At 33.8% G+C, this 56382-nt stretch overlaps 1 protein-coding gene across 2 annotated transcripts; it reads right to left on the bottom strand.

Annotated features, from left to right (window-relative positions):
• Nucleotides 1-21065: 21065 nt before the first annotated feature.
• On the bottom strand, nucleotides 21066-55365 carry AIF (Apoptosis inducing factor). Of its 2 annotated transcripts, none has more exons than XM_072520246.1 (12): nucleotides 54896-55365; nucleotides 54620-54840; nucleotides 54378-54533; nucleotides 53705-53771; nucleotides 43934-44067; nucleotides 43735-43865; nucleotides 41087-41262; nucleotides 36495-36695; nucleotides 30138-30256; nucleotides 26533-26754; nucleotides 23314-23610; nucleotides 21066-21931 (listed from the first exon to the last, which is right to left on the bottom strand). In XM_072520246.1, exons 1-12 carry the CDS (start codon nucleotides 54990-54992, stop codon nucleotides 21530-21532), a joined length of 2223 nt encoding a protein of 740 aa, XP_072376347.1. In that variant the 5' UTR covers nucleotides 54993-55365; the 3' UTR covers nucleotides 21066-21529. The 2 variants fall into 2 exon arrangements, with proteins under 2 accessions (XP_072376347.1, XP_072376348.1); XM_072520247.1 differs by having other exon boundaries at nucleotides 54761-54840; nucleotides 54896-55364.
• Nucleotides 55366-56382: the final 1017 nt, after the last annotated feature.

Genomic DNA, 56382 nt, shown 5'->3' with positions numbered 1-56382 from the left:
ATAGTCTCCAGAGACAGGCAAGAATGCTAACACATAAAGTGAATAAGATTGCAGTAGAGGAAATGCACTAGGAGTCCAAATCATAAAAAATACTGCTGAGTAAATTCAACAACGAAGAGCACATTAAAAAACTGCTTTAACTATTGAATCTTGATGAAAACTTTAAAATCAGTCGACAATACAAAAAGAAAATTCTTCTTTTTTCAAAATTTTTCCATTAAGAGAGCCGTAGTTACGATGGTACCAGGAGGTTCTGGGTGAGCTAGTGAACCTCCAGTTCAGAAAATTTAAATTTCTTAAAGATACGGAGCGGCCTACTCAAGTACTGTCAGCTTGCTCGCGAACCGGTTACACAGAAGCCTATCTTACAAAAAGGAATTGGAAGGCGGTATCACAACTTAGATTGAATTTCCAAGAGCAACTAAGACCCGTATCATTACGCGATGTCCCGGCCTACGTGCGGACCCATCGCATGCCTCTCATGCTGACAAGAGGCTCTTGCGCTGCGGACGAGATTAGAAGCATGGAAAACCCAATAAAATCCGTGTCAACACGAATGGATTCTTAACTAAGATTTTCCCTCGGGTGGTAAAGTCCGGGGACTTCCGAATGCATGTAAATGAATGTTGGGTTGTGTCCCTTCAGGAACACAGAGTTTTATCTGGCATTGCAGGAGGTATTTCTATCCTATTCCGGCAGAATCAATGACCCGAGGAGTCCGTCTCTCAGTTGAGGCTGGCACGCTAGCCACGGCGTGAAGCTCCCCCCTGTCCGCCGTACTCATTTTGCTACACGAACACTTGTTTGTTATCCCTATTGGGTCAAACCGGTGAACGCAGGTAGGAATAAGGTCCCGACCTCGCACATTAGACAGGTCACCGCCGAGGAGCCTTCTCTCTACCACTTATATCCAAAGTGCAGCGCGTCCAGATTGGGACTTGACATATATGAACTTGCAGTCCTCCACACAAAGTTTATGTGGAATGAGAGTGCGGTGGTCCCACGTGAGCTTATCTCGGATACTAAGAGAGCAGACCGTAGACGGCGCAGTACGATCACTGGTCTCCTTTCTTCTCTAGAAGGCCCCATACCGACCGACCCATACAGGCCACGTTACTGTACTTACATTCATTATCAGACTTAATATAGACATTCCTATATTTATGTGAAGATGATAATATATGTTATGTAATTTGTCTAGATATGTCAAAGATATTAAACCACTGTTTGGTTTCTTTGAGATATAAAAATTACTTTAGAAGTTGAACTGCCCGTAAAAAAAACAAGATTTTGATCTGTTGTTAAAAAACCTTACTAGAATCTAAGTACGTGACCCACAAATTCTAGAATATATTATCCATTCAACACATTCAATTAACACATTTGTGATCTACTTACTAAAAGTATCAAACGAATATAGATTGTCAACATTATTGTGTTTTAGTATCTAATTATCTGAATTATATATATACATACCTTTAACTTACTAAGAAGGTCATTTTTTAGTAGACATTCAGTTAACATTTTAAATAATTTTCTTCTTAAAGTTATAAATTTCCTGTTTGTTGTAATATTTATAATTGGTTTTCAACACCTAAGGCTAGAAACAGATGGCTCTATTTTTTAAATTCCTTTTAGATATCTGGATTTAAAAGAACCTAGTTGTGGGTCAAAAAATCATCAAAATTAAAGACGCCAACAATAAGGTAGAGAAGGACAAATATAAAATAACAAATATTGTCGAAGACTTCTACACATCCTTGTACAGCTCACAAGGCCAGCCTAATGAAACAACAAAGGAGAACGTCAAAAGAAAAATAAAAAACGTGGAATCAGAAGTACTACCAAATATAAAGGGATTCGAAATAGAAAGAGCTTTAAAAGAGCTAAAAAATAATAAAGCTCCAGGACACGACGGTATAATTGCCGAGCTCTTGAAAACAAGCAAGACATTAACAATCCCTGTACTAACAGAGCTATTTAATAGATGTCTCCATAATAGCAAGATACCTAAAGACTGGAACGAGAATCTGTAATACTCTTACACAAAAAAGGGGGCAAATGTGATCTACAGAATTATAGACCTATATCGTTGCTCAGTCAAGTATACAAACTATTTATAAGAATTATTAACAACCGGTTAACCTACAAAATGGACAATTACCAACCGGTTCAACAGGCTGGCTTCCGCAAAGGATATAGTACATCAGACCATCTGCTGACAATGAGAACATTGATAGAGAAGGCAAATGAATAGCAACTACCCGTATTTCTTGCCTTCGTCGACTATGAAAAGGCGTTTGATAGTATCGATATGTGGGCCATAGAACAAGCTATTAATAATTGTAGAATAGATTCGAGATATAGGCAACTAATACATAATATATATATATGAAAATGCAACTATGATAGTACAACTAGACGAAAATACAAATCTCATCCCCATTAGAGGAGTGAGACAACACATTAGAGGAGTGAGACGTAATATCGCCAAAACTTTTCAACCTAGCCCTAGAAGACGTCTTCAAAACTACAAATTGGTCAACCTATGGTATTAACGTTAATGGCAACAAGTTAAACCACCTCAGATTCACTGACGACATAGTGATTATAGCGAGCACATTCGAAGAACTGCAAATTATGATGGGGGAACTAGCAGCCAGCTCCCAATACGTCGGCCTAAAAATGAATATGAAAAAAACAAAAATAATGACAAACACAGATGACCCCAGACGTATAACTATAAATGGCAGTGAGATAGAACAAATCCAGGAATATATCTACCTAGGCCAAATCCTGAGACTTGACAAAGAGAACCAAAGTGCGGAAATTACTAGAAGAGCAAGACTAGCATGGGCAGGATTTGGAAAACTTAGTTGGATACTTAAGAACCGCAAAATACCCCAATACTTGAGGAGCAAAGTGTTCAACCAATGCATCCTTCCTATCATGACATATGGATGTCAAACCTGGACCCTAACCAAGGCACACATGAATAAACTAGCCACAACAGAAAGAACAATGGAAAGAGCAATGTTAGGTATACGACTGTCAGATAAAAAGAGGAACGACTGGGTAAGATCCAAAACAAAAGTCGAGGACATAACAACAAAAATTGCCAAACTTAAATGGAGCTTCGCGGGCCACACTGCTAGACAAAAAGACCAACGTTGGAATACTACAATACAACATTGGAGACCTTACGAGAGTAAACGACCAAGAGAAAGACCACAGATGAGATGGGTTGATGATATTAAAAGAATAGCCGGAACAAATCGGAAATATGTTGCTCAGGATAGAGACCGATGGAAGGAGTTGGGAGAGGCCTATGTCCAAACATGGACGACAGAAGGCTAAGAAGAAGAAGAAAAGCTGTGGGTTTTAATATATTTTGCTCTTTTTATTGCGTTCATTCCTTATAAATTTCGGATGAACTTTATATTGAGAGTAGGAATAATTTAGGACTGATTAAAATTTAGTAGGATCTTACACAATCTATAAATTCAAGAGTTCTGCACTCAGACTAATGGGAATATAGATATAGATTCGTTAATTCGTATAGTAGGATTATACATTGTGTAAGACCGTTTTAGCTATTTAGTCTATCTGCAGCTCGACCTAACAAACAAAATCTGCAGCTCGACAAAATCTTTTATCTTTTTCTCCGATAGTTTAAGAATACCTATATGAAACCTTTAATAAACTTAAACCATTTGTAGTATCTATCATTTGTAGGATTGAAGTAATCTGATTTCTTCAATAATAGAATTGGTAACGTCAACAGTGTACAGCATAAATAATAATAGTCTTAAAATTCTTGCTTGTCTCAATGCAGCTGATGTTGATTTGGACACTCTATTTATTTTTAGACACACTATTCTACTAAACTTTATAACTTTATTAGGTTTGCAATAACGCCTTCTGGAATTTCTATGTTATATAACTTATTTCTTAGTATGTCTAGATTAACTATATCATATGCTCCCTTGATGAACAAAAATAAAAGGAGACTCAGTTGTTTAGGGTAAATGCTAATTGTACATCAATAACAAATGATGCTGTGATTTCTTGAGTCGAGCGTCCTCTTCTAAATGAATACTGGACTGGTGGTAATAATTGATTTTTTTTTTTCAACTAGTGTTTAAACCTATTTTAATACGTTTTCATGACACAAGATCTCAATGAAATAGGTTTGTATGGGTCTGAGGAATATCTGGGTTTATTAGGTTGAGGAATAGGTAAATATAGAATACTTTTCCAGTCGTCTGGTAGGTTCGTCAATGTGTAACGATAAGACTACCAAAGAGAATTGAAGTACTATTGTAAAAATAATACCTCAATCAACCATGGGAGCTTATCGTCTATACCTCGCCCTATCTCAAGGGTGAGTTCGTCTTGTCTTAAACTAGGGATTGAACCTGAGTTCTCAGCTGATAGCAAATAAGACAAATTTTAACCAAACATATTTATTTAAAAGAATAAAAAAACAATAATTAACCCTGTCAAAGCTTAACAGTTAATAAGTGCTACTTATTGCTTCGATGGGCTGCTTGTGTGTTCTAGCTCTTAGGTCCTCCAATTAGAAGTTGTGGCTTCTGGAGAGCTGCAGGCACATGTGGCTGTAGGTCCTGACTAATTGTTGAAATCCAATATGGCCAATCAATTTGATCTGGTCAATAAATCCAAATAAAGTTGTTGATATGCCAATAAAGTTTTGATATGCCAATAAACCCAAGAGAATTTGTAGACCATAAAAAATAAATATTTAAAGTAAATATTTAATAAGAACTTATGCATAAAAATAACCCATTAAAAATTTGTATCTTGGTATAAAACATTTAATTTAAAACTTTTTTAAAAAGTGTCGTCAAAATTTATACAGGAGCATAACGTGACGTTTTCGATCTAGTTTAGATCATCCTCAGTGCCTTCTTTTTGTACTTGAAGCTAACACTAAAATAGTAGAAGCAAAGCTTTTAGAAGCTCAAAGAAGCAAAGAAACATGTTGCTCTTTCTTCTTCTTAAAGTGCCTATCCGTTCCGGATGTTGGCGATCATCACGGCTATCTTTACTTTATTTATTGCAGCGCGGAACAGTTCAGTGGTAGTCGTGTTATACCACTTTCGTAAATTTTGGAGCCAGGAAATGCGTCTTCTTCCCGGTCCTCTCTTACCATTTACTTTCCCTTGGAGAATCAGCTGGAGAAGGCCGTAACGTTCTGGATTTCTCATTACATGTCCTAGATACATGTCCTAGATGTCATGTCTCATTACATGTCTAGGACATGTTGCTCTTTAAGTATTAAAATCTTTACCCATTGTCATCGACCGAGGGTCGCATTAGAATTTAAAATTTTTAAACATGTAAAACCATATATTGATGTCACGACTACTATTTTAGTGTTAGCTTCAAGTACAAGAAGAAGACACTGAAGATGATCTGAACTAGATCGAAAACGTTACGTTATGCACCTGTAAATTTTGGACGACACTTTTAAAAAGTTGTGAAATTGAATGTTTTATACTAAGATACAAATTTGAAGTATTTTACTTCGGTATAAGTTTTTAAACTATGGTATACAGCCAACTACTGGGCTTTTCCCATTAATTTTTATATTTAATAAGCTCTGTAATTATTGTAAATATATAAAAAGCGCTGTTTAGTTAAAACTTGGATCTCAGCAATCATTAGGTAATGGATGTTATTATTTCTGTGTTTATAAGTTTGTATTGTCATTATATCTTTATATTTAAAAATCTCGTGTCACGCGTTTGTCAAGTTAATATTTAAAAACCACTGAACCGATTCCAATAAAATTTTGTGAAAGTGTATTTGTTGGTCCAACTTAGGAGATAGGATATTTTTTATTTCGAATAAATGACCCTTATATTTTTTTAATTGTAAATTCAAAATGTTTTATACGACTTCACCTTTACAGTTTCAGTTCATTTGATCCATGTAGTTGTAAAATATAATATAAATTATGTAGTTATAATGATGTTTAACAAACGTCATTTTATGTTTTTATAACTTTTTTATAATAAATAGAGAACAATCGATTTGGCTAATTTTGGTTTTGAAATATTTATTTGTAGTCCTAAGAAGGTCAATCGGTGAGAAAATATGATTAAATTATAAGGAAAATAGTAGAAGCAACGGTTTTATTTTCCCATACAAACAGTAACATTATAATCCACTGGGAAACTAAGTTCCTGTAGCTGGCTGTATACCATGTATCACAAAAATTTCAAATCTTTAGTCATCATCAGTTGGCGCTACAGCCATTCGTGAGCCTTGGCCTGCTTCAAAACATTCTTCCATCCTTCCCTATCGAGTGTCTGTCTTCTCCAGCCCCTCACTCCAATCTCCCTCAGATCTTCCTGTACATCGCCAGATATGAGTTTAGGTCGCCCCCTTCTTCTTCTTCTTCCGACCGGCCTGTTTAGCATAGTTATTTTAGTGGGATCACTGTCATCCATCCGCATAACGTGGCCCACCCACCTTAGGCGGTGGCCTTAGTTGATGGTCTTCACAATATCTGCATCACCAAAAAGTCTATAGAGTTCAAAGTTATATCGCCTTCTCCACAGACCCTGTTCGTTTACTCCGCCATATATGGTCCTCAATACTTTTCTTTCAAAGACTCGCAGTAACTCTTCATCTCGGGTCGTCATTGCCCATGTTTCCGATCCGTATGTGAGCGCTGGGCGTATTATTGTTTTATAAAGTTTGCACTTTGTTGCTATTGACATACTTCTCGCTCTTAGTTGAGGGCCCAGGCCAAAATAACAGCGGTTAGCCACGCATATTCTTTTTTTTTATCTCGTTGGATGTGTTATTTTTGTAGTCTACCAGTGATCCTAAGTAGCAGAATTCTTCTACCATTTCTATCGTTTCGTGTTGCACCTCTAAGTTATTTTGTTGAATTCTTGATCTTGATTCAAATCTTTAGTAAAAGATATAAATAAAATACCCAAACGGGCTATATCACAAATACATAACGTTTTCGGAATGTAAATTCCATCATCAGTGTAACAAAGTGTACATGCTATGAGCCACTAAAAGAGTGAGTGAGCCAATAATAGAGTTGTTATCAACAGGTCCTCGAAGACACTTTGTCAATCTTAATTTTTAGTAACATATAATGTAACATATTTATAAATTTATAACATTTAAAGGATTTTCACCCTATATTTTAGTGGCTCATAGCATGTACACTTTGTTACACTGATGATGGAATTTACATTCCGAAAACGTTCTGTATTTGTGATATAGCCCGTTTGGTTATTTTATTTATACCTTTTACTAAAGATTTGAAATAAAATTTTTTTAGTAACATTATACTCTTATACAAAATGTTTTGTACGACTCTACCTCTACAGTGGTAGTTCATAAAGTGACGTTTGAGAATCTTCACGTCACTTCTATTTACTTTTTCATTTCGCTTAAACTCCAGAAAATAGGATGAAATTGTAAAGAAAATAGTAAGTGAGGTAACTAAATCCATAACATTTTCCATATATATTTTTATGGTATGTATGAAGACAGTAAGCTTCTATTGTTTATAAAAAAGTATATTTTATAGAAAAAGTTATGATAATAAGTTGCGCCAAATGTAGGCAACTTACAATTGTTATAAGCAATGCTGGAGTATTATTTCACTTAATAATATTTCCTTAAAATAACAAATAAAATTCAATATTATTTAATATTAACATCTCAAATTCAAAGTAATGATTCTAAATGAATTTTATTATTTATTTAAAATCGAGCAACACTGTTTTGTGATTTTATTATTTGTTTATTTGATCAATACATTATAATATGGTGTAAATAAATAAATTTTGATTGGCGATAATTAGTTTTAAAGTTTTATTTTATTTATTAATTTCTCTACTGTACACCAAACAAATAATGGTGATGGCCCAAAAGCTATTTTGTAAATAGTAATCTTCCTATTCGTAAATGCAAATCTATAGACGATTATACAACTTCAAAAATATATCATTAAACCTTTGATTTATTGTTTCATGCAGTTTTATTTTGCATGTGATAATAATGAATAATTGTTAGTTTACAGGCACTTCTGTCTGTCAAAATCTAACTAACTCCACAAAAGATAACTGCTAAATTTACAAGAGTTAGACTAGAATTAGTGAACCGAGCATACATACTATTTTGATTTTATTATCATTCTGCCGTGTGTTATTTTATATATTATTAATGACAGTACGCAAATTTAATTTTTGTGTATTATTTACACTGTTACATTTTTTTATTTAATTATTTATTATTTTATTTTATTCAATTATTTGTTTTAATTGTTTTAAAGCATATTAATTATAATTTTTAGTAAAATGCCCCGAAGAAAATCAAACATCAACAATGCATGTAGCCAAGTCGTAAGACGTAAACGAATTGCAAGGGCTGCTAGATCGGGCTAACAAACTACTCAAATAAATGAACATCCGAGAATGAGGTCAGACGAGAACCGTGCACAAGAATCCCATACCCATCGTGACCAACGTGTACGACAGAATATATTCGGAACGAGAGCTGCACGTTAACAGAATATAGCTACTTCCAGAACACAAGAACGAGAAATACATACATTAATTATTCTGCGCATTTTTAAAGTGCAACTATTGGTGCAATGGACATAGTGTGCCAGGATTTTCGGCCATTGAAGTTTCACAATGAAGCACTTGGCAACAGGAATGCGCATCAGGAAAAGTTGTGTTACCACTTCTTAATACTCCACCAGAACCTTTAAAATTACCTATTACTTGTGATTCAGAAAATTTTTAGATGGTGGGCGAACAGCACATTCAGTACTCATCTGGGATGAACGTACTATGGCTCATAAACATTAACATACATAGAAGTATGAAAGATTTAAACGGTAACGACAAACTATTCGGTGGGGCTGTCTTACTACTGTCTGGTGACTTCCGACAGACATTACCGATTATTCTTCTCTTTACATATGCGGATGAAATTAAAGCATGTCAATCAGGTCTTCCTGTCTTCCAGAACACCTCGAATATAGGGAATACTTACAATTTACAAACCCGATATTCCTCTACGTCGCATTATCAGTGCTTACAACTGTCTACACCACTATTGGCCAAAACTCTACGACCTCTTGCCAAAAATCGAAAAATGACGAAACTCGCCGAAAATGCTTTATCCTTCGTCAGGAGAGCAGAAAAGTGGTCTTCTACAGACCAAAGTCTTTATCACAATCTAGGTAAGTATGGAAAACATCTGAAAATGTATGGTTTAATATTTTAAATCGGCCTTTTTGTATTAGGTGCTGGAAAAGCCTAATTAGGAGAAATTTTTATTTTGGCGAGCACACGAATCTGACCATATAATAAGGTGTCTTCAAACTCTAGAGCTGTTAATAAATAGCATTTTCCTGTTACCCCTAGAAGCCTGGTCCTCTGTCCATGTAAAAAAGACAAATTTGTAAAACTTTTTTGTTACTATATGTAGACCAAAGTTGTAGAGCTGCATTTGTCGCAAATAAAACGCCTTAAATGTACTGAGCCAAGGAAGCGGCATGGTCTGCTACAAGCCAATAGTAAGAAAGGCTACATTATCCTAAGTTTTAGCCTTTTTCCTATCAGATTTTAATAAATTAAATGCTGCATGATAGTTACTAAAATATGTTCTTCATTATTAGATATATTAAAATCACATGTACTCTTGCTAGTGTCACTTTTAGAGTGACCAAAAGACAGGTTGCATTTAGTTTTAAACACTCTACGGTAAGTAAATTCCTTAACACGAAAAGCATCTGAGACATTGTCAGTAGTACCATTTTCAAGATACAGTTTATACATCTTGGATACTGAGAATAGTGCAGACAGGTACTTTTTAAAAATACTTCTGTTTGGGAATAATAGGATTCTTCAGCAAAAAAACTATCCAATGTGCTGTATAATATAATGTATTGTTGTGAATTTATTAAAAGGTTCAATATTTATAACACTTACGGATTTAATTTATTTCTTTATTTATATTAACTTATCTGACAATAATTTATTATATCCGTACGTAACAAATTCGCGAGCGCGGGTCTTGAGAATTAACTAACTGTTTTCAAAATAAAAGTTCCCTCATATTTATACGAAAACAGCTGCTCTAGAATCCCATGGATTTTGACCTCAATTGACCTGGTTTCGCCTCGAATGGACAGGCCTAATTCCGGAAGATTCGAATGGAACCAGTTTTTTTTTATTACTTGGAGTTTATGCCAGCTATTCGAAAGGTCTCGTATAATCTAAAACAGAACAGCATTAGTCATAATATAATACGGTTATTTTAGGCCAGGATAATTATCGTAACATTGCCCCCCTCTTAAAAGATGGTTCCTCCTGGAACCTTGTCGGGACTGGAACCGGAACTGTATGCTGGTATCGGCAACTGGACCCTCTTTTACAACTTCCAGTTGTATAAAAATGACAAGGGACGGTTTTCTCTCCGCACCAGTAACTATGCGGATTGCAACAGACTAACACCTGGACTTCGGTGTCTTTAAAGATCTCCTCCACCATATTTCGGATGACCCTCCAATCTAATTGGCGGCACTCCAACTTTGGCATGGCTAACTTTTGCACGTCGGACTCTAGTACGTGCTCTCTCAATTGAAGTAAGGCTTCCCACACATCTCGGTAGGTAGGTTGGTCACGGGCAGTGTCTTTTGTTACCAGGTAGAAAAGGTAACGTGATGCATCTTGGAGTTTCAAGGTCTTACCGGGAGCTGGCACCTGGCATTGAAGTTCTGCAACTCGACCAAACTTCCTTCGAAAGACGGATGCCAACCCTGGTGCGTCTTTGATACTGGCCGGGATGGTAAGGGCCAGCGAGTAGTCATCGGGGAGCGCGAGTAGATCTTGCTTTTCTTCAGTGGTAACACCATGTCTTGCTTTACCGGTACCTCCATAGGCACCCATGAATTCCTCAAACGTGAGGTCAGACACGTCTTGGACTTGGTTTACTTCCACTTCTTCATCTACGTCGTGGTCACCTTCGAAAGACGCCAGCCGGTTATGGTGTACTATCATCGGCTTTCCCCTCGGAATCTTGCTTATTCGGTAGATGACATCGTTGATCTTCTCCATGATGAGGTATGGACCTTCCCAAAACTGCTGCAATTTGGGAGAACAACCTTTTCGCTTCTTGGGATTATACAGCCAGACTTTGTCGTTCTTCTTAAAGCAACCCTTTTCGGCTTGTGTATCGTACCGTTTCTTCATTCGGTCGCTAGCGATCTGAAGGTGGGAACGGACCAACTCATGCATATCGTCCATTTTTCTTCGTAATTCGATCACATAATCCTCACCTGCTACATCTTCTCCAGGTCGACACCCAAATTCTAGATCACAAGGTAGTCGCATTTCGCGTCCGAATAGGACTCTGGCTGGTGTCTGACCTGTTGATTCGTTAACAGCAGATCTGTAGGCCATTGTGAAGAACGGAAGGTATTGGTCCCAATCTCGCTGATGATCGGACACCATCTTCGTCAAATACTTGCCGACTGTCCTATTCATCCGCTCTACCATACCATCAGATTGCGGATGATATGCTGTAGTTCTTGTTTTCTTCATGCCTAGTCTATCACATATTCCTTGGAATAGATCGCTTTCGAAGTTCCTGCCTTGGTCACTATGTATCTCCAAAGGCACTCCAAATCGGCTGATATATTCTTGGATCAACTTATCTGCAACGGTGACGGCCTTCTGGTCGGGAAGTGCGTAAATCTCGACCCACTTAGTAAAGTAATCCATTACTACCAACATGTACTTGCCTCCATTTTCACTTTCTGGAAATGGCCCAGCGATGTCCAAAGCTATTCTTTCAAACGGGCTTCCAACATTATATTGTCTCATAGGAGCTCTCCTTTTCCGGTGAGGCCCGTTACTCGTAGCACAAATAGTACATTTCTTACACCAGTCTTTTACGTCGTCGGAACTGTTCATCCAATAAAACCGTTCCCGAATTCGCTGAAGGGTTTTCCTTACACCAAAATGCCCTCCCGATGGACTGTCGTGTAACTGACGAAGTACTTCGGCTATTCTGCTCTTTGGGATCACCAACTGTCTTCTCTTCTCTGAACCGTCATCATTTTCCAGGACTCGTTTAAGCAAGCCATCTTCCATGATAAATGAGTCCCACTGGGCCCAATACGTCTTAACTACTGAGCATAGGTTTGATATTTCTTGCCAAGGTGGTCGACGGTTTTCCTCTTTCCATTTTCGAATTTTCTGTATAACTGGATCTCTTTCTTGTTCTTCTCTGATCTTAATAGGCGTCCAGTCGTCGTTGACCATCGTTGTTCTTAGCACTGCTGCTTCCTTGGATTCCGTTTTGTTGCAGTGGGAACACTCTGCTGGGCATGGCCTTCTGGAAAGAGAATCAGCGTTTCTATGGCTAACTCCGGCCCGGTGCTCAATCTTAAAATCGTATTCTTGGAGTCGTTCGATCCACCTGGCTATCTGACCCTCTGGATTCTTAAACTGCATCAACCACTTAAGGGCGGCATGGTCGGTTCGGATTAGAAACTTTCTGCCATAGAGGTATTGATAGAAGTGCTCTACTGATTTAACTACTGCTAGAAGTTCTCTCCTCGTGACGCAATAATTCCGCTCAGGTTTTGAAAGAACTTTACTAAAATATCCGAGGACTCGTTCCTGTCCTCCTTGAATCTGAGACAGCACTCCTCCAATTCCCACATTACTTGCATCTGTATCTAAGATGAACTCTCCTTCTGGCAGTGGATACCCTAAAATTGGTGCTGTTATTAAATGCTTTTTCAAGGTCTCAAAGGCATTTTGGCAGTCTGTATCCCAGCGGTAATCTCTTGCTTCCTCCGTAAGTCGCGTTAATGGCTTAGCGATATCTGCAAACTTCTTAATAAACCTCCGGTAGTAAGTACATAGTCCAAGAAAACTTCTCACTTGATGTTTGTCAGTTGGTTTTGGCCATTCCTTAATGGAATCGATTTTTCCTTTATCCACGGCCACTCCTTCTTTACTGACTATATGACCCAGATAATTGACTTTACCTTGAAATAACTGGCACTTCTTGGGGTTTAGCATCAATTGGGCAGCTTTAAGTCGATTAAAAACGTTTTCTAAATTCCTCAAATGATCTTCGAATGTCTCCCCCAAGACGATTATGTCATCCAAATAAACCAGGCATGTTTTCCAAGATAACCCTCTCAACACATTTTCCATAAGCCTCTCAAATGTCGCAGGAGCATTACAAAGTCCAAATGGCATAACGTTGAATTGCCACAATCCAGATCCTGTGGTGAAGGCTGTCTTTTCTTTATCGACTGGGTCCATTTCTACCTGCCAGTATCCAGACTTCAAATCTAAAGTAGAAAACAATTTACTTCCAGCCAATGTGTCCAATGTGTCATCGATCCGAGGCAGAGGATAACTATCTTTCTTGGTAACGTTGTTCAGCAAACGGTAATCCACACAGAACCTCGTCGTTCCTTCTTTCTTCTTAACCAGGACCACCGGAGAGACCCATGGACTCGTAGAAGGTTCTATCACCCCGTCTTTCTTCATTTCCTGAACAATCGTTTCAGCTTCCTCTCTCTTCGCCTGTGGTAATCGTCGAGCTGTTTGACGAATTGGCTTAGCATTACCAGTATCAATTTTATGCTTAACAACGGTAGTTCTTCCCGTCTTTCCTCCTTTCGGTACGAAAATATCACGATACTGCCGAAGAAATTCCCTTAATTTCCTTTTCTCCATCTGATTTAGAGACTGTCCTGCAACTGCAACCATTTGGTCGAATTTGTCGTTGGAATTATCAGATGTTGTCGCCTGACGGATTATGGATGTCACAGGTACACAAGTTCCTACCTTTGTCTCTTTCTTGATGGTCACTGGGTAGTCGTTGACATTGATAAGTCTCACAGGAATTTCTTTAGCCGAAGTCACCAATTCCTTTCCAATTATGATTCCACGGCCAACCTCATCGTCGTGGTTCCAAGGCTCCATCATAACAGGTCTCCCTTCGTCCACAATTCCCTGTAGCCGCGCTACTATGATCGTTTCGCTTCTCGCAGGCACGACTGTATCTTCTTTAATGGCTGCTTGCACAGTGTTGTCATTATGTGGATGGAGAAATACCTCCTCGTTGCCAACTTTGATTACCTTATTCTTAAAATCCAATTGGAATCCATGCATATTCATTACGTCCATTCCTAATATAACATCCTCTTCGATGTCAGCAACTATAACAGTATGGACAAACTTTTCTGCTCCAATTCCCAATTGTACCTGGATTTCTCCATGAATGTTGGCATTTTCACCTGTAGCGGTCCGAAGTCGCAACCTCGTTGGTAACAGTTTCTTTCGGCTGTTTATAACTGTTGGACGTATAATGGTTCTGGTCGCTCCGGTATCCACCAACAACGTATATCTTTTACCATTTATTTCTCCATCTACATATACACTATCTTCACGACATTTCAAAGAAGCTATTAGTATAAGAGGGTCTTTGGAAAAGTTCCGGGTCGAAGCTGCTCCCCTAAAGCCAACTCGTTCTGGTTTTCCTGATGGTGAGTTTCTTGATTTTATGGTCTTCGTTTTCTTGCATGTAATAATTTTCATCATATTAACGAGCTGGTCAAGTTTATCTTCCTCTCCTTCCTCTTTTACAGTCCTAACTTTACTGTACCCTCCAGAGGCCTGCGTAGCTGACTCGTATTCGAGGGCGGCGGATAAGACATCAACCAGCGTCTTGTGACGAGCTAATCGCAGTGTTCTCTGCATTTCATGATCACGAAGACCATCAATAAACGTTTGAACGGCCAATTTTTCCATCATGTCTTCGGGAGCTGTTGGATAAGCATATCGTACTAATCTGGCAATATCTACCTCATATTCTTGAAGAGCCTCATCTTTCTTCTGTCTACGATTTTTAAGCTGTGACTGATATACATGCTCCAAATGTTCGTGGCCATATCGCATATTTAACCTCTTCTTCAGTTGTTCGAAATCATCGGTCTCCTCTACTGCTATGGTCTGAAGCACATCTAAGGCATCTCCTCGAAGAGCGATAGTCAGGTTTACCGCCTTTTCTTTTTCAGACCATCCATTTGCTCTTGCGGCTGATTCGAACTGTTTCATGTAGTTGTTCCATGACGATTTTCCATCGAAAGTTGGGACTTTCACATGGACAGAACCTCCACTTCCTTCAAATTTCGGCCGTGTTTCCAACTTACATTTCGTCTCGTCTTCTTTTGTCTCCACTGTAATTGGATTGTTTCCTCTCTCTGCTGTCCCGGTTTCGTCCATCTTCCTTTCTATCTCTTTAATCTTTTCTTCGAAGGCCGACATATCGGCAGCAACTTGGTTTTTTAATGAAGACACTCTATCGTCAAGAGCAGACATCTCAGAAGTGACTTTAGAGATGTTAGCAGAAACTTTACTTTCCAGAGAAGAAATCTCGTTAGAAACTTTGTTTTCTAATGAGGCGATGTCGCCGGAAACTTTCGAAATATCGCCAGAAACTTTGTTCTCTAATGATGCGATGTCACCGGAAACTTTGTTCTCTAATGATGCGATGTCACCAGAAACTTTCGAAATATCGCCAGAAACTTTGTTCTCTAATGATGCGATGTCACCAGAAACTTTCGAAATCGACGAGAGGACAGCATCTTCAAATATATAAGTCTCTGGATCTAGACCTTCTTCTAGCAAAGCGTTCTTTAGTCGTTGGACTAACTCAGCCTTTTTTCCGGTAGAAGCTAATTCTCTGTCTTCGAGATGTCTTCTTAAATTCGTCACTGTGAGCTCATAAATCGTAGCCATTTTCACAATTTATTTTACGTATTCACTTGTATTATTATTATAAGTCTAATTTATGTTCGATCCCACTCTGACACCATTTGTTGTGAATTTATTAAAAGGTTCAATATTTATAACACTTACGGATTTAATTTATTTCTTTATTTATATTAACTTATCTGACAATAATTTATTATATCCGTACGTAACAAATTCGCGAGCGCGGGTCTTGAGAATTAACTAACTGTTTTCAAAATAAAAGTTCCCTCATATTTATACGAAAACAACTGCTCTAGAATCCCATGGATTTTGACCTCAATTGACCTGGTTTCGCCTCGAATGGACAGGCCTAATTCCGGAAGATTCGAATGGAACCAGTTTTTTTTTATTACTTGGAGTTTATGCCAGCTATTCGAAAGGTCTCGTATAATCTAAAACAGAACAGCATTAGTCATAATATAATACGGTTATTTTAGGCCAGGATAATTATCGTAACAGTATTCTCTAACTGCTTCAGGTATCTTGCTGGGTCTGTTACTATGGTGGCCTCCTTCTTCCATGAGAGTATTTTACCATCTTTTGATGGTTGAAGGAGTTATGTTCACTATAATGCAGCCAGTTTACTGGATGAAGGGTGTATGTGAACATACAATGTTACATAACTCCTTCTTCCTTTTGAGTTATAAAATTATTTTGTAACATACTTCGTTCTTTCATTTTACTTCAGCAACAATATGTAACATGCCTACTTCATAAATTTGCTAATGCCCTTTGAAGAGCATCTAGTGGAATATCTGGAATAGCTAGTGTCAATTTCATGCTTAGTTTAACACGTACCACCTTCATCCATAATAAAAACTAAAAAGCAAAAAAAAATGTTATCCATATATCTTTCATTCACTTAGCCCTTCAATTATTGGATCAACTATCAAGAATAGAGGTGGAAACCAATGATTTGAATAATTTCCAATCCCTAACAATTAATAAAGTAGTATTAGGTAAACTTAAGCTTGTAAAACTAGAGGATTTCCATTAGATTAGGATTAGAGATTAAAAATCTAATCATAACCGAGCTTTTGAAATTATAAAACTGTTGAAAAAAGCGTTAAAATTAGCTATAGAAGGTTAAAAAGGATTGTACGTTTTAAAAGTAGGTAGTAAATATAAGCAAAAAGCGTGCAACAAAAAGCATAGAAGCTTCGAAAATATCGTTAAAAACGGCATATAAGCATTAAAAATCGATCAACTCGGGGGGCACTGTAGTGCCTATCCGTTTCGAATGTTGTTGTTGTTTTCAGCCAAAACGTAAAAAAATATCCGTAAAAAACCCTAAAAAGTTAACAGAAGAAGAACTTGAATAATTTTTAACACATTCAGATAGTGAAGATGAATATATTTCATCGGAAGACGAATATATTCCATCTACAAACGATGAGGAGGAGTGCATCCTCATCCATATGCATGATTTAGCATATTATTTCGTTAGTAAATCATAATAGTCCATTTGTTCGAGATGTAATTATAGTTACTCGTAAGCTGTAACGTAATCATATAAATAAGTAATGTCATCGATAGCTTATTACGTGTGTATATAAGTAACGAATAAACGAGATACATCACAGTATAATACATTATTTAATCTCTGCGACAAATAAGATGTAGTTCCATAATATACCATAAGATTTGGATATACATATATCCAAAAGAATATATTCATCCATTATTCATTATAGCCACCACGTAGCCCAGAATTTAATCCGCTTGATTTTTGTGTATGGGGAGCATTAAAACAAGGTGTCTATAAGAATCCCATAAACATTCGCAACCAACTATGGAAAGAAATAAATACTGCAGCAGTTTCTTTAGAACCTATGATGCTATTTAATATGAGACGATCTTTGATGGAATATATTGAAAATGAATTAAAGAAAATGATGCACATATCGAACACTTACTTTGACAAAAAGTTATGTTATTTAGTTTAACTATTTCTTAATTTGGTTTCTAAACAAATGTTTTGATTATGACTTTAATTTAACATAAAACGTAAAATGTTTGATGTAAAATCCTATTATTCTATTATTGACGTGACAACGTCTTAAATTAGGTTGTGGCTCGGAGTCACTCATGAAAAAGTGTAACGCCCGCTCACGTCTGTTACGATGAGTCACCGAACGAGAGAGAGGCCCGCCGGACCGGCGAATGCCTTGCGTCTCTCTCCCACTCAAACATGATCGGTCCGCTGGTGCGATGCTATTTCTCCTATCATCGTCCTATCCTCAACAAAATCCCTCAAATAGAAATTAGTTAGGTAAGTTTAAGTTTACATGTACAATGTTTTAGTAAACAAAATATATTTCTATAGTTAAAATTTGTGCAATTCTTATTTTCATTCAATTCTTTGTTCCTATTGTGCAATTTAATAATATTCATATCAATAAATATTCTACCGAGAAAAAGACGTTGTCACGTAAAATCTTCGCCCGTAAAACCGACTTTACAGGCAACCGATTTTTTTTTATCAAATCCTATTATTAATCCTTGCTGATTATTATCCTGCTGATATATTTATTTTATTTAATATTTCGTTAACTATTAACTTTAGTTAGGTAGGTAAGGTATTTTATACCAAAATTCAGAAGTATTAATGTTTTTGTCCATTTTTTCTTCGTTGCCTGGAGTAATTGCCTTAAATCAGAATTATGCAGCTGATTTGTAAAATGCGATTATCTCGAAAACTGTTAAGTTTTGAAGTTATTAACAGGTATATCTTTTTATGTTGAAATAATGTATCTTTAATATTTTTTGTCTCAAATACAGGCAACTTAAAGAGCAAAAAAAGTGGCGCCCTCTATCAATTACATCAAAGTGTGCATCAAATTATAATTTCTCATATTTAAAAGTACCCTAGTATATTTAAAAGTATATGCGCCTATTGTAACATTTTGCCCTATTCTATCTCGTCCCTTTTGTCTGTTGATGCACATGTATTTGGTTTTCTCTTCGTTTACCCTTAAACCAGTTTTCTTTGTCTCTACCTCCAATTTATTAAGTCTACTTCACATTGGTGACTGTGTTTCCCACAATGTCATCTGCGTATGCTAGTAGTAATTTTGGTCCATCTACTGTCAGCAATTCTGTTTTAAGTTGTGCCGCTCTTTCATACTTTCTCCAGTATGATATTAAAGAGGAGAGGTGACAGCGCATCTCCTTGTTTCTGACCACTGCTTATTTCGAAAGATTCTGAGAGTTTGTTACCTATCCGTACTCTGGATCTACATCTATTCACACATAACTTAAAAAGCTGGATCATTGCATTCCACATCTGATCCCTTTTAATGTTGTCGTACGCTTGGCGGAAATCTTTGAAGAGATTATGGATAGTTCTACTGAATTCCCATCCTTTTTCAAGCAGCTGTCTTAGAGTAAAGGTCTGATCTATGGTCGATCTGTTTTCTGAAGCCGGCTTGGTATTACCCCATGAAATTTTCTACAAACGGTGTCAGCCTACTTAATAGGATGTTCGATAAGATTTTATATTTCGTATTAAGTAGGGAGATGCCTCTATAATTAGAGTACTTGGTTTTGTCTCCCTTTTTATGGAGATTATTACACTTTCGTGCCATTTTGTTGGTATTTTCTCTTCGTTCCTTATAAGTATTATTAGTTTGTGTATTTGTCTATGTAGAGTTTCTCCTCCGTACTTAAGGAATTCAGCCAGTATATTGTCAGAGCCTGGAGCTTCTCCGTTCTTCAATTTGTTAATTGCTTGCAATGTTTCATCTATTTTGGGGTCCTCTACCGGTAGGTCCACCCCAAAATATATACAGTATACTCCCTCTATAACGAACACGGTTATTACGAGGTTTCGCTTATAACGAGATACATTAGATGTCCCTTGAAATTTCTATTGAAATATAACCGTCTATAGCGAGGCAAATTTGGTTATAACGAGAGAAAATAAGATACAAAAACGTGTTTTTTACGTTTTTGGTCGGGTCGTGGCTATAAATAAATACCTTTTCAAACAGCCCCTCAATAAACTTAACTGCAGCCCGCAATAAACTTCTTTACAATGAATAAATACAACTGTTTCACATCTTTAGAAAATATGATAGAATGATACTGGACTATTTAAAGCAGTTAAAAATGACAGAGTTCTTAAAATTGCAGAAGCAATAGTTTATGTTATCCTTGACAATACGCTTTATACATTATGTAGTTGGAAAAAAATATAAGTACAGATTTTTTGTTTTAACGTATATCATTGATAATAAAAGTAAACAACTCTTTTATGTTTTAATATATTTCATTGACAATAAAAGTAAATAATTTTTTTCAAAAACGCCATTCAAACAATATTTATTAGCATCTTATATTGCTCCGAAAGGCTTCACCATAGGAAGTTAATGGTTTAGAAAACTACAGATTCATATGTATGCACAGTATTATTATTTTCTGATATAACGAGATCGGCTTATAACGAGGTAATTAGTCTGTCATTTCAGTTCTCGTTATAGAGGGAGTCTACTGTATTTTCTCTATGTTCTTCCTCTTAATGTATGTTTAGTAAAGTCTTGAAAGATTCTTGCCATGTTTGGAGCAGTTTTTTTCATTTATTACTAATTCATCATTTTTCTGTACTAGATTATTCTAGTACATAATAACTTGTATATTATATAAGCTGCGCTGATATTAGTTTAGTTGATTGATAAGATATTATCGTACTGTAAACTTATAAATATATTTACATAAATTAGAACCGCTCGCTTTATTGGTAAAACGCTACAATATATTATAAATTTCTATTAAAGATAAATGAATGGGGTGTCAGAATATTATCGACTATGGACCAACACTATACTAACACATATACGTTGGCGTTGGTTAGAAATGCGTGAAGCAAAGATTACTCCAAATCCCATTTGAAGTAACGATTTCGTCAATTGGCGTTCAATGCAATAGCCTGACCTCTATGTGTTGTCACAGATTTGCTGTGTAATTTTGGTAACCGCTGTGGATGTTGGATGCAAAATATTAAATAAGTACTGCCAGAAATGATTGACCTATTTTTTAGTTGTCGATATATGGTTGAAGCAAATCGACTTTATTATCAATCGAATCATTATTATCAGTTGTTTAAACAAAATACAACAACTAGGACGTTTTTAGTAAATTCAGATTAGCATTAGTGTTAACTCGTTAACTTCTCGAGTTGGAAAAGGATTAAATTAAAATAACACCTACAACACTTTATATACTTTATTAACGAAACAAAATGCAGTTGCACCAGTACTTTTTAAAAATTACAAATCTCAAAAAATGTATCAGAAACTAATAAATATAATACAATAGGATTGGAGTTTGATGGAGAAGAAGGATATGGAATTTTGTAGGTAAAAATGCGTTTAATAAGTTCTTACTAACTCCTGGATACTGGTCGTAAAAATATATTACAATCTAGAAATATTTGACCCCATTCCTTACCACAGAGAAATGTTTTTGGACGCACCTCAAATAATAGCGGGGCATCTGACAATGTACATGACAGGAAAGCGAAACACATAAGTCTCATAAAAATTGAATGGTTGTAAAAATTTGAACGAATATGTATTTGCAGTAATATAAAAAAATGTAACTAGTCAATCATTTCTAGATATTTATATTTGTACTAAAAACGAAATATTTCTATTCACACGTCACAACACGGTTTAATTTTCTGAATTTTTCGAATTTTTAGAATTTTCAGAGTTTTTCGAATTGTCTGATTTTTTCGAATTTTCAGAGTTTTTCGAATTTTCTGAATTTTCAGATTTTTCCGAGTCTTCCGAACTTTCCGAACTGACACTTTCCTCGTGAATATTGAATAATTTGGCTACCTCATTGAGGTCTTCATATTTTTTCTGATCCATGAGCACCTGCCGCGCTATGTTCATTCTGTTAAAAACATTCCACAGAACTATACCCACTACGATATCGTCTCTTAAATAAAAGATAATTCCCTTGCCGAAATCTTCACCTTCGGCAGCGTTCGGCGAACTATGAGATCGTCTTTTTTCTTCCAATTCTTTTTTCTGTTCTTCCGATAGGTATTTATTGCATTCTTCTGGTACCTAAAAATATACCATATTTATTATAACAATAGAAACAAACTTGTAAAATATCAACTCTTTCAAGGATTTAGCAAATATAAATTGTTAAAAGTCTTTTTTAATTATAAATAAGGTATTATTTATTATCTTTATTGGGAATTAACCATAATTTCAGTTGAAAATACGTTTATTTTATAAAGTGAATATATAAATATATAAATTTATATACATCAACCGTTAAAACATCAGCAGATCAACAGATCACAGTGCATCTAGAGATTACCCTTAAAAAATACTATCTATTGCACTCTTTACGTAGAGAAAAGACGTTGAAATGAAAGTAGACGATTGCATTTCTTTTCAATTTGACCTCTACCATTCTACTACACGTGGTTTATGATTTCACCTTTCATCAGAAACTTGTAGCTCGTACTGAAATGAAATGCCCTACATCTATATGGCCGTTATAGTACTATAACTTGCCTGAGTACGCTAGTAGCGACCTCTGCATGAAACAACAAGAAGACAGAAGACTAACATTTCCAATGAGCTTCGAGTAAGCTTGTATTTGCAGTTCACCCAATTCACCATTGAAGAGAAGTCTCCTGATTTCTTGTTGGTTCATATAGAGGTCGTTACTACGTTACTAGCGTAGTCAGGCATGTTATGTTACAATTACAGCCATATACTTCTTTTGACGGAAAAGATTTAATTTCACTTTTAGAGCTTCTGTACCAGTAGCTCTGATGAATCTTGGTAGGATGAAATATGTATAAGCGAATCTACAGAGGCAGTATGGGTGAAATCAAATCTTAACTGTATTTTCCTTAATTCTATTTACTCTTGAAATGTACTAACTGAGTACCAGAAACCAATTCACCAAAGGTTCTTATGAACCTTTGAAAAAATTCTGGTTCAAAAATCTGAAGTTTGATTTGGTCAACCAAGAAATTTTCGGATTTATACTTTGTGGTTTTATTCTCAGATGTCGCTGTAGCGTCTTTATTGAAGTTATTTCATTATTACTTCTCTTGACGGAGAAGATTTGATTTAACTTTTAGAGCTTTTGTGTCAGTCGCTCTGATGAGGATGAAATACATGCGAATATACAGAGGCACTATACGTGAAATCTAATCTTAACCGTCTTTTCTCTCTCTCTCTCTATACACACACACACACACACACACACACACATATATATATATATATATAAATTTTTTTCTATATCTGACAACAGATATATCGAACTTCAGGTTGTAAGTTCAGTATCGCCCTGTATATAATAGAATTAATAGATGTTAAACACTATAAACGAAAGCTAAATACTAGCTATAAAAACACATATTGTTATAAATACACAAACATTATCTCAAAATCAATTATTTAAAAATTCAAACTCTCACCTCTTCCGTTTTAGATCTAATTCCCTCATCGGTAGCAGTAACTACTGCCCTAGGATTATCTTTGTCGGTGGCTTTGGCAAATACCGCTACTGTAGGAAGAGCCGAATCAACAATACCGATCGCTTCGTATCCTACATCTGGTCCCAGATCTGACCAGAACATGCTCTGGTGTAAGTAAGGCTTTCGACCTCCGGTCATATTTTCGCCTGCTAGTCGTCCTGTAACCACGGCGTGGTCGTGGTGTTCGAAACGTCGTCTGCCTAGTTTTGTATCGTAGAAGCAAGCACAATCGCCAGCCTAAAAAATATTTTTAATATAAAATGTCAGACAATCTTAACATACTTTAATATTCTGTCAATATTGATACTGTATATTATAAAAAGCCTAGACTACATCAGATATTAAATTTGTTTAGTCACATACGCGGGTTGTCAAAAATATTAATTTTACGTAAGAGTTAATAATTTCCACAATTCATAGTTTTTGGCAAACCGCGTATATGACTGAAAAAATTTAATATTTGATGATTGTATTTTAGGTTTTAGAACATGCAGAACTTATTATAAAGCATAACTTTTTTCATAAAATTAAAAATAAAAAAGTTTCCATATGGTGCCGACTTAATTGGACACCTTGTATATATATATATATATATATATATATATATATATATATATATATATATATATATATATATATATATATATATATATATATATATATATATATATATTCCTGCATTAAAGATTTTACTGACAAAATCTTACATAGGCCAAACCAATCGAAGAATTTAAAACAGAATCTATGAACACTCCATTTCCGCTGGCAAGTCCGATCCAGTTTCAGTTCTAGGTCAACATCATCTCCATACAGGTCTTAAAAATAATTTTTAAAATTCCAGAACTCTAGACTCCATGCGTTTCTTTAAACAAAGAATGATCCGAGATATCAATGTGATCGAAAAAAGCCCTCCCCGCTGCTGAGTATCTCATAATAACGGTTATACGGTTAATGGTTATAAAATATGGAATCCCATTCTCACCTCACACAATCCCTTCTCACATTATCCTTATCGATGAAGACTTCCTGACAGTAGACATACACCTCAAGAACAACACAACATTAACAGTAGTTTCTTATTACAAACACCCAAATCAGCCCCTCTCACAAACGTTGATTGAATATATATCCAGCCTAAATAAGGCTATCATCCTAGGAGACTTTAACGCCAGGCATATTCAATTTGGCGACACGGTCACAAAATGTGAAGATCCTATCTGACCTTCTCCCAGAACTTCCCATCCATTGCATTACAAACCTTGAACGGACATTCTTTAATCACCAGGGCACATTCTCAGTTGATCACGTTGCATGTACATACGACGTGATCGATGTTCTTGACGATGAGCACATCCTGGGAGATTCAATTATATTGGACCACCTTCCCATATTAGTAAGAGAACAGATACTAAATCCAATCCCACCTCAAAATCTCTTAAATACAGTAAGAGACTACTTACACGCCGACTGGAACCATTATAGCAACCCAAATTGATCAATGGCATCACGGCACTCAAGACCTGTTAAATCAGGCAATTGATATTTCAGTCGGCGGCGAAAAAGCAAAAAATCCTTCTCCCCTAGTGGTGAACAATCAAATAATTCATTCCAATAATCACAAGGTCGAAGCCTTCAAAGCATATTTACCGCCTCAAACAACCCTCGAATAGATTATTACTTCCACGTACACACCAAAAGAGACATAGAAGCAAACAAGAACGACTACGCAGTTCAATTTTTTAGGACATTCTAACATTATATTTAATTGTATTGAACATATTTGAATTTCATTTATTTCCTTCTATTCCCGTTGTTGCTGAACACTAGACAAAGAGAATATAATAAAATCATGGTACAATGAACACAATGATATTATAATGTTCCAAAATTATAGTAATTATAATTATTCACATGTAAAGGTGGTTAATCAAGAAGTATTTAACACGACGTTTAAAAGACTTTTAAAGGTTTACGAATTAAGCAAACAGTTTCTAAAATATATAAAGAGGAAAGAGTTAAAATCCCGTAGTTTTTTAAGTAGCTTCTGCAATGTGTGGTTCTTCTGAAGCCAAACAGATACAGCATTGCTCGTTTTTGTGATTTAAACATTTGGGATACTAGAACCCCAAAAAAAGCAGACCATATCGAAGATGAGACTCGAGCAAAGAAAAATATGTTATTTTGGAAGGTGCTAAATTGATTTCCTTTACAGTAACATGTTGTAAAGATTTAAACTGATATATTCATATGAGTTATAGGTCTTCGTTAATCTACAAAATAAAAGATATCTATTTCTAGTTGCATAACTATGAACATCACAGTTTATTCAAATGTTTTTGAAAGCACCTATTTTTAACATATAACAAACATTCAAAGTTGTAACAACATGACAGGGTAAGATTTACAACTAAACATCATAGGTACTTTTCAAGACACTATAATGCTTTAACTGAAGGAGAGATGCGGTAAATTGCGACAATGTAAAAAAAACCATTTAACTATCATTACAAATAATGGGTCCGAGGGATCTTTGCTACGTCCATCGAGCAAAAAGACAAAAGAGGGAATCTAATCGTTATGAAAAGGCGACCAAAAAAGTGGCCTCTGATGGCGGACATATCCGGAAATGCGAATGCGCCAAATTTAAATTTTCCGACACTTATTAACAGTAGCTATAAAATAGTTTTCAGAATGTGTCTTAGACGAGAATATTTTAATTAAGTATTAACGATAACAGTCTAAAATGTGAAACAATTGTTAAAAAACTTCAATATAAATAAGATTTCATGTGACAGTTGGGACAAATAATAACATAACCCAACTAAATTTGATTTCTTAAACAAGGAAAGACTCTCTTTCCTTGTTTAATTTGGCCTCTCATGATGGCACTTCCTGTCTAATAATATTTTTGCCCCCACTACCTTTACATTCCCTCTTTTGTCTTTTTGCTCGATGGCTACGTCACACGCCTTGCTCAGCTGTCAAATGTCATGCGCAATATCATACCGTGTGTTCATTGTACCTTGTACCCATGGTAAATTGTACAAATCTAATTAATAGTTTGGCGTTTGTAATTAAAATTATCCAGATACATGAATTATAAAAGTCAATAAACTAACAATTAGGCTCTTATTATAGAGATGAGTTTATTACACTTACAATGTAAACATCGCTTCTTGCTTGTAATTCTGTATTAACTAAAAATCCACCTAATTCCGGATCAACTTCCAAGTCAGATTCTTCAGCTAGATCAGTATTTGGCTCGACTCCCATTGCAACGATAGCACAATCAACGTGCAAAGTTGAATTATCGTTTAATGTTAAAATCAGTCCTTTCTTTCCATCACTCTTCACGCCTATTACTTCTGTATGAGGTCGTACCTTAAAAATATTACAAAAAAAATAAAAAATTGTTATTATATAAATATCAAATAAATAAGTCATTATATATAACAATCCGTTAAAATAATATTTATTACTTAATATTATTCATTTAAAAGAAAAGCAAATGGTAAACACAAAAAATAAAATTAAAGGTCAAATAATATAAGAAAGATTTGTGGAAAAGCAGTGGCGGCGCCTGGTGTAAAGTATTGGGGGTGCACACATATTATATATACCATATAAAAATAGATAACACCATAGGCCTCCGCTTCAGCCCTATTTGCGTAAGCAAAAGTTTTTTGAGTGTCGTCAAATTGTAAAAATCAAAGGATCTTATTAAGAAACTACAATAAATAATGTATTTTATTAAACTTAAAATTATAATTTAGTTTTTAAATGTTACAAGCAAGTTTTGTATTGAAAATCAAGTCGCCTGTCTTTTTTTGAGATAAATTCTTCATTAACCAATTCATTAAAATTTGGAATTTCTTGAATCATTTTTTTTTCAATTGATCTCATGGCGAGTGCAGTTAGTCGATCCTGGCCCACAGTACTTCTAAGGAAAGTTTTGATACGTTTCAATGTAGAGAAACATCGTTCTGCTTCTGCTGTTGTCATTGGCATCGTAACAAGTACTTGAAGGATTAAATTAATTTCAGAAAAATCTTCTTGCAAATTATTTTAAATCAAAAATTTAAGTAAGTGAACTGCTCCGGTAAGTTCTTTAAAATCGGATCTTCTATAAACAATTTCCAATTCAGTCCTTAATTTGTTTTTATTTAAAAAGGGATAATTGTTAATTGCTGATTCCAATGTCAATGTAGGAAAATTTGAGCTGTATATTTCAAAATTGTCCACTGAAAATAATTTTGCTATTTCCAAATGTCCTGTAAACAAAAACCTTCTTTTAATTTCAGATAGTATAGTATCGCAAACTTCCTTAGCTTGAATAATTGTGGAGACATAAGAATTTCTGTCATCTTTCTTCCGTCTCTTCCTGGATTGACTATCGTCAATGTCTGTTAACTCGGTTTCTCTTATAGTGTGAATATTGTCTCTTTCTTTTTGTATATTTTCTTCAAACGTAGTCAGGCATCGTTTTACGATTTCGGAATCAGTAGCAGTTTTTTTTATTTGTGAATATAGTATGTCAACGTGGGGCATAACACGATGAAAAACTTTCAACCAAAATACAAATTTATTATCATTCAATAACCATAAAAGTGCACCTGCTTTTGTTATGGTACCAGATTGCCTGGATGTGGATTGTATTCTTTTCATGCACTCTATTAGGGCTTCTCTATTTTCATACACCATGTTCACCGTTCTAATTTTGAAATTCCATCTTGTAGCAGATGCTGACGGAACCATATTTCCCACAACTTCATCTAATATGGCAACTCTCTGAGGTGAATTTGAAAAAAAATTAGTAATGTCGGTCAAATCAGCAAAAAATATGCGTACATTAGTATTTATGCTTGTTGCCTGAGACATTAACAAATTTAACTGATGCGCATACCAATGTATATAATTGGCATATCTAAATTTATCCTGAATGAGTTTTTGCACACCCCCATGAACGCCACTCATAACACTTGCTCCGTCATAGCTTTGAGAAATTAACTTATCGGAACTTGATAAAACACAACTTAAACATTCTTCTATGCAGCCAGCTAAGGAAACAGCATCGTGGTTATTTGGTTTTAAAAAAGTCCAAAATCTTTCAACAGGGGTCCCGTTTTGTAAAGTGTAACGATAAACTATAACCATTTGAAAAATATTTGAAATGTCACTCGTTTCATCACTCACAATGGAAACAAATTTTGAAGCAGCAATTTCTTTTTTGATATGTGCCTGACACACTGAAAGCATACAATCGAGTAAATAATTTTGAATGTCTTTTGACGTTCCTTTAAACACAGTAGCTTGCTGCAAATGGTCTTTGAGAGCTAAATCCAATTCGGCGGAAAAATTTATGAGACCTCTAAATATACCAGGGTTTATTGAATCCTTTATTTCATCATGGCCGCGGAGAGCAAGTTCAAAAGCACCACAAAATTTGACACAGTTTATAATTTTTGATAAGACGTACCTATTATTTTTTATTTGTTCATTATGTTTTGCAATATTTAATCGGTATGCACTATTAGTTGTTGCCGAATATCTTGTTTACCTAATAAATTGAAACCTAATTTAGCAGATATGTGTGACTTTGAATGTTGATGCCTTTTAATTTTTTCGGATAAAGGAACTAAGTCTTTAATGCCATATTTTGTCCATTCTGATTCCTCATCTCCAAATAGCAAACAGGGAAAACAGTAAAGAGTATTGGTAGTAGGTAGTAGCACACCCACACAACCAGTCAGTTTTTTCATAAATCTCAATTTTAAATGATCGTTTATAATCCCGACTTTTGCATTTTGTTACCTTCGAAATTAACAAATTTGGTTTAGGACGACCGGCACTTTTAATTTTTCTTCTAAAGATAGTGAAGAAAATTTAATTGATTTTAAATAATCCACGCTAACATTCACGCTCTCCATTCTTAAATTGTTTGAAACTTTATAAGCAACACTAACACCGCAAAATTTAAATGTGTATTTGCCGTCCGTACAAGTTACAATGACAATAGGATTTAGGATCACCGATCACAATCGATTTGTGCACACCAGGCCAGCTACAACGCGGGGCTATTGCGGGGAAGTGGGAAGTGCGGTCGGTGGTATTGGGCCAATGAAAATTAATTTTTAGCTGAGCAGTGCTCTGGAGATTGTGTCTCATGTCTCGAACCCGTGAAGTTTACGCATGTCTAAATAGAATAAAAATAACTAAATGTTACCTATTACTTATAAGCTGCTCGGATCTGTAATTTCTGATTTCAGTTACGGTTAATTAGTTGATTAAAAATATTTATAGAATAATAAATTTTAAATATTTATATAAATGTTTGTATGAAAATAATTGTGGGAGTGCACGTGCACATGTGCACTTATGAAGGAACCGCCACTGTGGAAAAGGTAGTTGATCCAAGTTAAAGAATTCACTATTTTTACTGGGAATACGCAATAATTTTACTTTAAAATAAGTTTATTGTGACGTTTTGGTTTCCAGTTCGGAAATCATACTCAAAATATAAATTTTTAACAATTACTCACGCGGACGTCGAAAAGGTTGTTCAGATTACCACTACCAGCAAATCCTTTGACTTTTGTATAAACATTTTTTAAATTTAATTTTATTTTAAAAATTTGAAACTCGCTAAATGTAAATTTGAAAATGTCACTTGACACTTCAATGATCTTTCTTTGCCATTATAAAATCAACCACGTGATATAAATTACTGTGTTAGATTTGAATATTTTAAATTAGAAATGACTTACCCGCACACCTTCATCTTTTACTTTCTCAGTCGTCCAAAGAGAAAGATATTCCGGTAATATTTTACCCATATTTCCGCCTTCTTTAAAAAGTTGATATATCTTTCTAGGATCTTTAGTATCTGAAAAAATATATCTATATAGAGTATTTATTGGTTTTAAGAGGTTTGTAAAAACAGCTATAAAAATAGAGGCATGACATTATTTCAACTCTTAAGGAATTTGGTCAAGTAGTAAAACATTCAAATACATTTTGCCCATTTCCACAATATTTCACATTGAATATTACGCTCATCTGTATCTTATCCCACATAGTCTCCATCATCTGCTACATTTGTTGTTTTTAAACGGTTAAAAAAGTTATGTACAGGTGGTATAAAAGACAAAAGATCCAACATGTCTTGCTTCCGGTATAATCGGAAATGCCACATTCAGGACAACATTATATTTCAACTTAGTGTCATCAAAGATCTATATCTTCGTTATTTCAGATTTTTAACCCTCCGTTACTCGCGCGGGGTGTTGTGATCACCCTATGCCTTCTTCTTCTTCAGGTTCGTTCTCCTATCGGAGGTTGGAAATTTCTGAATAATTCTAATGAGCTGCAACCGAACCACTCTCTCAAATTTCTTAGCCAGGATATTTTGCGTCGTCCTGGGTTTCTCTTCCCTTGCACAATTAATCTAAGTAATACGTACTTCGGCCACGTGATGCGGAACGAAGAAAAATATCGAATTCTTCAACTTGTTATGTAGGGTAAAGTATTTGGCAGAAGAGGACCGGGACGCCGTCGTATCTCGTGGTTGAAAAATCTCCGACAATGGTTTGGGATGACCTCAGCGGAGCTGTTTCGCAGAGCAGTCAACAAAACCATGATAGCCTTGATGATCGCCAATATCCGGACCGGATAAGGCACTGAAGAAGAAGAAGAATACGTACTTCTCGCCCCTCATTATATGACTCAGATATTGAATCTTTCTAATTTTGACAGTTTTTATGACTTCACATTCTTTCTTCATTCTTTGTAACACCTCTATATTAGTTACTTTTTCAGTCCACAATATTCTGTGGATTCTCCTGTAGCACCACATCTCAAAGGAGTTTAATTTTTTTATTTCAGACTGTTTTATTGTCCACGCTTCCATGCCGTATAGTAAAGTAGAAAAAACGTAACAACGTAGCATTCTTGTGCGGATCTCTAGATTAAGGTTACGGTTGCAAAGTAAGTTCTTCAATTTTATGAACGTGTTTCTTGCCATTTCTATTCTAGATCTGATTTCTTTTGTTTGATCTCCATCTTCGGTTAGCCACGTTTCTAAATATTTATATGCTGTTACTCTTTCGATCTTTGTATTATTGATGATCAGGTTATCTACATTTTGTGGTTTTTTGAGAATATCATTGATTTCGTTTTCTTGAGATTCATTTGCAGTCCGTACCTTTCACATGCATTGTATACATGTTGTATTATGTACTGTAGATCTTCCATGTCACTTGCAAATATGACCGTATCGTCCGCATATCTAATATTATTAATGCTATTTCCGTTGACCAAAATACCTTCCACAATATCCAATAAAGCTTCTTGAAATATCACTTCACTGTAGACGTTGAATAAGAGTGGTGAAAGTATGCACCCTTGTCGAACTCCTCTAAGTATACTTACTTCCTCTGTCAGTTCTCCTTCGACCCTTATTCTTGCTTTCTGATTCTGATACAGATTCGATATAATTTGTAGATCTCTACTATCTATGTTTTTGGTCTTAAGAATACTTAAAAGCTTTTCGTGTTGAACTCTGTCAAAAGCTTTTTTAAAATCTATGAAGCAAGCATATATGTCCTGATTCATATCCAGACATGGTTGTGTCAGAACATTGACACCGAATAATGCTTCTCTAGTTCCTAGACCCTTTCTAAAACCCATCTGTGAATCACTTATTTCTTGTTCTAATTTCATGTGGATTCTGTTATGTATGATTTTAAGGAAGGTTTTCAATGTGTGGCTCATTAATGCAATTGTCCGATAGTCATTACAATCTTTAGCATTTGTGATTTTTGGAATCGTTACAAAATCCTTTGAGCTGTGGATATATCGCCGTATTTTTCGGATATCCTGGACAGACCACATCACTAACGTGGAAGTAATGCAGAGAATAGGCAAAAGCAAAGAAATAATCTTCACCGTTAAGAAACGGAAGCTTGAGTACTTCGGACATGTCATGAGGCATACTAAGTACCGGCTGCAACAGTTATTAGTCCAAGGAAGAATCGACAGTAGGAGGGGACCGGGAAGAAGACGACACTCATGGATGCATAACCTGCGACAATGGTTCGGACTAACATCGACCGAACTGTTCAGAGGTGCCGTAAACAAAGTCAAAATAGCCTTGTTAATAGCCAACGTCCGAAACGGATAGGGCAAAGGAAGAAGAAGAAGAAGACAAAAGTTGAGACAAGCCATTCTTTGGGTATGTGTCCCGTCTTGTATATGGAGTTAAAAAGGTCTACCAAGACATCAATATTATCTTCGTCAATTATCTTCAATAGTTCAATTGGTATATTAGCGGGTCCTGGAGCTTTTCTACCTTTTGTGTGTTTTATGGCATAAATAACTTCCTCTTTATTCTGGTCCCATGATTTCTCCGTCAACTTCTAATTGTTCTACTTTTTGGTCATAAAATAGGTGTTCAATGTATTCTTTCCATCTACGTAATTTGTCTTGCGTTTCAGTTATAGTGGTACCATCTGCATTTGTTAATATCCCGATTGGTTTGTTACGATTTCCTGAAATCATTTCTTTAATCTTCTTATGGGTGTTGAAAGTGTCATACCTTATTATATAGCTGCATATTTTCGTCGTCTCTACCACCTGGGAAGAATCTGATCAGTGTACTGTCAGTCGTTGTATCGTAAGCACGTGCTTGGGGTGTTCGATATTTATTTTTTGCCGGTAAGTATATTTATTCTTTTTACACTTACATGGAAGTCTGAACATGTATTGTGTTTATATAATATTTTCAATATTACTTTTTAGGAAAAATGGGCGAATATAAGTTAGAACAAGCGCGATTACTCAAACTATTTGATGAATGTATGAGCGATGACGAAATACGAATAAATAAATCAGAAGAAGAATATCCTTAAGATGAAGAATTGACCCAAATACGGAGTGATTCTGAACCAGATAGTGAGCATGAAATTATGACTGAATCTTCTAGAGACGATGATTTGACAAGTGATGAGGAACAAGAAAGGGACGGAAATAGTTTTTACCTTGGAAAGACAAAGTCACTAAATGGTCAAGGGAGAAGAGTCGTGAGCAGGTGAGAACTAGAGGCCATAATCTAAATTCCCATCTACCAGGAACAATAAATGTAGCGAGAAATTGTAAGTCCGAAATTGAATGTATTAATTTGTTTATAACTGAAGACATAATCAAAGAAGTTACAGAAAGTACCAATATATTTATCAATAAACTCTCCGCCAATTACAAACGTAAGAGAGACTGCAAAGAAACCAATGGCATAGAAATTCGTGCTTTAGTTGAGTTACTAATATTATCTGGCATTTGTAAATCCAGCCATAGCAATATCAAATATTTGTGGGATATTTCAAGGCTTGGAATTAAAACATAATTATAAAACTATGAGTTACAATCGTTATTTTCTCATAATATGTGTAAGGTTTGACAATATAAATACCCGCGAAGAAAGAGTATTGCTTGACAAGTTTGCTACCATTAGAAGTATTTATAATCAGTTCAACAATAATTGCTTCGCAAATTATTCACTTGGTGAATTCGCAACCATTGATGAACAACTTTTGAATTTTAGGGGTAGATGCTCTTTTCGATTTTTCCAAAAATTTTCCAAAACACCCTCAATAATATCAAAGCGGGAGTTACCGTTAACGTAAAATTAATTAACAACTTATGATATGCAGACGACACTGTGATCATAGCAACGAGTATAGAAGATCTACAACATGTTATCGAAAGCTCAAATATGCATAGTGCTGAGATGGGAATTACTATAAACGCGAAAAAAACGAAGTACATGCTAATTACAAAAAGACCACAAAATATACATCACCTATTGACAATCAATGGTAACGTGATAGAACAAGTAGAAAAATATCAGTACTTGGGAACTTTGACCAATGAAACCACTGATCATACTGCAGAAATAAATAGGCGAATAAAGATTGCCAGATCAGCATTTATACGAATGAAGCCACTCCTAACGTGCCAAAATCTAAATTTGGAGATCAGACTACGCACCATTCGCTGTTATATATTTTCAATATTATTATATGGAGCTGAGACTTGGACATTAAAAAAATGCAATTTAAAAAGAATCGAGGCTTTCGAACTCTGGTTATACCGCAGAGTATTAAAAATATCATGGATTGATAGAATTACAAATAAAGAAGTACTGGAGAGGGTTGGTAAAGAAACCGAACTAATCACCACTATACAAACCAGAAAACTGGAATATCTAGGCCACGTGATGAGGGGACCAAAATATGACATTTTGAGACTCATCATACAGGGAAAGATTCAAGGAAGAAGATTTGTTGGCCGAAGGCAGAACTCATGGTTGAAGCATCTACGTGATTGGTATCAATGCAGATCGATTGATTTGTTTAGAGCAGCAAGTTCAAAAATAAAAATAGCCATTATCATTGCCAACCTTCGTAGGGAGACGGTACTCTAAGAAGAAGAAGCTCTTTTCGACAGTATCTACGAAACAAGCCGGCACGATATGGCCTTAAGTTTTTCGCTATATGTAATTCCAAGGCATTTTATACCTTACAATTTGAACCTTATATTGGAAAGCAGCCAGATGGTCCTTTTCAAGTTAGTTATAAGCCCATTGATATTGTGCAGCGTTTGTGTAGTACACTCTTCGGTTCAGGAAGAAACTTCACAACGGACAACTGGTATACCAGCATACTATTAGCAGAAACATTACTGTCTCACAAATTATCGTTAGTGGGTACACTCAGGAAAAAAAAAGAAACAGATACCACCATGCTTTGTCACTAATAAGGTACCTGGGCAATCTCTATTCGGATTCCAGCAAAAAATATCAATGACTCTCGTTTCATACTGCCCAAAGCAAAATAAAAATGTAATCTTATTGTCAACTATGCACATAAAAGACAATACTGTGAATATGAAGTTTCTCCGAATGTTAATAAGCCTGACACAATATTATTTTTCAATAAGAACAAGAGTGGGGTTGATAGTGTAGACCAAAAAAACAGATGGAAGTTAGGTCACAAGTAAAATCTCTTCCAAACTCTCTGAAAATAGTCCTAGGTAATGCAGCAACAACCAGTGATAATATGCCTATAAAAAAGGTACGATGCACTATATATCCACGAACAAAAAACATTAAATGTAAGAGATGTTGCAAAAATTGCAATAAAAATATGTGCCTAGCCATATGAACACAATATGTGATGTATGCTACCGAGGCCAGTGAATTTATTCTAAGTTTATTTGTTGTTCTGTATATATAATAAAAATTTTTTGGTTTCACCTTTTTTACTTTATTTTTTTTATTTCTTTCTCAGTTGTACGCAAATTTATTCCTAAAATCTATGTTTATAAAATTCAACGACTTCATATGTAGAATGTATATTTGTTGAAATAAATAGTTTTATTTCTTGACAAACTGTTAACATTATATACCTGAAATATAAACAAAGTTTGGGTTTTATTACTTTAAACAAAAAGTAAGATAAAATAATGGGGTGCTGCAGACACCTCGCGAGTTGACACGTTCCTGAAATAAGCGCGATTAACACAGAGTTAACATAACTGTATCCGCCATTAGTTTTAATCAAAACTTGTCGCGCTACAGCCTGTATAATACCAAACGAATATAAATGCTTTGATTATGAGCGCCTCTATCGACCACGTTACAAATCTGGTTTTCAAACGGTTGTCATCGTCTCCATAAGAGATAACTTTATAGAAGCCAGATAATCGTGTATACAATACATCAAGTCGCCTGAAAAAAAATTCCGATTGACTCATAAGTAATTTGCAATGAGTAATGGGTAATAACATTGTAATTATCTTAACAGGAATGAATCATGAGTCTCTCAGCAAAAACCATATCAACCTTGTTTTAATTTGAGTAACAAAATTAACAGCATTATTTGTTTTGACTGAGATTTTTTATTGGATTGATAATAAGGAAATAGTGAATTATTATGGTCTGATCGGAAAAAATACAAAATATTCAAATTAACTTCAATGACACAGAAAATATAGCTAAAAATTAGTTTAAATTATACATTATACTTATTTTAAAACTATTTTAAACAGTAATAAATTTCTTTACTTACCTTTTGAAGCTTTCCTTGCCATCGCACACGCCAACTCGCTACCCAAAAATCCACCACCAATGATGGCTACAGCCTGTGAGTGCTCAAACAGCTCGCTGCATTCTTCGAAGTCTAAGATATCCCTGTAAGTCATTATCAAATCTTTTAACTTCTCGTCCTCTTGGGCTGCCTCAAATACTGGCGGAATCTTCGGTTTAGCACCTAGAGAAAATGAATAAATAAAGAATTTAAAAAAGATTTTATTATAAAGAAATATTTAGTTTCAATAAGCTAAAGATAATAATAAGAGGAGTTCGACAGGGATATGTGTTATCTCCGTTTTGTTTAATTTATATGTAGAAAATATTTTCTAAGAAGCTGTGGAAGACAGAACAGAAGATATAATTGCCAACGAAGTAGTCATCACAACTTAAGATACGCTGATGACACAATTTTGCTAGCAATGGATAAAGATGATCAGTATGTGATGAGCAGTAACAGACTATAGTAAAGAAACGGGTTTGAAAGTTAATACAAAGAAAACAAAAATATAGCTAACAATCTAACTGATATCGGGACAGATGGAGAAATAGTGGAGAGAGTACAATCATACAAATATTTGGGCTGTTGGGAGAATGCAAATTAGGACTTATTTCAGGAAATCAAAAGCAGAATCCTGCAAGCCAGCACATGGTTTAAAAATATGTAAAAGATATTAATCAATAGAGCGCTAAGAATTCCCATAAGAAATCGGTTGTTACGTTGTTATATCTTCCACTCCAGAGTAGAAATGGAAGCATGGAGTCTCACTGAAACAATGTATAAAATAATTGAGGCTTTCGAGATGTAGGCGAACCGCCGAATGTTGAGGGTAGAGTAGTTGAATACAATGAAGAATGAAGCAGTTTTACAACGTGTAAACAATAAAAGAGAGGTTCTGAATACCATCAAAATACGAAACTTTGCCCACATGATGGGAAATCCTAAATATCAATTAGTCTTCTTGGTGTGCCTGTCCGTAACGAATTTTTGCAATCATCATGATAATCTTTATCTCGTCTACAGCAGCGCGGAAAAGTTCCACCTATGGTTTGTTAAAAGTTTGTTTTGTTCTGAGTTCCTTTAACTAGGATGTTCCTCTTCTTCCTGGACTTCGCTTTAAAAATATTTTTTCTTGAATATGAATTACTATTGTTCTGAAGCTATTTTCTTGTGGAATTTTAAATTAATTACTATTTAAATGGGAATAAGCCACGATTAAAGGTTAAAATACGTTTATTGGCGTTTCAATTTCCATAATACTGTCAAAAGGTCTGACAGTATTATGGAAATTGAAACGTCAATAAACGTATTTTAACCTTTAATTGTGGCTTATTCCCATTTAAATAGTAATGAATTACTACATGTAATTATTCAGGGAAAAATAGAAGAGAAACGTGGTCATGGACGACGAAGAACATCCTGGCTCAAGAACTTCCGTCATTGGTGTGTATGATACTGTTTAGTTCTGTTTCGGCCTAAATAGTGTTGTAAAAGCCATGCAGGACTTGTAACTAACATTAATTAACACAATAAAATAATAGAAATACTAAAATATCCCCAAACAATTAGGACTATTGGCCAGAGGAGGTGAGGCAGTACACTGTACTTTGTGTGCAGTAGTTAAATAATTTTTATCTCCGCTCTAGCAGGTATCAGCTACAAAACATTAAAAAAACTTTAAAACATTAGTTTCTTAAACTATGCGTCATTATAGAAGCCATTGAGATCGAGAAACAACCCGAGTCTTTCAGTAATAAAACCATTAGGTAAACATGATGGTACTCGATTATCTTTTTCACAAACACGTTTGTTTGTATGGAAATTTTGTGTGCAGTATTTTTTCAGCGGTAGTAGTTTTAAAAAAAAATTTAAACTTTAATACATTCGCTATCAATACAAAACGAAGAACTTGTGCAGAAAAGCGTGGTCAAGCAAGTTAAAGAGGAATCGTAAAAAATAACTTTATTTTTGAAGGAATTTTTTGATTCTAACGTTTTTCTTATCCTGAATTCCACACAGTGAGCCGAAAGCTCTTAGGCAGTCTCGCAGCTAAATTAACAGTATGACAATATTAAGCTTTCTCAGATTTCAACTACTCGTAGCGATAGTTGCACTTCCTTCAAACATTTCTGGCCACCTGTCGTTGTGAAAATGTTTTTTAGGTGTATCATTTTATTCAAATCTCAGCTTGTGCCAAATGTGTTTCTTGGAAAAAATTGAGTTTTAAAAGCACTTTGCCAAATTAGACCATGCTTTACTGCACTAATTGACGACTAACGGGAAAGTTCTTAAGAGGAAGAGTGATATTAACAACTAGGATAGGAATGTAATTATTAATGTAAATTGTTTGTTTGCACGACTAGTGCAAATGACAATGACAGAAACAGAAGCACAGGTATGTATTCAGGGACAGATCACTGATGCGTTTACGATAACGCAAGGACTGAAACAAGGCGACCGACTAGCTCCAACGCTCTTTAATCTTGTTCTTGAATATGTAATTAGACGATTGACGGTGAGCGGAAATAACATACTTACAAACAGGTCTACCCAATTAGCAGCATACGCAGATGATATAAACATAATGAGCAGAACAGTGAATGCAGCGGAAGAAACCTACGTTGAGTTGAAACAGAGTGCAGAAGCAGTAGGGCTAGCAATAAATACAAATAAAACAAAACTACTCATACAAACCAGATCAAATAGACCGGTGCTACAACACTTTATTGACGATATAGAACATGTAAATAGATTCACATACCTAGGAATGGATCTGGTCGCAAGCAATGAAGAAGAACCGGAAATAAATAGAAGGCTTGTGCTGGCAAATAAAGCCTATTTCGCGATGGGCCACATATTCAAATCGCGAGACGTACACCGGAAAACAAAACTCCGGGTCTATAAAACAATAATCAGGCCCATAGTAAGTTATGGTTGTGAAACATGGGTGGTGACACAGAAATCTGCCAATGCATTAGATGTGTTTGAAAGAAAAATATTACGTAGGATCCTGGGCCCAATAAGTGAAAACAACAACTGGCGAATTAGGTATAATAGAGAAATATACGAGCAATATAGAGAACCAACTCTAGCACAACATACTAAACTGCAGAGATTACGGTGGGCAGGGCACGTGGTCCGCATGCATGAGAATAGAATCCCCAGAAAATTATTAAATGCAAGAATGCAGGGAAAAAGACCTGTTGGAAGATCTAAAAAGAGATGGGAAGACGAAGTCGATGAGGATGCCAGGAACTGCCTGGGAACGCGTTCATGGAAAAGAACAGCGGTAAATCGAGATGATTGGAGAACCTGTTGAAGGAAGCCAAGGCCCGATTTGGGCTGTAGCGCCATTGGATGGATGGAAATTGTTTGTTAAAAATTAAGTGTGACGTTATATTATTTCAAAGTTATTTATATTTATTTTAGAGATATATTTTGAAAATGTGTGTTATTTATTTAAATTATTAATCTTGAACAGACAGCACTGTAACAAGGTAAAACAAGATTTTGATGTTAGTTTGGATGTGCATATGATCCAAGGCATATTTATTAAGTAAATAAAGATCAAATCTTGGTCTTTTTTGGTAGAGGGAAAAAATATTGTGGTATTAGATAGTAAAAAAACAGAAATACAATTTTTAAGAATGTGAAAAACATTTAAGGGACAAACAGAACACAATAAACAGACAAAACAAACATTTAATTTACAAAACGGAGGTAGTTTGTAGGTGGTGCACTACATGACTTATGTGATGGAGGAACTGGCTAATATTCAAGAACTTTCCCATTAGTCGTCAATTAATGCAGTAAACCCGATGATCACCTATCTCCAGATTACCATAACGTTTTATAACCCATAACCATGTTTTCTCAAACATTTAATAATAATCCTTGTATCGGCATCATTTAGTTTGCCATATACCGTTGGACCGTTGACCTGAGGATGCATAGAAAATTATACGTAGTATACGAAACCAATCGTCGGTCGTAGAATAAATTGATTGTGATTAAGTCTTGAATAAATGTGGTTGAGAATTTGTCCTCTCTATATTACAATCATCTAAGGCTTTTGACAATTTAATAACTGGAATTTCATCTGGGCCTGTTATCTTTTCGTTTTGCATGCTGTATTGAGTACTTTACTTCTGAAGGTAAAATTTAATTTATATAATATTAAAATTTGAAAATTCATTAAAAGAATTTTTATAGCAGAAAAAATTACAACTTAAAAATCTGAATGGTTTATAAACCTCCATAAACTTTCAACAACCTCTTGGATTTTCTTTTAGACATTGTTAAAGGTGTTTCGCATAACATTTTCATGTTGCTCAAATGCCTAATGAAAATGGTCAACTCCTCAGACTATAAATTGTATTAAAGAGATGCATTCAATATTTTTCTTATGTCTAGGTTTACGTCTTTCATTAATTATTAGTGTCTGTTACAGAATATTTAAATAACACATTCAGAAAATTTTTAAAGTAGCCATTATTAAATAACACCTAACGAACATTCTACCCCGATCTCGAAAGATTCAAATACCTTACCTGTTATTATAAAAAGTTTACCTGTTGCAACGAGACACTTGTTATATCTTATTTCTGAACCATCCTCCAGATAAGCAATTCTTTCAACGATATCCAGTTTATTTATACTCCAACCTCTGGCAACAGCTACTCCCCCGTTCGGATTTGACATTAAATCTTTGCAATCTATGTAGAAATCTTCTGGTTCGTACATCAAACTATAAACAAGAAATTTATGAAAACATATTGTAGATGTATCATACGGTAAACTATAAAATAAAGATGGCTCACAGTATTTTTGGTAGTCAATAAACTAAGCTTAACTACATGGCATACTAAGTTGAACCTTTCAATATGTTCACTATTGCAAACATGAGAGATATATAGTCCATTGAAAAGTTACATTAGGGTTGCATTTTTGAGGGGACGCAATTTTATTTTTTTGATGTGTTGGAAAGGTAAGAATCAGCTTAAGTTCAAGTTTTTGAGGTTGCCATCCTTTTCCCCAACCGCCATCTTGGAAAACGGGTACAACGGATTTTCGTCTACAGAAAATTGTATGATATATTATTTGTAGCAAATTCAATTGTCACCACTTTATTCCTATTACTTTTAATCGTAAACTGAAAAAAAAAGTTAAAAACAAAAATAACTAAAAATTTTTGAACAAATTTTCTTTTGGGCCTTATAAACTTTTTTCTGACCATTTTACAATAAAATGACATCAGTCCAATATTATGGCGGGTTTTCAAAGAATAATTTTCGCTACAAATTTGTTTTATTTTATTAATTTCTATGGATATTACAGCGCTTCGAAGTTAAGCAACCGTACAGAAAATGGTATTAGACATTTTTTTAGAAAATTAAATTGTCTACAACTTTATTGCTATTACTTTTGATAGTAAAATGAAAAATAAAAAAGTTATTAACAAAAATAACTAAACATTCTTGAACAAATTTTGTTTTAAGCCTTATAATTTTTTTCTGTTAATTTTACAATAAAATGGCATCAGAGACATATTATAGAGGGTTTTTCAACGAATAATTTTCACTACAAAGGCTATAGCGGGATAAGATGGTAAAATCTGCACATGGCTGGATTCTTATTTAAGATTAGGCGCTCAAAAGTACATATTTAGAAAACCCTTTAGCCAAATTTTTAGCTCCCTAGGTGACACCAGCGGCCTTCTGTCGAAAAAATGTGTTTTTTCGAAAAAAAAAATTTCCTGAGAGATTCTTTGCTTTAAAAATCTAAAAAAAAATTATGAACACATGTTTTAATGTCGAAAATCCCTTCGATATTTTGGATCCAAATTGAGCTCAAGAAAAAAAATTTAGGTTATGTAAGTAATTTTTGGCAAACTTCTAAATAATTATTTTTCGTGTATTTTTTTTCCCTTTCTTTTGAATAGCGGTGTTAAATTTGCCATTTTTGTTCCGGAAAGAATGCATTTTGCATTTGATCCTCAAAATTTGAAAAAACGCATTTTTTTGGTGTTTTTCCCATGTTTTTAGCACATAAACTCAACTGTATGTCAATAAAAGACGGTTTTTGATATATATTTTTTTTGTTATTTCTAATAGCGCGATTAGATTTACCATGATCAGACCAGAACATGGTCAAAATATGACAAACCCTCTTTTTTGATATTCTTCTCCCATGTTTTTAGCACATAACCAAAACTGCATGTGAATGAAGCACGATTTTTCATGTATTTTTTTTCTTTCGTTTTTACTCATAACAGGGTCATGTTGCCCATTTTCAGACTATAACATACTCGTTAATTCGAAAACACTGCATTTTCGGTGATTTTTTTCATAATTTAAGCACATAACCTTATTTAAATGTGACAAATAACGATTTTTGTTCGCCCCTTTATTCCAGTGGTGGTTATCATTTAAATATTCTTTATGGATTGAGTTAATAAAATAATTATATTTAATTTTATATAAGTATTGATCAGTGCAGAGAGGATGTCGAAAGCTCGGCGCAATGAAAATCAGATTCAACCCGGAAGACTGGTGAGTTTAATATTAATTTGTATAATAGTATTAATCTTAGCTCTAGGTTTAATTGTACTAACCGCGGAAATCGTTCGGAACATTATATATATATATATATATATATATATATATATATATATATATATATATATATATATATATATATATATAGAGTGTGTAGAGGAACGCCTAGAAGAAGATGGCTGGATGAGGTAGATGATATACGAACAATGAGTGTTAAAGACTGGAAAGTTCAATGCAAGGACAGAAAGAAATGGAAAAGAGTCACGACAGCAGCAAAGATGCGCAGCAAGCTATAAATTGTTTATTAAAGCACAGTTATAAAGGATGTATAACTGCTCATGCGTATATGTCAAAATAAAGGTGCTTTTATTAAATGATGACATAAAATACGTCTTTAATAACTCTCTATTTCTTTTGTTGATGATAGCTTCTTTGTTAGTCATATAATGGCGTCATCTATTAGTTATATTGCGATTTAAAATTACAGAGAAACTATTTTTAAGGTCTTTTCGTAAAATTATCTTCTAGATAAAATTTCTGATAGTAAAAAATATAACAAAAAAAGAATTATCTAATTTGGCTGAAGTGAAGCCCGTAAAAACATTTCGGCGATTAATTTTTATTAATACAGATTAGGCACTATAGGCATTATAAAAATTTACCTTCTTTCTGAACCATTCCACTGTTTGAAATTCAACTTTTCCACTGAATCCTTATTATCATTGAACCATATCTCTTTTGATAACGGTGGTCGCATATAAGGGAAAAAATATTCACTAGAAATTATCAGTACCTACAAAAAATTCGTGTTTGTTTATTTATTTAAGATTTATTACATCTGGAAATCAATCATTGTACTACCTTTGCAGTAGGATCTGCAGATTTAATGGCACGAAATGCTGTAAAAGAGGCTGTTCCTCCTCCTATTAACAAATAAGGCACGTCTTTGGGTATATCTTTTGAAAGTAGGGGGCTTTTTATAAGTTTCCTCTTTTCTAAAAAAAAATTATAAACTGATGATATTTATATGGGAGATGGAGAGTTGTTCGTAATGAACAGAATAATTTAAAGTAGATAGAACATATTAAAATATAAAAAGTTTCTGCCAACTTCCAATTTCACAATTTGGACCACAAGCATTAACTTGACACATTGAGTGACAATCTTGTTCTGAAGCTATTTTCTTGTGGCATTTTATTATAATTTACTATTTTTATTGGGAATTAACCACAATAAAATACGTTTATTTTGACGTTTAAATTCCCACTTCAGAAATCATTCAAAAATCAGAAGTGGAAATCGAAATATCAAAATAAAGGTAAACTAAAGTTGTGGTTAATTCTCAATAATACATTGGGTTCCTACAAAATACCCGTATTTTTCATGACTACTGGCAATTCATTCGTATAACACTGATGTGTTTGCATGGCTACTGGAGAATAGACACTTGCTGATACTGACTAGAATAAAACTCGCGAGAAACGCCTTACTGTCAAACAACGTTCACGAAGACATTAGTTGTGTAACACCTGTGCAATGAATAACGTACACTAGATGTACGTCTTCTAGCACGCGGAGAGTAGTTAAAAGGAGTTGCCTCTGCCTTAAAACTGAAACCTGTCAACTAAGAGAGATAATCCTCACTACGAGAGATAGCAGGAAACATAAGGCAGGCAAGAAAAATCACCTCATTAACTTTCCCCATCCCAATCATAAGGCAAGTAGAAATGCGATGGTTTTTAGTCGCAGATTTTAAATAACGAAGAAAGAATAGGAAGAATTGCCGAAAGGAAACATTATCTTAGATACACTCCGAACTTGAAAATAATCTTTAAAACAGTGATATTAAAGAATTGTATTCAAGAAATAAAGAAGATGAAATATCTTACGTCTGTGTGAAAAAAAAATGAATCAAAAATGGTAAGATACAAGACAATGGGTATGTGTTCTTTGAACTTGCAAACAACGACCAACAGCATAGAAATAGATTAGCAATAATTTTAGACACAAATACCGATAAAACAGTCACTGTCGCTTTTTCCACTCTCTGTAAGAAACTTGTTAATTAATTCAAGTACAATAAAACATGTTCACAATTAACATCATTCAATTAACATTTGATTCAACAGAGGATAAAAAAGATGATATAATAAATGCATGGTATCAGGAAATAAGAGGTTCTGAAGAAAAAAATATTAATATTATTATAGATGATTTTAACAACAATGTGGGAAAAGCTGAAGCAATGTGTAAGGAATTGCTGACAGAGATTTGGGACAGAGAAATGAATGAGGTAAACTGATTGAGTATTCACACACCATTCGTTTGTTATTACAAATATGCGGTTCAAAACATAGGACGTTTACACAACTGGCAATCACCACAACATGTATACAAGGTGATTGATTAGTGTGATAAAGCTTAGTAGATCCGCTATAATAATAGATATCAATAAATGTTAATAACAAAAATTGTAGGCAAGTTTGAGGTTGATATTATAAAATTAGTTAGAATGTTACAGGGTGTTGGATAACATAGTGGCAGACCAAACTTACATTTTTTTAAATGGAACACCCTGTATTTTATTTTATATTCGAAATTTTCTTTACTTCCCCATCACAAGAATATGAAGTTTTCTTATGTTATATAGGATATTTACAAAGTAATTGTTACGATAAATATTATGGCGCATAAAACTGTAAATATATTATGACTAATTCTTTTCTATTTCTAGTAATTTCGGCGCTCAGTTGAAAGACTTGTTTACCTGAATTCTGATGAGTCAACCACGATTTGAAATTTCCAGAAACAGGCCGAATAAAACCAGTATGAGCGACCTTCTCGGCTCTTCGATGGGGAATCGCGGCAATTCCGGAACTAACGGCATTTTATATTTAAAGAGGAATTTTGTTGTAAACAGTTAGTTAGTTTTTGAACATCGCGTCGAGTTTTTAAAATGTAACGCACGTAGATAAATTATATAATTATTAGTGTAAAAAATAAATTAGTTATATTGTACAAATAAAGACTTTAAATGAACTTGAAAGTGTTATAAGTGTAGAACCTTTGATAATAAATAAAAACAATAAATTAGATTAACAAAAATATTACATTATAACCGATTTTCTATGAAAATCATAACAAGTTCAACTCCCTGTATAATTAAAAAATAAGCACAATAACAACGGTCTGTTGCTGCCATATTTTTTCATTGATTGTCAATATTATCAAAAATGATTGATATTACTAATTTTCTTTATATCAAATACAGGGTGAGTCAAAAGGCAAGTACATTATGTTCTCAGTATTTTAAATAGAACACCCTATATTTTATGTCAATGTCAAAAAGTACCATTACCATACTTCAACTTTTATTCAATATTCTCTACGTCTTTAATTTAATAAAAGGTATGCGTGTGCGTTCCATTTTTTCCATTTACAAATCCAGATATGTATGCAGTTTATTTTGCAGAAAAAGATGTTTGGGTACATGACATTAATCTGAGGCGCAAGCAACAAGGAGAATTTCATAACTTGTACCCAGAAATTCGCAGAAATGAGAACGGTTTGTATATATTTTTAATACTAAAAATATATACAAACGACATTTAAAAGTTTTGATGAAATTTTAGATACAAAAAATCACCAAACAACAAACAAATTTTAGGGAACCAGTTGATGCTACAGAACGATTTTATTTTTAATACATACTTTCTTGTAATCTGGGTTTGACATGTTGAACAATATATCATTTTTTTTACAATTTCGATAAGTTTTTCGATATCCATTTTTATTTGCATCGACGCGATCAGCGATAAACGTAAACTGCTGCGTTCTGAACGCTAAACTAATTACATATCGGCGATTGCTGTCAGAACGCTGTACAAATTTCTTTGATCGCCAGCAGATCGCGACCAGTATGTTCTGGTGTGTTTTCCGCCTAAGAATATTCCGAATATAAAATAAAATACAGGCTGTTCCCTTTTAAAAAATGTAAGTCTACCACTATGTTATCGAACTCCTGTAACATTCTAAGTAATCTTGTAATATAAACCTCAAACTTGCCTACAATTTTTGTTACTAACTTTTATTGCTATCTATTATTATAGCGGATCTACTGAGCATTATCACACTAATCAATCATATAATATACAGGGTGTTTCAAAAAAAGGTAACCCCGTCTCTAGGGTAGGTAAAAAACTGAAAAATAATTGGGGTTTGCTTAGTAAAAAATTTTTGTAACGCCATCCGTTTTCAAGATACAGCGCGTTGAAGAAAAACAAAATTTTACGCATTTTTTACGATTTTGCCGAAACTACTGGCAACATTGTAATGAAATTTTATACGAATATGTTTTGGAAGCTGATACATCCCATGAATTTGTTTTTATATCTGATTATCATAGAGGGCGCTAGTTACACGGATCGTACTACGTATTAGTCAATATAACTTTTTTAAGAGTATAATAATTAATCAAAATTTCAAGTAAACTTAAACATCTTTCAATTTTACACGAAAAAGGTACTCTTGGTAAAACTCGATACTGTGTACCGTTTTCGGAATATTTTGATTTGAAAATTATGAAGTAATAATTGATGCTGGTAGTAATGATAAAGTTCTAATAGGTATACCTCTATTTTCTCCAAGTGTGCCATGGACATCCGACATTTATTGATTGTTATGACGATAAATCAACAATAATTAGAGTTTTGAAACCTTGTTATTTGTAAAATCAAATCAAAATGTACTCAAATGTTGAATACACTGACATGTTATTAACCTTAGGCGAATGTTTAGGATGTTCTAGTACAGCTGTGACACGTTATGCAGAAAAGTTTCCTAGAAGAAACTTACCAAGTAAAAAAACATTTAGAGCCGTTGAACGATGTTGTCGAGAAACTGGGAATGTGAGACCAAATAAAATAAATTCTGGTAGACCAAGAACAACAAGAACAATTAATAAAGAAAATAATATTTTAAATTTACTTGATCAAGATCCAACAGTTAGCGTAAGGAATATAGCAAGACAAACAAATACTTCTTCTTCAAGTACTTGGCGGATACTGAAAGAACAGCAATTACATCCTTATCATTACAGACAAGTCCAAGAGCTCTTGCCAGATGATCTACCGGTTAGAGTGGATTTTTGTGAAACATTGCAACAAAGGACAGCCCACAATCCAAATTTTTTAAAATGCATTCTTTTTACGGACGAGGCCACCTTTACGCGACAAGGTATGTTTAACTCCCATAATGCACACTACTGGTGTGATGAGAATCCACGAGTCAAAAGGGTATCACATTACCAACACTCATTTAAAGTTAATGTTTGGGCAGCAACTTTAGGTAACAAATTAATAGGTTATCATATTTTACCAGGAAATTTAAATGGTGATATGTATCTTGATTTTTTAAACCATTCCTTATTCGAGATATTAGAAGATTTAACGCTAAACGAGCGAAGATCTTTATTTTTTATGCACGATGGAGCTCCACCAGACTTTGATAGAAGGTGTCGTAATTGGTTGAGTAATCATTTTCCGAATCGATGGATTGGTAGAGGTGCAGAAGCTCCGATTCATTGGCCTCCTCGGTCATGCGATTTTAACCCTTTGGACTACGCAGTTTGGTCGTATATTAAGGAAAAAGTCTATGCTACAGTGGTAAATTCACGCCAAGAATTGCAAGAAAGAATTCAACGTCAATTTAATAACATCATAGCTGATCCCCTACCGTTTAGAAGGTTAATGGAATCTTTAGAAAAAAGAATAGACTTGTGTTTGTGTTTTGAACACTTACTGTAATTGAATTTGATTTTATGTTCTTAGTCGTTAATTTAATTTTCTTCTTGTGAGTTTTGTTTAATTACTAACTATTTTATACCAGCATCAATTATTACTTCATAATTTTCAAATCAAAATATTCCGAAAACGGTACACAGTATCGAGTTTTACCAAGAGTACCTTTTTCGTGTAAAATTGAATGATGTTTAAGTTTACTTGAAATTTTGATTAATAATTATACTCTTAAAAAAGTTATATTGACTAATACTTAGTACGATCCGTGTAACTAGCGCCCTCTATGAGAATCAGATATAAAAACAAATTCATGGGATGTATCAGCTTCCAAAACATATTCGTATAAAATTTCATTACAATGTTGCCAGTAGTTTCGGCAAAATCGTAAAAAATGCGTAATTTTTTTTTCTTCAACGCCCTGTATCTTGAAAACAGATGGCGTTACAAAAATTTTTTACTAAGCAAACCCCAATTATTTTTCAGTTTTTTACCTACCCTAGAGACGGGTTACCTTTTTTTGAAACATCCTGTATAACCTGCATAACATGTATATACATAATAAGCACAAACATAATAACTCCTAGAAAGAATTGGATAAAACAGCAGTGTCAGAAAATTGAAGAGTTTAATCAAAGTCACCATGATGCAAATTTGCACAGAATTACTTAATAAAAAGAGAATTATCTGAAATGATATTCTCATTGTCTTGAAAGAAATTCAAGAGGTAATAAAAACAGCTAGATTGGATGTAAATAATATTTGATATGATGATGAGACATTTCTTGTTGCAAATTCAGAATTAGGAAGGACTTCCAAAACTGACTGAATACATAAATGAGTGCTGTGAAGAACATGGTATAAGAATCACATTAAGTAAACAAAATTACTTACCATAAACAGATCACAAAACATGAAAAACCCAATATAGAACAAAAATGATGTGTTAGAAATAATAGGAACATAAATAGTTGGTATAGTATTTTTCATATAAAAATGCGTGCACGTCACAATTTATATAAAGTGACGTCACTTATGTTTAAAATTTAGAGAACGTCAACCTTAGATTCCAAATTTTCCTAACACGGCTAATAATACGAAACCCATACGGAACTGCTCGATCTTTCATAGGCGTCATCATGGTATAATAATCAGAACAATGTAATCATCATTATATTGGGAATTTTAGAATTATATTGATTAAATAACAAAAACATTTATTATTAATAATATAAATTTTATGAAATAACTCTTTAAGTCTAATATTCCACAAAATAATAAGATTAATTAAATATATTAGACAATTGTACGCAACTGATATGGGAATACTTCAAATTTTTTGACAGTTCAGCGTGTGGCAAAATTGTTTAAAGTGTTGCCGCTTTTTTAGAGTAAGAATTTTGTTTACGTTTTGATTTCTTACACAATCTGATCATAATATATTATATATTAATAAATTGTATTTATAAATACATATTAAATTTAGATTAATATCTTTAAAAACTAATTATTGTTGTGTATTGTGATTGTGCTATGCCAAAACAACTAAATAGTCTGTAGAAAGCTGATAAGCTTTCATATAATATAGATTATTTTGAACAAGAAATAATGACGGGACGTTTTTACTATTAATGCTCTAAATAGAGGTAAGTATAAAATTTAGAATATATAATTTTGTATTAAAATGTTTTCTTATGTATTTTAGTGTGTTGCAGTAGTCTTAAAACTAAGTGTATTTACTGTTATATAAAAGTTCGACAAACAGTTGACATTTTAAAAATTCCTCACTAACTAACTATTCTGATGTTTTGGCAACGCTGTGGGGTTCTGACGTCGTAAACACTGAATGACGTGCACGCATTTTTATATGAAAAATACTATAAGTAAATATCCACTGATGTAAAAATTAAAAGGCACATTGAGATAACTAGAGAGGCATTTGTAAAGTCAGAATAAAAATTATATATGGTCCTTGTTACATGATGTCGAAACATGGATATCACTAATGAATAAATTAGAAGCATTCAAGAGGTATAAATTTAACAAAATGTTGAAAATACAATCCAAAATACTGACAAGGGCTACTATTTTCCATAAAGTAAAGGAAAGCAAGATATCTTGGATATAAAATGAGAAATCAGAAATATGAGTTATTTTAATTAATACTGGAAGAAAAAAGGCTAACGTGGAGTAGAACTTAAAAAATAATGTGACTAAATAATATTAAAAAATAGGCTAGTTTAGATGTACAAACAGTTTAAAATAGTTGTTGCTAGAAATAGATGTACCGGAGTAATAGCAAAGAATATAGACACATATAGAAGGATTTTTCACTGTCATTTTTTGGTCTCTGTTATAGAAAAGAAACAGAAGTTGATCAAGATTTTAGTTCCTTATTTGTACCACTAGGGAGCGGTCATGTCAGCGCTATTACTGCTTCTAAAATATGAAAAAATGTGGGAACAAATGCAACTTATATTTTCATATGTACATGCCGCGTGGTCGTAGAGTAGCATTAAATATTTGCGTTTTATAAAATTTTTTGAAGAAAATAAAATGTTATTTTAATTTTTAATAACTGAATCTTTTTAGAAAAAATATTGTGATTCAAATTTTTAATTTAAACATGTACAAATCTACAAATAATATAATTACATGCTATACAAATAATATAATTACACGCTTACAAGCTATAAATAAAATTAATTAAATTTTAATCACTGGGAGAGAAAGCCCAAAACATCTCGCTGATCCCGTTAGTACGCTAGAATTGCTTTTTAGCACATACACCAAAGAATTAATTTTTACAATTTGAAAATTCGAAAATGTGAAGTATAATTTCGGATTTTTAAATTTAAAAAATAAATAAATAAGTCTCAAATAACGCTTCCCTAGAGCTCAACAAAGCAAGATGGGGAAAAAGGCAAAAATGGCTGGGACATGGACCATGACAAATTCCAAGAAAACCAAAGGGCTCTAACGAGCGGACTACGCCATAAAGCACCATTTAGTATTCAGAATAGACACTATTCTGTTACTCAACTAGATCAGGCTCAAGCAAATTTGATCATTAACAAACTGGAGCAAGCACTTGGTGAGGCTTCTATCGGAGATCAGAATGAACTTCTACAGTTCCATAAAACATCATTTAGCGAAGGGACCCTGTGGGCGAACTGTGTTAACAAGTAAACAAAAAAATGAATGACTTTAGTGGTGAAGACTATGAAGGGCCTGTGGGAGGGAGCAAACTTAAATATAGTTATATGATTCAAATAATATGCAAACAATATTTATTCATTGTGAAAATTATGTTTTACTAGTAGTTGTTATTTTGAAACAAGAATAAATAGATACAGTGTAAAAACTTTTCACATAGACTATTCATGAAAAGTTTCTGTTAAATATTTCAAAAAGAATTCAGGAATGCTTTTAGTTCTTATTAAAAGATTATGGATGAAATACAAAATTTCAAAATTTAGTAAAAACTTTCTTTTAATACTTTTTTGAACAGGACAATTGTTCAATAAAATAATTTCGAAAATAGTCTAAAAAGTTTAATGAAAAGTCTTGAGAAAATTAAATTTTTGGACAGGAAAACAGTATAATAAAAAATTACGTGACAGTTTTTCGTTTTGTTGGAAAAAACCTATTTTTAATTCAAAGTTATAAAATTTTATTTACATGTAATAAAAAAAATAAATACTTTTGAAAATTTCATACCTTTTTAAGTTTTAAAATTTAAAATTGAACAATTTGATATATTAAAAATAAAGATTTTAATGTGAAAAAACAATAAAAAAGGCAAATTAATGGCAACAAAATTTTAGCATGGATGAATAGCTCCATTCATACTCTTTTCCCACTTCCCCTAACTATATCTTTCATGATGGTTTTAAGCTGACAGCCACAGTTTGAGTTTATGCAGACATCCTCTTCAGGAGTGTTTGAAGTATAATAACTGTGACCAAATCACTCATTCTATATATGTCTATATATGTCATGTCCTTCTATATATGTCTATATTCTTTGGTAATAGTTAACCTTAGATAGAAAACTATATTGTAAGAAAAATAAAGTAACAAGAAATAGCTAAAGGAACAAAATTTTTATTAATACGAATGAAGGATTGTGCTTTTAAAATTTACTGCAAAATTATTTTTCAGCTTCAAAATTAAGGAAATTATGGTCAAAAAAGCAAACACATTTTTTTCAGTTAACTTTCAGGGCAGAACTCTATCTAATTTTAGAACATGTATCCAGAATGCATCAGCAATGTTTTTATGTGTAGCCTAGACTTTAAATTAGGTATAAAACATTAAAATATTTGAAACTGTTATTTTATATATATTATAACTATAGGTATATGTTAAACATTTAAATAATAGTATATATAGGGCACTGATACTACTAACTGCTGTGGATGATTATTATAACTTCTTGCAGTTAATAGTTTTCTAAAATTCTAAAGCTTTAAAAGATCACAAAACATTAGTCATTATGAATAATTTGTAGAGTACCCATTCATTTTGTATTTAACTTAAATTATTCATTAAAATTCATTATTTCTGTAGTTGTCATTTTTCATAATGTACATGGACAGATAAATAAATAATAATAATAATAATCTAAACCTAACATGTTTATTATTTCCTAAATCTTCACATTCTCTACAATACTAAAGCTCTATGTGAAAATGGTAATGTCAAAATTTGAGGATGGAACAGATTTATAAGAAAATATTCAGTATAATATAAGGACACCTTATTAAGGATACAAAAATAGCCACCAAAACAAACTGAAATAAAAATTTCTGAAATATTTTTATGAAAAAACTTACTTTTCTCTTTCTTCTCAACTTTCTCATGCACTATTTCCTCCAAGTGCATTGGATTAAGTAAAAATATCTAAAAATAAAAAAACTTCATACAATAGGTATCTAAATAAAATTAAGACATAAATGATATAAAATGCGTAGTCCTATTAGTCTATCATAAATAATAATTATCATAAAAATAAAATAAGACAGTTTAGGATTGATTTTGTCACAGCATATTACCATTCTCTGATATGCATATTTCTGCCTGTTGGCTTCATCAGAGCGAACTCGTGGTAAGCTCTCTAACCATGAGTCTCTCTAAGCTTACCATGAGTTCACTCTGATGAAGCCAAGAGACAGAAATATGCATCTCAACAAATAGTGGTACACTGAAATGAAATCAAACCTAACAGTATATTTTATTTTTATTATTTTACTTTATTATGGAGTATTAGGAAATCGTTTTCACAAAGAGATTTCTGTCTAGACGAATTGGCATGATGTGGATAAAATTATAAATCCACATGCCAGACCATTGGTAGTCTGCTTGTTTTCCAACATTTAGAAAAACAGATTTTTGTTTTTAAAATCCTAAATCCAGAATTCAATGTTTAATTTATATTCTCAATAGACATTTTTACATCTATTATAATTAATTATATGCTTATAATCCAACACTACACACTATACTTACTACTCCTATTGTAAGTGCAGTTAGTAATAATCCAAAGATTAACAGCTTTTTGTTTCTAGCCCTTGCAGCCTTATCTTTTTCCTTCCAGTCACATTTTGGTTCAGGTATCTCACTCATTAAATTAGGATGCTTACAATCTTTGATTGAAGGTATTCTCTGAAAGAAATAGAAGTTTAGATCTGAAAGAGCACCGATCATTGGAACATGTGGTGAGGAATGGGGATATATGCTTATGGATTTACCGAAGTAGGGGTAGGTTTACATGGATTTATATCAACTGCACGGCATTCTTTTAATCTAAGCCCTGATGGCTTTGCATCTTTTTCTGGAGGCTTGGCAGGACAAGGATGGGACTTGATATTTTCTTCAGGTTTTTCACATACCTTCTTTTTGGGATCATCTTTAGAATCATCATTTTTGCTTGAATAACTTCTTATACTACTACACAGGCTTGCTCTTGTTACTACAAAATAAAAACCAATTTAAGACATTAATTAATGTGTAACATTGATGCTTACCGATTCCCTTGAATGGTGAATGTGCTAGATGACTTATAGAAGTAAATCTCAGTGGAGCTACAGCCAATACTTTAGATATCTGACGAATTCTGAACATTCTTGACTGAATAATTAATATTTATATAACATATGAACTTATAAAAAAAAGTATCAATTAAACGGTACTGGTACCGGAAAACTAAGAAATGTAGGGTATTATTAATGTTTGTGTATGAAATTAATATTTGCGAATATTTTTTATGAAAATATTGAAAACTTCAAAATTTTGACATCTTCATTTGTTTTAAAGTCAGCCAAATTGCTGTGGTCTAATAATTTCAAATACTATATTTAATGTACACTTTTTCTCACTATCGTTTATAATTTTGTTATGAAAATGACATTGAATTTTCATTAAAAAATAACACGAGGAACCGGCTTGACTTTTTCAATCTCATCTCAGAAAATCGCAATGTGACACTTGACTAATGACGGAAAAGCTCTAGGAATCAGGATTGAAAGATTTTATCACAGAATAACTAGCCGTGTGTGTAGAGGGTGATCTGTGGGCTCTGTGGCTTCTGTCTCTACAAATGAAATTTAAAAATAACAAACTGACTTAGGTATAATAAAATATAAACACTATATTCTTTTTTCGTCGTATGGTATCTATCACAAATTTACATATTAGAAAAATGAAATAAATAACCAAGCCTTAAATATTGCAACTAGTATTACATGTGTTTTAATTATAAATTAGGGTATGGGTCAATACGAGCTCAGACAACAGACGTTATAAAATACTCTTCTATCGTAACGTGAATACATTCAGATTGATAAAGAGACCATAAAAGCACTTTTCAGAATGTGCTTTACTGAGACTAAACCAAAACTGAAATACTAGACACATGGTAGTTGAATGGGCTGGTTTAAAACTTACGGTTCTAGGGAAAAGAACTGATAGTAACTCTGGAAAACAAGCAGAAATCAACTTACAGTCGTAAAAAGGTTTCCTTATTCAACATTATGTCAATAAAATAACAACTTCCCATAATGGAGCTGTCTCATGGACACATAAACTATAGACTCTGTAATAAAGAACCTAAAACAGTCAATCATATCTTGTATGACTTCGTAGCTATATATCCATGTGGCAAACACTTTTGGAGACTGTCAAGTGACTCCAAAAATATATGGTACCAATCTATTAGACCTGTACAAGCTGGTACAGCATACATCGTGTTTCGGAGGGCACATAATGCCGTCGGCTCCGGCTACATAAATAGTCAGGAACACTAAAAACCTAAAGGTTAAACTAATGGATATTAATGGAGTATTATAACTAGGGAGAGGATTTATATGCGATCAATTTTGTTGAAATATGCGCATACACATGCAGTAAAAAATTACAAATATGCACAAAGTATGCAGAAAAATTTTAAAAATTCACATTCCGAGAAACCACATATTTTCTGTTCTATTTAAGTGGGTTTAATAAATATTATCTT

Source organism: Diabrotica undecimpunctata, chromosome 1 (genome assembly GCF_040954645.1).
Source record: "Diabrotica undecimpunctata isolate CICGRU chromosome 1, icDiaUnde3, whole genome shotgun sequence".
Classification (NCBI taxonomy): domain Eukaryota; kingdom Metazoa; phylum Arthropoda; class Insecta; order Coleoptera; family Chrysomelidae; genus Diabrotica; species Diabrotica undecimpunctata.
This window is presented reverse-complemented; position numbering and strand designations above follow the sequence as displayed.

What these genes read in the sequence shown, in the direction of transcription:
- AIF (XM_072520246.1), bottom strand. Translation starts at nt 54,992, where the DNA reads ATGTTCAGAATTCGTCAGATATCTAAAGTATTGGCTGTAGCTCCACTG. An exon ending in AGTTGAGAAGAAAGAGAAAA is followed by an intron (nt 44,068 to 53,704) that starts GTAAGTTTTTTC and finishes ATTTTTTTTTAG; the next exon opens with AAAAGAGGAAACTTATAAAA. An exon ending in GGCAAGGAAAGCTTCAAAAG is followed by an intron (nt 30,257 to 36,494) that starts GTAAGTAAAGAA and finishes ATATTTTTTCAG; the next exon opens with ATACTAAAGATCCTAGAAAG.